The following is a 65,274-nucleotide window of genomic DNA, read 5'->3' as shown; positions in this document are numbered from 1 at the left end:
GAAGTGTAGTAGTTATTAAATGAATGACAATCATTTCTTTAAACAACAATACACTTGTTGATCAGCTTTTTTCAGACCGCTGGCAAATCTCAGTGAGTTCCTCCGGTCACAGCCTGACCAAGAGCAACCACCAGTCTGGGGGAAAGACCAGACTGGACTGTAAACATCAAGAACAGGTCATGCGCACAAATCAACAGAGAGATCATGCACGGTACACACACACATACAGTGGAGAGTAGGCACACAAACACTGATGCTACACAAGACGTGGGCTGTTGCCTCTCCAGCTCAAGTAAGACAGTTTGGTTCAGGGGAAATCATGTCATGTCATGTTTCATGTCATGTCCTTATCATGTCATTTCATGTCATGTCCTCTCATCCACCAAACTGAAGTCACAGACTAAGGAGACTAACATTGGCAACTTCTCAGAGAATGTTATCTCCTTTCACTACAGTCCAAATCTCTGAGACCTGCTTTAACGTGACATTACAACCAAATTGTTGAAGCAATGTATTAATTGATTTTCAACAGACAGAAGAGTGAGAAAAATGGTTTGTATTGTGAAATGGTTTGATTTTATGAAAGATAACATTAAAGCAATGTTAAATAGATTACATATTGCACAAACTAAGTCTCTCTTTACTGTGTAAACACAACGTAGGCTGGAGCATCCGCTATAGATATAGAATTGTTGTTGTGAGTTGCCATGGGGTTACCTGTGTCCAGTGGTAACTATGGAAACATGAGCACTGCACTCTCTAATGACAATCCCTGCTCTCACAGTAGGTGAGAGGCTGAAGGTACAAAAACCTGTTACATGTTTACATTTTTGAAAAAAAAACTTTTTAAAAGTCTGTCAGAGTGAACAAATAATGAGAGACAAGGAACCAAACAAGAAGCAGGTGCATGCCACCTCACTACTCTCTAGGTATGCATTTATATGTGTCAAATTTGGGTCAAGCATGTATATTAGAAATGTAGTCTCCCTTAAAGAATGTGCTGGAGTAGAAACAGTGTAAGCTACACTAATTTGAAACATAACACTTGACCACATACAAACATTGTTTTACTACTAAAAGATGAAAGAGTTCACATATCTCACTCCTCAGAATTCCTCACTGATTTCAAGTGGTATGGCCGCAAATATAATAGACGGCTATGTTTCCTAACCATAGAGAGAAGTCTTGCCCAACCTCTAAAGGACACTTAACTAATTCCATACCATTCACTGGCCTTCCATGAGGCTACCACTAAACCTCCAACACTTTATTTCAGATATGATATAACACATCTGAGAATATCCTTTTTCCACCTGACATTTTTGTGTTGAAATACTGAGTTCACCATAGAATTCCTCACTACGATCAAATATGTTTGATTTGAAGCATACACAACTAGGGTTGGTCAAGCAAATGGAACTACTAAGGTTCCATGTGCTTGCGAGCTGAAACACTAGACTCCTTTACTGCATGCCTACCCCTGTAGTGCTAATAGGATTTGCAGGAAGAATCCTGTATTTGCTCAGAACGAACAGCCCTCAATACAGAGTGAAAAGTCACTGTAAGTAAAGAGAACAGCCCGCAATACAGAGTGAAAAGTCACTGTAAGTAAAGTACATGCTTTGTCTGCTGTTCTTTAGCAGGGAAATCATATTGCACTCTATTTCTCAATCATTTTGGTGTCTAGTATTCACAAAATAAAGAAACCTAAGTAAGAACAACCGAAAACCTACTAAACAAAAAATACACTATGATGCAAGACGGTCAACGTGTAATTTACCTTAAAATAAATAATTTAAATCTCCTTAAGGCAGTATCTGGGTAGGTTAGGAAATAAAAAATCCTATATTGTACATTACAACACTACTTAACAGTCTCTTTGAGTGAATTAGAAGAAATGTGAGGGTTTTAAGTAGATGTGCACCACGCCTATCCATTTCAGTCAAATTAGCAATGTAGCATGTGAGTCCACTCGTGTTCCCTGTAGAAACGACAAAAACACTTCTTCCTCGTGTACAGGCACTACCAGCCATAAAGTAGCTGATGCCCACAACCTTACACACCCAGGAGCTTGTGTTCCTGTCAGGGAACATTAGGGGAAAATACGAGAAACATTGCAGAATGACTGCAGATAGCTCATAACAGGCCATTCAAACTCGATCTAGGATGGAATGGTAAGCCAAAGATTCAATTTCGGTCTACGAGATAAGTAATAGGTATATAGAACATATGAACTGTTCAGTATTGTTAATAAATTCAAGAGAGTTATTCGGTACAGTACCTGACATTGAGGGTAATCAGCGTCTCCAATAATCTCAATCTTCAAACTTTCTCCTTAATAAATATGAACACTGTCTTTTCTTGTATCACCGCCCACACATGCTTTTATATGTAAACCATGCCGTGACATTGCTGCCACTGTATATATTCTATCATGCATTTTGACCCACTATGTCACAATGAAGCATCAGCCCAAGCCAGGTAGGGGCTGTTCCAGACACATATCACAATTCCACAGGTTTCCACAAACAAGAACAAGTACCACTTGACAGGCAAACAACATGTAAAACTCCAACATTACTCATCGGCCTGTGAAGAGCACAACACCATCTCCTTTTCACTTCTACAGCAGGACCTATCTGGCTCTCTCTTCTCTGCCTGGAGATGATTTGAAGAAGAAATGTTTCTTTGAACAATCAGGTACATGAATTAGTCTTTATTGTTCATTCTGAAAAATAAAAAGGTGGTATTGAAAGGGAAAAATGGAGATAATGATATGATGTGGTTCTATGCACCAGACAGTCTTTAAAGTGGCTTATAGAAGAGATGGATAAAAATGACAACATCAACACAAAAACAGAAAGGGCCATTAAAAGGAGTGGAGTGAAATGATGAAAGGGTTCGGGGGAGCAGAAGGCCCGGGGGGGGGGGGGGGGGGGGGGGGGGGGTTTGCAGTCACTCTAATGGGAAACCAAGTCAAGAAACTGTAAAAGCTTTATTTACAATCCCCAAGTCAAACCTCCACCCTGGGTGAAGTGGTGGCAGAAGTCTGGGGTGGGGAGTGGGTGAAGCGTGCTTCATGGGGCTTTGCCATCTCTGCTGTTAACAGGAAGTGTGCTGTGTGCTGGGTGACGGGCAGCAGGAGCGTTCTCCCCCTCTGCATCAGCTGGGTCTGAGCCAACCACCATGAATGACTGGTTGTGTATTTAAAAATATCTAAACTTAAATTATTCATTGCTGTATTTAAACGTATTAAATAAATATGTTTGCAGTTATAATAAAATAAATAAATACATAAATAAGTTAATACATCTAGGACTGAAAAAGGTTAGAACAGAGGAACCTTAGAAAAAGTATGTGAATGGACTCAGCATTTCTCAGGGTTATTCCTCAGTTCCACAAGAGCTCATGATGGGCTTCCTCCATGGAGCTGTCCCAGCAATGCCAAGGGACATTCCTGTTCCAAATGCATCCTTTCATTTCTCTTATGTCTGGAGACATACAATACTTTCCTGCCCTTAACCCCCTAAATATAACTGTCTGATTAGTTCATCCTTCAGTGAAGATAAATGATTAGGAGATATCTATTTACATGGACACACTGCTTGGGCCAAGCTCTAGCCACACTATGACTTTATCTTCCTGTCCTAAATGTCCTTCTCTGTGTATATGTATATATTTTCAGTTTTTCTCCCTTAGGCCACCCAGTTGTTATAAATTATGACACCTTGGTTCCTTCTTTCTTGCTGTTCCAAGGTGATGCACTGTTCCCATAGAAACGGAGGATGCCCAATTGCATCATCTTTTCCACTTTCACCTAAGGGGGCTTCTACTCTTGCCTCCCCTCTATAAAACACATGAGAACATCATGTACTGCATACAGATCTTTAGATAAGGACCTACAGATCATGAGCAAGACTTCAAATTCAAGCCAGGTTGAGAAGTTAGCCCCGCTCTAAGTAGTTTCTAGATCCATTCTGACAGTGGAGAGGGTGAGGCACAAACAGCCACAACACACACCTCTCTTCCTTGTTCCTCTTTTCTGAATCTGTCTTGTTCTTTCCCTACCTGCTAGATTTTCTTGCTCTTCATACTTTCCTTCTCCTTAAATCCTGTCAACGAATAATTTTTCTTTCTCTCATCTTTCTACATTCCTTTCTGTCTGACTTCCCTTCTCTCCCTCTGTGATCTTCCTTGTTGGTTTGTGCAGGCATGGGTGTCATAGGCTAACGGGACGGATAGATTTAAAGCCTGAATTCTTCCTGACATAACCAATGGAGCTTGTTGAAAGTGTAGTTTCATGTCTGAAAAGCTTCCCACAGGTCTTTGTAAGTTTGTTTGTGTGTGTTGGTTTAGATTTGCACATCTGAAATGGTGTCCTTCAATCAGCAGTGTCATTACCTTACAAGGGAGAGAATACTGAGCCCTTGTCCTCATCAGTGATGTGTGTATGTGTGGGTGTGTGTGTTCATGGAGTGCTGTAGATCTGTGGAGATGTGGATGCATGTCTGTTTGGTTCTCAAAGCGTGCTGGGGCACCTCCTCCTCCGTCCTGCTTTAGAAGCCCTGGATGTGGCAGTAGGCTTCCAGGCTGGAGAAGAAGATGTAGAGGAGCCAGAGAGAGAACAAGAAGAGGCTGGTGACCAGGCGAGGGACACGCGCCCCCCCGAGCTCGCCCCCAATGGAGGGCCGCCGGCGGAACAGCAGCACACCCATTGCCAAGAAAGCAAAGATGGTGAAGAGTGTGACGGAGAAGGCTAGGGAGCCAGGGTCCACCCTGAACTCAAGACCCCGCGCATTCCAGTAGATAGCTGCCACTGACCACGCCACACCAATGCCCAGAAACACATTCACAGCATTGCTGCCAGTCACATTGCCCACAGATGCATCAGCATACTGATCCTGGGTGGCTGCAACCTTACTGGCAAACGTGTCTAGAAGAGACAAGAGAAGAGAAGAGAAGAGAAGAGAAGAGAAGAGAGGAGAGGAGAGGAGAGGAGAGGAGAGGAGAGGAGAGGAGAGGAGAGGAGAGAACAGAACAGAATAGAACAGAACAGATGAGAAGAGAAGAGAAGAGAAGAGAAGAGAAGAGGACAGAATAAAACAAAAGGGAAACAATTAAGACAGATAAAGAAAAAAAACGTTGAATGGCACTTATGGCGTTACTGCTGGCATTTACAAGGGACTTGGCACTAACTTAATTCATGTATTTACATGATGTACAAGAATTGTGATGAAGGTAAAAATAACAATAACTTTTTTTTATCAGTTCTACACTGCGAGTATTACTGCACAATCTGTAAAAGGCAAGATGTTCTTCCATTATCACGGGGTTCTGAGACTACATCCCAAAACTACATGGTGAATAGCTTGGGCAGCAAGTTGGAGCCACATGTGTGTTTATCTGCCCTTCACATGACCGTATGCCATCAAAGTGAATTTCAGGATCTTATAAAAAGACGTTACCTTCATAAACGTACGTCAAGAATCAGTAAAAACCTGGCTAACAAATAAAAGAAGCTTATGGGGTTTAGTTTCTGCTGTAGTAACCTGGGTACTGCCATCCCCATATAGCATGAGTGGGAGTGTCAGTGAGATTCCCTTTACGTTCAATCAGTAGAACGTGAAAATGAATGAACACCAGGAAATTTGAAAACCTCTCCAAGTAAAAAAAATAACATTGTCCTAACCCGGTAGAGAGGTGCCCAAGGCCACAAACACCACAGCAGTGACGGAGTCACGTAGCCCCACAGTGCAGCCGAAATGGGAGGCCAGGTCACCGATGATGGCAGTGAGGAAGCCAATGACACTGATGGAGACCAGGAAGCAGGCCCAACCATTCCAGTACTCAGTGGGCGGCACACACGCAAACAGAACCTTCCAGAACACAGTCACAAAGTGCATGACATAGTCGGAACAGGAGGGCAGGCGCTCATCTTCCTCCTCGTCTCCATCACCTGAAGGGGCACATTCACATGGTCACTTATTAAACAGTTTCATATTGATTGATGTCCATATTGAACGACATAACAATACAGGACATAAATACTAGGTGCTGGAACCATAAACACACATACACAAGCACATATACATGAATAAAAGAGGGAAAGAAGATATGAATACAAAATATAATTAAAACATAATTCAAGGGTAATGTACTTCTATTGTCAGAGGACCAGCTCATTGCATGGCACTATACAGGTAGGCCCATTTCAGTAGTCAGCCAGGATGGATCTGTACATCATTTCCTGGTAATGCACTGCCCTATATGCACAGCAGAGTGCAGTGTAACACTGTGTAACTGCCTGTGGCGCGCCCTCCTGCTTCCCACAAGCCCATGGTTACTGCTGTGCTTATTTCTTCAACTGCCATCAATTTAGGCATGTGAGGTGAGGTCTTGCCATATTGATAGTGAAACACACTTCCTGTACAGGTGTTATGCATGTGATTCCACTTGTGTTGCTGTGGACCTCCCTAATGAGGTATTAGATAGGATTACACAGATGGACTTAAAAACAGATATCACATTTCATCATTCCATGCTGGGTGCAGTAGGGTTGGGGGTGGGCAGTAGGGTCAGTGAGCAACTTTAGGGCCATGGTGTCACTCATTCAACTGGGGAGAAAGGGTCAACACCACTGGCATCCCTGAGAATTACATCTGTCACCAAGATGGAAATTAGAGCATGACAGTGACAGCACACATCCACACAGGAACATCTTGGTCACACAAACCAATGCAGACATACATGCAGACACACACACATATAACCCTTTCTAGATTCAAGACTAAGAAGAGAGGTTACAGGTGGAGAAAAAGATACTGACCAGCACTGACAGTCACTGCATCAACAAACTGCTCCCTCCAGGAGTGTGTGCCGATCACCAGGGCCAGGTTGGTCTTCTTAATGAGTTTGTCCACCGTGCTCTGACAGTCACAAGACACACAAACACATAGATGGCTAAAACCACTAACTGTTATAAAAAAAACACTGTCTAGTCAACACCCAACAGGGCACGGCTCTGACAATGATTGAACAAACCTAAGAATAGAGAATTGGGTATAATATAGTGGCCATATATATTTGTCTGAAACATTGTGCTTTTGAAGAAACTCCTGAATTACTTGGATTGAAATTATGGACCATTACTACCCTCCTCTTTAAATATATTTAAAAAATATGCTTTAATCAATTCCTACATTTGTCCTACAATCTATAATTCATAGAATTCGAAGAACAGCGTCTGGATGTTAACATACAAACATGTTTTTCCCCCCAAATAGACCATATCAAAAAAGGTTGTTTAGAATAAACAACAGTTCTTACTTTTCAAGTAAACACATCTATGACTTTTTCATGAGTTAGCATAACAGCCCTTAGGCTGTAGAATCTGTGGAGATCCAGTAATGACATGAAGCTGCAGTGTGGTGCAGAGCAAACACACAACTTATGTCTTCATAACAGAGGACCGCCATTTTCCTCTCGTGAAACCCTTTAACTCATGTCACACTGGCATGTATCTTTCATGTGGCCTACATCTTCAACTCAAGTCTGTGGGAATACTTAATGCTGCTAGTGATATGTGTATATATATATATATATATGTATATATGTGTGTGTGTGTGTGTGTGTGTGTGTGTGTGTGTGTACTTGAGGGAAGACAGGGGCTCCACCTTGAACTCATAGGACTCTTCGATGACCACCTCCAGCCGACTGTGCTCCCCCAAGATGGGTTTCCCCATCTCAGCTATGCGTCTGGCCTCCTCTTCCTCTGCACTCATCTGCCCCTCTGGGTCCTCTGAAGGGGGAAAGAGTGATGAATGATGAGTGATAGAGACAGAGGGAGAGAGAAGGAGAGTGAGAATGAGTAGAGACAGAGAGGGTTAGAGTGAGGGAGAAAGAGACAAAAGAATGAGGGAGAGAGAGCAGCTTGTTGGAAAAGATAGTGTATAGATTTAGGCCAAATCCCAGTTCCTCCCCTTGTGAGCCCCCAATAAGGGTAGGGTACCATCTTTTGTTTGTTGAATCGACTGGATAGTGGTCATCTATCCCTAGAAAATTCCCAGAATTCTTTGTGAACTGAGGAAGTTTGCCATGGAACATGGTTACCAGTGCGGATAAAGTATATTCATGCAATAATGTTCAAATCCTTCGGAATATCTTAGTTTAATGGAGATGCAAAGGAATATGTAATTGAAAAATTACAATGTAAATAGAATTTTGTGTAAACAGCTATTTGTGAGTAACAGTGCAGTTATTTCCCATATTCTGTGTATGAAGTTTCAAAATAATCCAGTAGCAAATGTTCTGCACTTTCCTGCTCATCTGATAATAGTGTGAGGTCTGTGCTCTGTCCCTGTCTTGTTTCATTGTATGTATCCCTTGTGTTCCTTCTTTTGTGTTTGTTTACCCTTGTCTCCTCGTGTCTGTCTCCTCACGCCCTTCCCTTGTTATTGTGCTTGTGCTGTTTATTAGTTTGTCTCCCTTGTGTGTCATGTGATCTTTGTTGTCTAGTCTTTGTGATTCCTTGTTCCCACCATGTGCTTTCCACCATGTGCTTCCCTGTGTTTGTTTGTGTATGCCATGTGCCCTTGTTGTTGTCCGTGTCTCCACCCCTCACCTGTTCCCAATAATCACCTGGTTTGTTTGTCTTATTGGTTTCTCCTGTGCCCTGTTAATTCCCCTCGTTTAGTCCACCTGTGTCTCCTTGTCTGCCCTGCCTTGATTGTTTTCACCTGTTTGTGTGTGTGTGTATATATAGTCCTTGTGTTCTTGTCTCTCGTTGCTGGTTCGTCATTAATGTTGCGTGTTGCTTCTCAGTGTTCTCAGTGTTCTCAGTGTTCTCAGTGTTCTCAGTGTTCTCAGTGTTCTCAGTGTATTTCTCGTGTTGACCCTGGACTGTTTTCGACTTCTCTATTGCCTTTGCCCTTTTGGATTGTTTGCCTGCCATTGGACTGCTTACCCGTGTACCGAAACCTGGACAGTAAAAGTTTATTCTTTATTCTACCCCTTGTGTCTGAGTCGTGCTATTGAGTTCACACCCCAACCCCAATTCGTAACAGTACGAACCAGCCAAGATGAACTCAGCCGACTCAGACCCAAGCCTGATGGATGACCCTTATAGTCAGTTTTTTGATTTTGAGAACAAGGCCATAGATCTGCTCCCCTGGGAGATCTTCTGGCATGGTGATTCAGCGAGTGAGGACTGGGTCGACGATGACGAGCTCTCAAAGGGTGAGTGGCCTGAGAGAGAAGTCATTGAACCAGTTCCCCCACCCGGTCCCAGCCGAGATGCTCAGTTTATGGGTAGCCGGTTGGCCATCCGGCGAACCCCATTCAGAACACCACCTCTGGTCTCGTCCCCTCCGCTTCCAGCACCCCCGTGTGTTATTGAGGAGGATGATATCAGTGGCTGGATTGATGGGGGGTTTATATTGGGGAACCGCTTTTTTGAGAAGTCAGCCGGTGCTGATGACTGGGAGGCCTATGACTCTGAGGATGAGGAGGAAGAGATGGACACAGCTCCCGCCCCTGCTCAGATGACCGCCGCCGCCTCCGTTGCTCCCGCTCCTAAGACTCCATCTCCAGCACCTCCTGCACCTCCCACACCAGTGCCAGTGCCAGCACCCTGCCGGACCCCCGTTCCAACACTCCACTGTGAGCCTGGTGGGTGGATCGGTGGGGGTTATTTCATGCGTGATCAGCACTTCATCTACACAGATGAGCTGGAAATGGCGGACATGACCCCTGCACCTCTTCGAGCCCCAGCTTCCCGGCTGGCCCCTGCACCTCGTCGAGCTCCAGCTCCCAGGCTGGCCCCTGCACCTCGTCGAGCTCCAGCTCCCAGGCTGGCCCCTGCACCTCGTCGAGCTCCAGCTCCCCGGCTGACCCCTGCACCTCGTCGAGCTCCAGCTCCCCGGCTGACCCCTGCACCTTGTCGAGCTGCAGCTCCCAGGCTGACCCCTGCACCTCGTCGAGCCTCAGCTCCCCAGCTGACCCCTGCGCCTCGTCAAGCTCCAGCTCCCAGGCTGACCCCGGCACCTCGTCAGGCCCTAGCTCCCCAGCTGACCCCTGCGCCTCGTCAGGCTCCAGCTCCCAGGCTGACCCCTGCGCCTCGTCAGGCTCCAGCTCCCAGGCTGACCCCGGCACCTCGTCGAGCCCCAGCTCCCCAGCTGACCCCTGCGCCTCGTCAGGCTCCAGCTTCCCAGCTGACTCCTGCGCCTCGTCAGGCTCCGGCTCCAGCCCCAGCCCCTGAGCCATTCCACACTCCTGCAGCTCCTGCTGCTGCTGCCTCCGCAGCTGCTACCCCTGCTGCTGCGCCTCCCGCAGCTGCTCTTCCTGCATCCACTGCAGCTACTCCTGCTGCTGCTTCCTCAGCAGCCGCTGCAGCCACTCCTCCTGCTGCTGCTGCTCCTCCTGCAGCTCCTGCTGCTACTCCTGCAATTGCCCCTCCTGCTTCGTGCGGGGCGGCTGCCTCCGTACCTGCTCTGCAGATCACTGCCGACTCAGACACAGTGCTTGCTGCACGGGTGGTAATGTTGAGTCAGCAATCCACCTCCATCTGCCTTGTTATGAGGGGAATGACGGAGCGAGAGGAAAAGGCCCGGATTTTCTTCAGCCTACTAGCGGCAGAATTCCAGCAGCTGCTGGCATGTTGGGATTCTCTTGTTGCACCCCCTTCTTCTCCAGCTCCAGATCTATCTCACCTGGATTCCGTCTCCAGGGTTTCAGCTCCACTCACCACTACGGCTCTGGCTTCAGCACCAGTTTCATGTCTCCTCGCCCCCGCAGCTGTAGCTACTGCTGCCTTCACAGTCGCCTCGGCTACACTCGAAGCAGCCTCTGCTGCTGTCACTCTCGAGGCAACCACTACCGCTGCCACCATGAGGACCGTCTCTGCCGCCCTTGAAGCAGCCTCTGCGGCTGCCACCCTCGAAGCAGTCTCGGCCGCCCTGGATACTGCCTCTGCAGCTTTAGAAGCAGCTTCTGCCGCCCCCGAAGCAGCCTCTGGTGCTGCTGCCCTCGATGCGGCCGCTGCCGCCCTTGACGCAGTCTCGGTCGCCATCAAAGCAGCCTCTTACGCTGCCCCTGATGTCCCTTATGTAGTTACTGCTGCTATCGCTCCCGAAGCAGCCTCTGACGCTACACCTACTGAAGCAACCTTTGACGCTGCCGCCCCCGTGGTCATCCCTGATGTCCACGATGTAGCCTCAGTTGCTACCGCCTCGGAAGCATCCTCAGACGCTGCCGCCTCCAAAGCAGCCACTGACGCACCCGACGTAGCCTCAGTTGCTACCGCCCCTGAAGCAGCCTCTGACGCTTCCGCTGATGGTGACCCCACTGAGGCCTACGCCACAGCAGATCCAGCCGTTGCAGACCCCTATCTCGCAGTCACCGCTGCAGACCCGGACCTCGCAGTCACCGCTGCAGACCCGGACCTCGCAGTCACCGCTGCAGACCCGGACCTCGCAGTCACCGTTGCAGACCCGGACCACGCAGCCACCGCTGCAGACCCGCACCTCGCAGCCACCGCTGCAGACCCGCACCTCGCAGCCACCGCTGCAGACCCGCACCTCGCAGCCACCGCTGCAGACCCGCACCTCGCAGCCACCGCTGCAGACCCGCACCTCGCAGCCGACGCTGTAGACCCAGACCTTGCAGTGTCCCGTTCAGCTGCAGGACCAGCAGAACCCTCTGCCGGCACTGGTCCAGCAGCACCTCCTGAAGGCGTCGCTGCTGACGACTCTGCCGCCCATGTCCCCAGTTCCCCTGTCCCAGGTTCTCCTGTCCCCGGTTCCCCTGTCCCAGGTCCCCCTGTCCCAGGTCCCCCTGTCCCAGGTTCTCCTGTCCCAGGTCCCCCTGTCCCAGGTTCCCCTGTCTCAGGCTCTCATGCCCCTGTCCAGAGTGCCCCTGTCCAGAGTGCCCCTGTCCAGAGTGCCCCTGTCCCAGGTTCCCCTGTCTCAGGCTCTCATGCCCCTGTCCAGAGTGCCCCTGTCCAGAGTGCCCCTGTCCAGAGTGCCCCTGTCCAGAGTGCCCCTGTCCCGATCCTCCCAGATCTCCTCGCCCCCATCAAGGCTCCTAGTCGCTTGCCTCATTTTGGGCTCCTAGTCGCCTGCCTCACTCTCCTAGTCACCTGCCTCATTCCACCCGGCCTGCCGCCAGAAACTCCGTCCCTGTTCGGCTGTTCCCCCGGTCGACCACCAGAGACTCTGCCCCTGTTTGGCCTCCCGACAGCCCAGCCACCAGACATTCTGCCCGTGCTTGGCCGTCCACCCAGCCAGCCACCAGACATTCTGCCCGTGCTTGGCCGTCCACCCAGCCAGCCACCAGACATTCTGCCTGTGCTTGGCCATCCACCCAGTCGGCCACCAAATTCTTCAGCCATCCACCCGGCTTGTCACTGGACTCTTGGTCCCTATCCCGCCTGCCTTGCTCTTTGCCCCCTCCACCCACCCTACTGGGACTTGTTAAGTTTGTTTTGGGCCGTCTGGCATCCGGCCCGTAGAGGGGGGGTACTGTGAGGTCTGTGCTCTGTCCCTGTCTTGTTTCATTGTATGTATCCCTTGTGTTCCTTCTTTTGTGTTTGTTTACCCTTGTCTCCTCGTGTCTGTCTCCTCACGCCCTTCCCTTGTTATTGTGCTTGTGCTGTTTATTAGTTTGTCTCCCTTGTGTGTCATGTGATCTTTGTTGTCTAGTCTTTGTGATTCCTTGTTCCCACCATGTGCTTTCCACCATGTGCTTCCCTGTGTTTGTTTGTGTATGCCATGTGCCCTTGTTGTTGTCCGTGTCTCCACCCCTCACCTGTTCCCAATAATCACCTGGTTTGTTTGTCTTATTGGTTTCTCCTGTGCCCTGTTAATTCCCCTCGTTTAGTCCACCTGTGTCTCCTTGTCTGCCCTGCCTTGATTGTTTTCACCTGTTTGTGTGTGTGTGTATATATAGTCCTTGTGTTCTTGTCTCTCGTTGCTGGTTCGTCATTAATGTTGCGTGTTGCTTCTCAGTGTTCTCAGTGTTCTCAGTGTTCTCAGTGTTCTCAGTGTTCTCAGTGTATTTCTCGTGTTGACCCTGGACTGTTGTCGACTTCTCTATTGCCTTTGCCCTTTTGGATTGTTTGCCTGCCATTGGACTGCTTACCCGTGTACCGAAACCTGGACAGTAAAAGTTTATTCTTTATTCTACCCCTTGTGTCTGAGTCGTGCTATTGAGTTCACACCCCAACCCCAATTCGTAACAAATAGTGCAGGTCCGAGCATTTCTATGGGTAGGACAACACTGGGTTGTGCCATTTCATAGGGAGGTACTTCAAAAATGAGTGGCAACTTAAAACCGGGTGACCCTCAAAAACAAGGGGTAGGGGTAAAAATAGAGAATGGGATTGGGCCTTATAGATCAAAAGGTGTTGAGAAAAATCAGCACAGCAAGCACGAGCGGGATCGATGGAAAGGGGAAATGGGAGTAACAGAAAGCAGCAAAAAGGGAGGCAAGTGAGAAATGGACGGGTGAAATTAGAATCATGGAAATGATACGTACACAAAGAGGACTAAAGTGATCTCACAGTGCACACATCTGTTTCATGGACCAAAGTGATGTCACAGTACGCACATCTGTCTCATGGACCAAAGTGATGTCACAGTACGCACATCTGTCTCATGGACCGAAGTGATGTCACAGTATGCACATCTGTCTCATGGACCTAAGTGACAGTACGCACATCTGTCTCATGGACCAAAGTGACAGTACGCACATCTGTCTCATGGACCAAAGTGACAGTACGCACATCTGTCTCATGGACCAAAGTGATGTCACAGTACGCACATCTGTCTCATGGACCAAAGTGGTGTCACAGTACGCACATCTGTCTCATGGACCAAAGTGATGTCACAGTACGCACATCTGTCTCATGGACCAAAGTGATGTCACAGTACGCACATCTGTCTCATGGACCAAAGTGGTGTCACAGTACGCACATCTGTCTCATGGACCTAAGTGATGTCACAGTACGCACATCTGTCTCATAGACCGAATGGATGTCACATTAGGCACATCTGTCTCATGGACCAAAGTGATGTCACATGTCTCTGCATGTGGCTATGTGGCTTTAAGTTTCACCAAGTGCTACTATTAAACCTCCGGTGACCTAGTGTGTAGACCTCAGTGAAGATTACATCTACACAGACAGAGAAAGATGGACAAATACTGAACTATGGAAAAGGAAAGTGATTGCTTCTTATCATTATGCAGCCTAGCAACACCATGTGATTATCACACACACACACACACACACACACACACACACACACACACACACACACACACACACACACACACACACAATTTATAAAAGCAAACTCCAGGACCATGACTACAAAATTGCAAAAATGTTCAACACAGTAATGACCCCCATTGGAGAAATATACTCCCGACTCAGACCCTGAGCAGACACCATATTACAGAAATCTATCCGAGCACAAGCAGAGACTGAAAACCTTCATGAAATGAGGGACTGACTGACATTTACTAGTCCACACGACGGTACACTTCATGAATAGCATGCTGTATAGACACACTCAACCTTCTCCTACCTGCACAATATCTGACCAACTGCTGCAAACTGAGGGATAATCTCAGAGACCACAGTAGATTTCACATCTCACATTTCAATAGATCGTTTTCTTCCACACACATGCATGCACACACTCATATACTGTATGTACAGGTGCACTTCCTAAACAACAAAGGCCAGGGGCTCACAGTTGGCTGCCCCAGGCTGCCTCCACTGCCTGGCTTAGAGAACAGACTCTAATGACCACATGAAGAGCAGGGCCATTGCAGCCTCACTGTCTCAATGACACACTGCATGTGTAGCAGTAATGTTCTGCAAACTCTCGCGTGGCACTGAGGATGCGCTCTTTTGCAGCACATACATGCTGCTGGCTGATCTTTAACTAATCATGACTCCTCAACCAACATGCTGCCTGGGAATGAAGGCTTCTTAAGCCAGTTTCTGAGAGCAGGCGGATCATTTTAGTTTTTCCGCTACTGGTGACATATTTCACAGTGGAAAGAGTTTGTTGCTCCGTGACAGTTTGGGGCGACGCTGACACAAGTTCAACAGAGATGCTGAATGTAGCAAGGAGGTTCGGAGAGGTTTTTCCTTTGGAGTTTTAACAGATATGCCATCATATGGCTACTGATGAAGTGCAAAATAATTCCCCTGAGTACACAACCTGCTAAAACCATGACAACCTTAGCTGATCTGTTCACAGAGAACCTCACAGAGACAGACAGCACTCAGAGGCTCTTTTATGATGGAGAATAAATGTGTGTGGATGCTGTGATAAGCTGGAGCGCATTGACCATGGCAGAGGGATTTGAGAGAGGGCTGGTGGAGACATTGGCAGGCTGGTGTGTGTGCTGGCTTATGGTAGGGGTCACAGTACCTTGGTTGAGTAGCAACGCTGTGGAGGAAAGGAAAGAAAGAGAGAGGTTAGAGTTCTGCTCTGTCCAGCTAAGGAGTCTATTCACTGGTGTCTGACCAGTGGAGGGGTTATCATGGCTTCAGTAACATTACTCTTGTTCTTTAGGGAGGGGATGAGGGTTTACACACTGGAGTTGAGAATAGGGATAGAGTTTCCATAAAACAATTCCATAAAACAAAGTATTAGGGGAGTGTATCTCTCATGAATGGGTCGATCTGATTTGTATCTCAAAACATGGGCACGCTCAGTACAACAAAAGATACATGTTGATAAAAAAACGATTCAGTGAGATTCAATGCGATCTGATCAGTTCAATAATCGAAAACACTGCGTTGTGAGGAAATAATTGACCATATTCTCGAACATTTTCTTAAGTGTGTTCTTAAATATCTTCTTACCAACTTTCAAAGACCAACCTGAGAAAATATCTTCATAAATGCCTGGAAATTTGTTCTTAAACCGCCAAAGGGTTCTTAGCTGTGCACCGTTGTTAAATTGAACGCGCATTCCAGGGACGCTGGAAGTGGGGGGGCTGGGGGGGCTGCAGCTGGTGTCGAGAGGCTGAATGTGAAATGCAAAAACCCCCGTAGTTCACCACTGTGTGCGTACTTGCGTGCGTGCGTTTGCTTGTGCATGTGTCACGGTTTGAGTCTGTGTGTGTGTGTTAGAGGATGGATACCCGACCCGAGCCCGTCGGAACCCGTCGGAACCCGTCGGAACCCGGACAAATATTTAGACATTATAATCGGGCTCAGACCCACATCAGCAAGATAATGCATTGAACATTCCATATTCAAAATATCTTAATAAATAAATAAGTCAACTGTCTGCTTCACATGATGCAGAAGTTCGTTTTTGAGAATAAAATAAATCACATTTAGGTCCTACATTTTAGGATAACAGCCTTCTTCCCGTGGTGGGAATTTGTTTATGTCCGTGGCAACACTATTACAGGTGGCAAAATGGCATCACGGGGGGAGTTAAAGAGAAACTGGCATCTGGAGAGTTTAAAATGATAGCCTACTACACGAAGGGAAATCTACTGTATGGAGATATTTCTGCTTAGTAGACAATGCAGATTCTAATTAGATTGTTGGATATGTCCAATGTAAGAAGTGTGAAGTTTTAATGAAATATGATAGATGCAACTCTCGTTCTCCACAACAACATGGATTAAACCTCATGGTTGGATGTAGATAGTTTCATAACGAACGTTGGCGTGCAAAAAGATCTTCAATGGTAAGACTTGTCTGTTGTGCCTCCGTTGGTGTATCATAAAACGTGAGTTTTTTTAAAGCATAGTGTGTGTAATGTATAGCTATTTCATTCCGTTTGTTAACCTTACGGTCTCTGACCGTAGTTGGGGATTGCAGGGACTAAAATGCTCCACGGCCGAAGTAGATAAGGCTACATGACATGACCTTTACAGACAGCAGGAAAGGTTAAAAAACGGAATGAAATAGCTACACATTACACACGCTATGCTTTAATAAAACTCACGTCACTCACATAGGCTACATACTGGTTAACACTGTTACAGCATATAATTGTTTGTCGCTGAATCCAAACTATGCGTCACCGTTCTCCCTCCCTGTATGTGCTCCGTTTAAAGGAGCCGCACCATTTTACTTAACGTTCTTGCAATGTGAATCATTTAATTTAAATATGCTTATCGGCCTTATTGTGCACCATTGTGCGTCTTACAGTGCTTGTTTGTGTGAGAGAGCATTTAACTGTTGATGTCCCAGTTTAATAAAACCAGGCTATTCATAAAAAAACGTACGTAAATCTGGCATTAGTACTATGAACAGTTGAGAAATTGATTCCATCAGGCTTGGTCCAGATTCGAAAAAAAAATATTTTAATGATATATTAAAGTTTGTAAAAACTATCAAATCAGTTAGCCTCAACTGGGCTATGTTACTTGAGCATATAAAAAAACCAAGTGTAACACCCTATTGAGAACTTTATTTATTTATGTATGTTTGCGCTTGTTTGTGTGAGAGAGCATTTAACTGTTGATGTCCCAGTTTAATAAAACCAGGCTATTCATAAAAAAACGTACGTAAATCTGGCATTAGTACTATGAACAGTTGAGAAATTGATTCCGTCAGGCTCGGTCCAGATTCGAAAAAAAATATTTTAATGATATATTAAAGTTTGTAAAAACTATCAAATCAGTTAGCCTCATCTGGGCTATGTTACTTGAGCATATAAAAAAACCAAGTGTAACACCCTATTGAGAACTTTATTTATTTATGTATGTTTGACCTTTCGCATTATGACGTTATCGGAACGTTTCTCAGCCCCCCCAACAGTGAATTACTTCCAGCGTCCTTGGCGCATTCTCACAGGCAACACGAAAGCAACTTCAGACTGATCAATATCATGTCAAAGCAGAAAGCGAGCACCTGTATACAAAGTAAACACAGACCTAATTTCACCGGTGCAGAGGTGAAGGTACTGTTGCAGAATGTAGATGTGTCCAGTTTATCCCACTATGGCTATATCCACGCGATTGAGTTTAGTGCTTCTTTATTTATTTACTGCCATTTGCAGTGTTCGTATAATTATTTTATTTATTTTAGGACATCACAATGCCTCTGTCTCGGAATCATGACTATAAATGTTAAACATAATTGTTAATGATACAAATATTCTCCTATTTATTATAATTAATTAAATCCGAGGATGTCTGTAGAATTGATGTGAACGCAATCAACAACGATTTCTCTTCCTTGGCTAAAGAAGCTAGCATAGCATTGCCCATTGAAATGAATAGCGTAGCTAGCATAGCATTGGCCATCGAAATGAATGGGAGTTGTAATCTGTCATTCTCTCCAGGTCTACTGTATATACAGTGGGGAAAATAAGTATTTGAACCCCTACCGATTTCGCAAGTTTGGCCACTTGCAAATAAATGTGTGATCTACAATTGTATTGGTAGCTGTATTTTAACAGTGAGAAACAGAAAATCAACAAAAAAATTCAGAAAACTGCATTTTATAACATTTATGACTTTATTTGCATTTGATGCAAAAAATAAGTATTTGAACCCCCAAGCAAACAGCAAGAATTCTGGCTCACAATGACCAGTTATGTGCCCAAGAAGCACACAGATTAGTCCTCATTAGGTCTAACAAGGTACACCTGATCTCAACTGGTGACGTTTATAAGAAACCTGTCCAAAGAATCATACTTCACACCTTTAACCTCACCACCATGAGCAAGACCAAAGAGTTGTCCAAGGACGTCAGAGATAAGATTGTAGACCTGCACAAGGCTGGAATGGGCTACAAAACCATTGGCAAGCAGCTTGGTGAGAAGCAGACAACTTTTGGTGCGATTATTCGTAAATAAGCAACACCAAACAAATGTTAATCGCTCTAGGTCTGGGGCTCCATGCAAGATATCCCCTCGTGCAGTGGTGGACAGTAACGAAGTACATGTAATTCGTTACTGTACTTAAGTAACATTTCCATGTATCTGTACTTTACTCAAGTACATTTATTTGGTAAGACTTTATACTTTTACTTCATTACATTTAAAGCGAAAATTATTACTTATCACTTCTTTACATTTACAGAAACACTCGTTCCTTACTCGTTCCTTTTTTATTTTTAATAAAATATCAAAAGGTCAAAGTGTATCGCGACTATAACCAATCAGCGGCAGCGCCCAGCACGCGATTATCTGCTGAAGTTAACAACAGGTGTCGTCCTGATTGAAGAATTGCAAAGTCACGCTGGAGCTGGAAGCACAAGGTGGTGTACGTGCTTGTGGTCATTGAGAGTTCTTACTCCTAGAGATGATTAATATTATTTGTCAGGTAAATGGCTGAGGAGCTGACTGCAGCATCATCGGATGAAACAGAAGTTGGTGCCCAACACCCCTGGCCTTATTTAGCCGAATTGTTTGAATTCATCGAAAAGAAAAAAAAGTCCTATTACTTCAAGTGTCGCCTCTGCATTAAGAACACTACGCTGTTGGCATGCATTCTGGAACTCGCCATCAAATTTAAAAAAGCACATCGAGGTAAATTCGCCACTACATGACTACTACTAACAGAGTGGTTATAAATATGCCCCGGTTGATTATATTACATTGAAATACATTACATTAACAGGTGCTTTTATTCAAAGCAATATGCTAGCACCCAAATTATCTGTGGAGATGCTAAGTGCCAGATTCTAAGTGCCAGTTTAATACAGCATCCCTCACCAAACGTTAATGCCGGGGACACAGTCGAATTCATGGCCAAGCGAAGTGAACTTCGCAATTCATTCCTATGACTACTCTGTTTATGACAAGTGAAATTAATGGAAAATAAAATAATGAAACTTGAAGGAATGCTTTTTGTGTTGTTGCTTCAAAACCACTTGGTCTTACTTAAAGATAATATAGTTTTGAGTATTTTGGGTTTGATTAGGCAAATGTAAAGCATTGTTCACAGTTCAAGTAGGGGTTTTGATGTGACAGTTAAAAAAAAAAAAAAATACTTTTACTTTTAATACTTAAGTATTTTTGAAGGCAGATACTTTTGTACTTCTACTCAAGTAAAAAAATGAGGTGAATACTTTTACTTTTACTTGAGTAATATTCAATGCAATGTAACTGTATTTTACTCAAGTACACAATTGGTTTACTTCGTCCACCACTGCCCTCGTGCGGTATCAGTGATCATTCGAAAGGTGCAGAATAACCCCAGAACTACACAGGGGGAGATTGTGAATGATCTCAAGGCAGCTCGGACCACAGTCACCAAGAAAACCATTGGCAACACAATTTTTTGAAGTACTGCAGCACTCGCAAGGTCACCCTGCTCAAGGAAGCGCATGTACAGGGCCATCTGAAGTTTGCCATTGCACACTTGAATGATTCTAAGGAGGATTGGGAGACAGAATGTGGTCAGATGATGCCAAAATCAAGCTCTTTGGCATCAACTCGACTTGTCGTGTTTGACAGGGGGGGGAATGCTGAATATGACCCCAAGAGTACATCATACCCACCATCAAGCATGGAGGTGGAAACATTATGCTTTGGGGCTGTTTCTCTGCCAAGGGTAAAGGACGACTCCACCGCATCAAGGGGACTATGGATGGGGCCATGTAACGTGGGCTTGAACCTCATTCCCGCATTCCCTCCCATTGAAAACACAACCTTAAAGATTTGGAGAGGATCTGCAAAGAGGAGTGGACCAAACTCCCTCCTGAGATGTGTGTAAACCTGGTGACCAACTACAAGAAACGTCTGACGTCTGTGCTTGCCAACAAGGGTTATTCCACCAAGTACTAAGGCCGAATCTCGATTCTTCCCCTTGCCCCTTTTGCTTTGTCTTTGTCTTGTCTTAACCCTAGCACTTGCAAGTGTAAGGGCCAAGGGCTGAAAACTTTCCCCTATGAAATGAGACGCCACTCGGTTTCGGGTACGTCATGCGTGACTGTATGAGCTATGAAACTAGCGATTTAAAAAAAGTCTAATAAAGAACATGGTTGCAAATATACAGCCGCGGAAAAAATTAAGAGACCACTTCAAAATTATCAGTTTCTCTGGTTTTACTATTTATTGGTATGTGTTAAAGTAAAATGTACATTTTTGTTTTATTCTATAACCTACTGGCAACATTCCTACCAAATTTCAAATAAAAATATTGTCATTTAGATCATTTATTTGCAGAAAAATGACAATTGGTCAAAATAGCAAAAAAGATGCAGTGTCTTCAGATCTCGAATAATGCAAAGAAAACAAGCTCATATTCATTTTTAAACTACACAATACTAATGCTTTAACTTACGAAGAGTTCAGAAATCAATATTTGGTGGAATAAGCTTGATTTAAAATCACAACTTTCATGTGTCTTGGCATGCTCTCCACCAGTCTTTCACATTGCAGTTGGGTGACTTTATGCTACTCCTGGCGCAAGAATTCAAGCAGCTCGGCTTCTTTTCATGGCTTGTGACCATCCATCTTCCTCTTGATCACATTTCAGAGGTTTTTTTATGGGATTCAGGTCTCGAAATTGGGCTGGCCATGACAGGGTCCTGATCTGGTGGTACTCCATCTACACCTTTACTGGCCTGGCTGTGTGGCATGGAGCATTGCCCTGCTGGAAAAAACACTTCTTTGAGTTGGGGAACATTGTCAGAGCAAAAGGAAGCAAGTTTTTCTTCCGGGACAACGTTGTACTTTGCCTGGCTGAGGTTTGTAAAAGACCATAAGGATTGAAAAAGCGGACTGGAGGTTCTTCTAAGTTCGTCTTCTCTGATGAGTCCGATTTCACAGTAGGTGCAAGACTCTCTGGCTTGTAGGCCTCTCCGGGTCTCCGTCTAACCATCAGACGACCATGTGTTGGGCAAAGCTGAAAATTGGACTCGTCAGAGAAGACGAACTAGAAGACCCTCCAGTCCGCTTTTTTTAATCCTTATGGTCTTTTACAAACCTCAGCCAGGCAAAGTACAACGTTGTCCCGGAAGAAAAACTTGCTTCCTTTTGCTCTGACAATGTTCCCCAACTCTGAGAAGTGTTTTTTCCAGCAGGGCAATGCTCCATGCCACACAGCCAGGCCAGTAAAGGTGTGGATGGAGTACCACCAGATCAGGACCCTGGCATGGCCAGACCAATTTCGAGACCTGAATCCCATAAAAAACCTCTGAAATGTGATCAAGAAGAAGATGGATGGTCACAAGCCATGAAAAGAAGCCAAGCTGCTTGAATTCTTGCGCCAGGAGTAGCATAAAGTCACCCAAAGGCAATGTGAGAGACTGGTGGAGAGCATGCCAATACCCATGAAAGTTGTGATTTTAAATCAAGCTTATTCCACCAAATATTGATTTCTGAACTCTTCCTAAGTTAAAGCATTAGTATTGTGTAGTTTAAAAATGAATATGAGCTTGTTTTCTTTGCATTATTCGAGATCTGAAGACACTGCATCTTTTTTGCTATTTTGACCAATTGTCATTTTTCTGCAAATAAATGATCTAAATGACAATATTTTTTTTTGAAATTTGGTAGGAATGTTGCCAGTAGGTTATAGAATAAAACAAAAATGTACATTTTACTTTAACACATACCAATAAATAGTAAAACCAGAGAAACTGATAATTTTGAAGTGGTCTCTTAATTTTTTCCGCGGCTGTATATGTATACAACTGTGTAGAGCACGAAACAAGACTGTCGTCATTTTTAAATTAATTATAAGCCAAAAATACTTACATGTAGTGTATGTAGCATCTAGCTGGCAAGCTACCATATAAGCCATTGGAGTGGTGGTATACGTGCTAATTGTATCCTAAAACTACCGTTTGAAAGCTTCATCTAAGACCTGCAATACTATGCATCGTTCGTGTAGTACATTTCAGATCAAACCGAGTCATTATAAACATATAAAAAAGTTGTGTAGATAGCTTTATTCATGTAAAATATTCCTCGCTTCAAGCAGCCATGTTTTTTTGAAAATTCCCGAACTGGTTTCGCTATGTGCTCTGGGATAGCCCTTGGAGGTAAGTGAGCTCTCAAGTGAGCTCTCAAATCATCTTAAAAATAAGGGGTACATAGCACTCAATCTTATCCCTTAATCTTGATCAAATTGGGTATTGAGACACCACTAGCTCTCACATGAACGCGCAATTTCAAGGGTAAGGGGGAAGATAAGGGGTAAGGGGAAGTATTGAGATTGGGCCAAAGTCATTTTTGTCAGTCAGTTTTGCTAGGGGTTCAAATACTTTATTTTCAAGTCATGAATGTTATAAAATGCATTTTTCTGGATTTTTTTAGTTGATCTCCTGTTTCTCACTGTTAATATACACCATTACAATTATAGATCACACATTTCTTTGCAAGTGGCCAAACTTGTGAAATCGCCAGGGGTTCAAATAATTATTTTCCCCACTGTAATACCTCCATGTATCTCAGGGCGTTATTTGTGAGTATACAGCCTGATAGGCTAATGCTATGCGGGCTTTGGCCAATGACAGGCTGTCATGACTGAGATAAAATGCACCAGGTCAGTGAGTGAGTGTTTTGCGTAGAAACTTAACGGAGAGACAAACGCTTGTGAAATTGTTTATAACTATTTAATCCGGGTAACGACCGGTTCATGTCATTTTAATATCGATATGGGACTTCACGCATCAATGTAGTCGTGGTATCTTACATGCTAAAAACGAATATCGATACGTATCGGTTAGTTTTTACACCCCTATAAAGTATACATAAATGTTCATATTCTGCCTCACCATTATTGATGAAGATTGATGACAAATTGGGGAAATACACTTGAAAGACCCTGTTCACAGAAATATTAGCCTCCCTTCAACCCCCCACAACCCTCCCACACACACAACAGACACTCACACAGAAGCACTGGGAAACACGTACCTGAGATGCCTCTCTTGAGCCAGCGTGGTTCATCCAGCACAATAAAGAAATTCTCATGCTTCTCATACTCCTCATCATCAGTGATACGCACTTGAATTGTCTGACTGCACACACACACACAAGAAGTAAAGCAGCTGGTTACTGTCATGAAAAGTTAATGCACAAAAACAACATTTACAGAAAGCATGGTATTATGTTAGCTTAACAAAATGAGAGAAATCCCTCCTACAGTCGCACACAAACATGCACAGACACAGATGTGGGTGCCCACACTCACACAGAAACACAGACTAACACACACACTTAGTAAATGCTTAATGCACTGCCTCTGGGACTGTGAAAGAGTATGTTTTCCACACACACACACACACACACACACACACACACACACACACACACACACAAATGCTAGCGGTAGAGGACTAGTCGGAGCAGTCAGTCACCCAGACAGCTGGGACCATATCCCTCTCAGCAGCCCTGGCCCTAGTCCTAGAAGAGTGATCAGCCTCAGCTCCCCACTTAAATCACTTCACAGAGCCAGAGCCCACATCAATATTTCATCCCAAACACCCTGAATTATTCAAAGCAGGTACTGAGCAGCGCACCCTCCAGAGTCTGTCATCAACCAACTCACACATGAGCGTAGTGGAAGAAGTATTCAGATATTTTACTTAAGTCAATAACAGCAGGGTTAAAATACTTAATGTTTAATTTCCTTTAGTAAAAAAGTAGAAGTACATACTGTAAGTATTATAAGAAATGTATTGGGGGGGGGGGGGGGGGGGGGGAATGGCGGCGTAGAGGGAGGTCGCATTGAACAACAACAACAACAAAGAAATAACTCTCATCTTTTAATAACACAATCCTAACACTATTGAACGGAATATGCCGGGGGGAAAGCCTGAAACAGCCACGAAGGACGACAAAAAGCAAAAAGGCAAAAAGCTTGCAGCAACAACCACAGCCATAGACAGTGCTAGTGACAGTCCGTCTGATATAAATATGGTAGTACTACGCACGGTAGAGGTTAAGGTAGGCTGTTTTTTGGGGGGGGGAGGGCAGTTGGGTTTTCTGGGAGATAGGGTGGGTGACGGGCAGGGCATCTATTTTACTTAGTTCTTCAGATAGAGTAACAGACAGGATATTCACTTTATTTCTAAATAAGTTGTCAGACATTGCTGATTTATGCTTTCAACTAACATACTGGCTTTGGCTGCCGGGACCTGTTAACAGTACTGATAGGCCTACTGATCTCATGAGTGAAGTTATAACTTATACGTTTTTGAGCTGGAACACCAATGGTCTCAACCAACCAACTAAGCGGCGTAAAGTTATGAGCTTTCTTAGAAGACATGCTACTGATGTAGCTTATCTTCAGGAGTCCCATTGAACTGATATGGATCATGACAAACTGGGGAAACAATGGCAAGGGCATTTCTACTCTTCATTTACTTCTCAATCGAGGGGCGTAGTTATTCTTATAAGGAAAGGGATTCCCTTTCAGACAGAGCAGGTAGAAAAAGACAGAGGGGGCAGATATGTTATGGTTAGTGGGTTCATTGGGGAACAGAGGATCACATTGCTTGATATCTATGGTCCTAACCAAGATGACCCCACCTTCTATGTGAACCTCCTTCTTAAAGTAACAGGTAACCTCTCAGAGCTTGTAATTGGAGGTGATTTTAACCTGGTATTAGACCCCACCATGGACAGATCTTCTTCCACTCCCATACCGTTAACCTTAGCGGCCAAGACACTCCAAAGAGAACTCTCAGACCTACAGTTACTCGATATATGGCGAGAGCAACATACTCCTCAGCTTTTATTCACATAGACATAAAGGTTACTCTAGGATTGACAACTTCTTTATTCATGCATCTAAAACCCATCTAGTCTCATCCTGTGGATATTTAGCGAGGACACTCTCAGACCATGCTCCTCTTTTGCTGCAAATGGCTATAAAGGACTCTCGCTCGAGGCCCAAACGCTGGAGGTTTCCCAACCATTTAGTCAATGTCAGTGCCTTTGTTGTAATGATTAACGCACAGCTGGAATGTTATCTTAATATTAATTCCAATTCTGCCTCTCCTGCTATTGTTTGGGAGGCCCTCAAATCCTATATAAGAGGCAACATCATTAGTTACTCCTCCTGGAAGAAAAAACTATACGTCGCAAAATTAAACTCTTTAGAGATGGACATTAAAAATCTTGAGAAGCAACACTTTCAGTTACAATCACAAGCCATCTTAGATCAGCTGACGGTGAGGAAGGCGGAATATGACACAATTACTACACGGGAGGTGGAAATGCAATGGCCAGGCTGAAACAGCGTTATTATTAGCATGGCGATTATGCAGGGAAACTGTTAGCTTGGCAGATAAGACAGGAAGATGCCGCTAGGTATATCCCTATTATTAAGCAGAACGATGGAGAGCTGGTCCGCAACCCCCTACTCATCAATCAAGCTTTTGCAGACTTTTACAAGTCTCTATATTCCTCACAAGGTGAGAAGTCACAGGAAATGTATGAATTTCTAGATGGGCTGGATATTCTTAAAATACCTGACTCATGTATAGGGGACCTTGAGAATGAGATAACTAAACAAGAGGTACTGGACGCCATGGCACGACTACCTTCAGGGAGAGCTCCGGGGCCCTGCGGTTTTTCAATAGACTTCTTTAAGACATTTGCAGATAAACGTATAGATCCTCTCTTAGATATGTTGAACTACTCCATCAAGAACGGTAGGTTGCCTGAAACCCTGGAGCAGGCCCTTATTATAGTTTTACCTAAACCAGGAAACGATCCTAGTTTGTGTGCATCGTATAGACCTATTTCACTTTTATCAGAGTATAAAATTCTAACAAAAATAATTGCCACTCGACTTAGTAATTCCTTCTCTTGTTAATGTTGACCAGACAGGATTTATACAGAACCGTTCATTATCAGATAATGTTAGGAGACTTCTTAATATAATACACTGTGCAAAATCTATGGAAAACCCGGTCATAGCAATATCACTGGACGCGGAGAAAGCCTTTAACCGCGTAGAGTGGCACTTCCTCTTTGCGGTCCTTGAAAAAATGAATTTCAGCCCAAATATATTACGGTTGATCCGCATACTGTATCTTAACCCCATCGCTATGATACAGACCAACACTGTAATCTTGACCCCCGTTCATTTACCACGCGGCACCCGACAGGGCTGCCCTCTATCTCCCCTAATTTTTGCCCTGGTAATTGAACCCCTAGCCATTGCAGTACGGTCTCATAACGCTATCTCTGGAGTGAAAGTGGGGCCTGAGAATCATGTCATAAGTCTATACGCAGATGACATTATCTTACTTCTCACCAACTTAGACTCGTCCATGCCTGCCCTCTCAGACCTATTAGTAAGGTATAATGTGATCTCTGGTTATAAGGTTAATGCACAAAAGAGTGTGGCTATGCCTCTTAACTCTTCAGCAGAGAACTTCGCAAGGAACAACTTTCCTTTTCAGTGGAACGCCCATTTTATAACATATCTAGGTTTAAAGATCCCTTGCCAACTAGACAGTATTTTCTCACTGAACCATGATGTTTAATAAAGTAGTGTTGTTTAATAAAGTAGAGAAGGACCTGGATAGGTGGATGCACTTACCAATTTCTCTGATCGGGAGAGTGAACTGTATTAAGATGAATATCCTACCGAAGTTCCTCTACCTGTTTCAGACCCTTCCTATATCTGTACATAACAATTTCTTTAAGAAACTGCAAAAACTGATTTCCTCATTTATTTGGAAGAGGAAGGTACCTAGAATTAAAATCAAAACTCTATACAATACACCTAGACATGGGGGACTGAAGCTCCCAAACTTTAAGATATAATACTGGGCTGCTCAGTCCAGGGCATTATGGGTCTGGCAATCAGAACTAGTTAACCCGCCAGCCTGGAAACAAATAGAACAGTGCCACACATCAGGTGTGCCACTGGCCGGCATTCCTTATATAAGTCATATCACACTCTGAGGAATGGCACTGACAATCCCATTATAAAACATACAGCTAGAATCTGGTCCGAAATCCAAACTCAAGAGTGTTATTGTACTTCATAGGAATACTCCTTTCCATGCCAACCCTGGCTTACCAAGTGCACTTAGAGATGCCATCACTAAGAAGTGGCACAATCAGGGAATTCAAAAATATGGGGACCTTTACGAGAACGATTCATTTATGACCTTTGAACAGTTAAGTAGAACCTTCCACCTCCCAGCTGCTAATTTTTTCAAGTATCTACAGGTCAGACACTTTATAAGTACACTTGGGAACAGCACCCCAACTAGGCCTCTCCCGATTGATGATATCCTTAAAGATGTCACACACCCCAGGGGAATTCTGTCTGTTACATTTAACATAATTTCGGCCCTGTCAGACATTGCTCCCCTAAATGCCAGGACCAAATGGAAGCGAGACCTGAACTGTACTTTTGAATTAAATGATTGGGAATCAATAAGTGAAAAGGCACTATCCTTCTCATACAATAGTCGCCATAGAATACTGCAGTTTAACATCCTGCATAGAATCTACTTTACACCAGAAAGACTCCATAAAATGAATGACTCGCGCTCAGATCTTTGTCCTAGATGTAACATAGAGACAGGGACTCTTATTCACATGCTCTGGGACTGTGATACATTTAAACCTTACTGGGGCTTTATATGCGACTTTGTGTACTTGAAAAGCGCACTATAAAATAAAGGTATTATTATTATTATTATTATTATTATGGGAGGCTCTTAAGGAGATTACAGGGTTTGAGATCCCTTTCTCAGCGAAGTTAGGCGATAGGGGTGGGAATCTCCTGGCACCTCACGATTCGATTCCGATTCTGATTCAGAGGTCAACGATTCGATTCTAAATCGATTATCGATTTTAAATCGATTATCGATTTCAACATAAAATGGATGTGTAAAAAAAAAAAAAAAAAGAAAGTCAAAATTGTGACAAGAAAAAGCTTTTTATCAAACCCAAAGTAGGAAGTGATTTTAGACTCGGTTTTGAATTGATAATCAATCGATAATTGCATTTCAACATAAAATGTATGTGTAAAAAATATATATACAGTATATATATATACAGTGGTGGCCAAAATTATTAGAACACCTGACAGATCTGAGAATAATTACCTTTTTTTTGCCTCCAAAACATGATTTAATTTCATAATGTTCATGAAACATGCAGATGGCTGTTCTGAGCACAACAAATATCAGATGAAGTGATTCCTACTGTTTTTATCCACTTTTAACTTTAATATGTGGTACGTCCACCTTTTGCAGCAATTACAGCAGCATATCTCTCTAGCATAGAGTCAATATATTTCTTGAGAACTTCAACAATAATGTTATCCCATGCCTTCTGCAACTCAAACCTAAGGCTTTCCTTGGAATTTACAGTAGATCTGTCAAGTTTATTTTCCAACTTGCCCCAAATTTGCTTGATGGGTTTCAAGTCCGGACTTTGAGAGGGCCGGCCCATAATTTTCAATGTTCCAGCAGATTCCTTGTCGCCGGTAGATCCGGCAATAGTTAAAATAATGTTTAGGGTCATTGTCCTCTTGGAAAATAAATCCAGGCCCAATAAGACGTCTCCAAGAAGGAACTCTGTGCCTCACCAGAATGTTGTGGTATACTTTTGTATCCATGATGCCATCAAATTAGCCAAAGTCACCTGTTCCTGAGGCTTAAATTGCACCCCACACTATAATACTACCCCCTCCTTGTTTTACTGTTGGCAAGAGACACTCATTTTTATATCTCTCCCCCTCACTTCGTGGAACATACACGCTTTGCTTGTTGCCAAACTATTCAAACCTGGACTCATCAGTACACAACACTTAAACCAATCTTTATTTGTCCATTTCTTGTGTTCTTTTGCAAATTTTTAAGGCGTTACACTCAATTGTTCTCTTTCAGTAATGTTTCTTTGCTGCTATTCTGCCAAAAAGTCCTTCTTCTCCCAGTTTCCGAAGGACAGTTCTTGAAGACACTGTTGCACCATTAGTCATTGTGATGTTGATCTCGTCACACAGTTCTTGTAAAGTCTTTCTTCGGTCCTGAAGACTGAGAATTTTGAGATGCTTCACTTGTGTGTCTGAGAGTTTCTTTTTGAAACCTCCCTCCTTTCGGTTCTGGTGCCATGGTGGACCAAAGTGTACTTTACAGTGCTGGGACTGCATCTCAAGTCCTTGGCTATGGGGCAGTAACTCCAGCCAGCATCAAAAAAAGCCTTTATTCGAACCCATTGCTCACTCGTTAGCTCCTTCTTCACCTTAGCCATGTTCAAAGAGCAAAATGTGCTTCAAGACTGCTTCTAGAGGCTTTGGATCTATACAATTTTGTGGTGTTGGCTCAGTGACAAAACCCTGATGTTACCAATCACTTAATGAGCAGGATAGGCCTTGTACATTCAAAAGAATCGCCAAGTTGTGTCCTAAGACTCTTGCATCACCATCAATTTAACCACAATAACACCTGACAATGATTACACAAGTAATTTGGCCTCTTCTGTGTAGGAACATGATTGTGTGACATTGACAGTGAAATAGGCCTAGCTTGTTTTTGTACGGAAAATGACCTAAATCTCATTATGATGGCTCTATTCTATGATTAATAGAGCATAATGATGACTTTGTACATATTGAATTAGTTTTTAGGGTATTTTAATGGCGAATTCAACAAAAACAACTGAAAACTCTTTAATATGTCTAGTGTTCTAATAATTTTGGCCACCACTGTATATATTTTTTTTTAATTACAAAATCGATTATAAACTTTTCTGAATCGAGACAGAATCGTTTTAGAGAGAATCGAGACAAAACGATTAAACGATTTTTCCCCCCCACCCCTATTAGGCGATATATCAGACATTCCTCTGGACAATAGATCCAAAGTGCGCTTTACCAAACTGGCCATGATAGCTGGCAATAAATGTATTGTTTTGCTCTGGAAAAGTGTAGACCCTCCGTCATTCTCCATGTGGCTAAAAGAAATTTCCTCATACATGGTGGCAGAAAAAAATATGTTTAACCTTAAAAGGAAGCCACATCTCTTTGATAAATGTTGGTCTGGTTTTAAGAACTATGTAGATAATATGCCACGACCGGATATGGGTTGACCATTTTATGCAGATGTACTGTTATGTATTTGGTTGTCTTGCCATATATGCATCTTTACTGCCTATATGTGAATTTACATTGTTTTTTTTTGTTGTTTTTTTCCTTTTCCTGATACTGTTGCCTTTATTGTGATGGATGCCTGCCTGTCTAGGGAAGGGGGGGGGGGGTCACCTTTCTTCCATTTTATTTTTGTATCCCTGCAAACCTATGATCTCCTCAACGAAAAAGGGTGGGGCAGTGGGGTGAAAAGTTTACAACCGTGTATTTTCATTTGCGTTGTCTTTACTATCTGTATGTTGTAAACCAAAAATCAATAAATACAATGTCCAAAAAAACATTGTATAAAACATTGTAAAAAAATGATGTATTTGACTAAAAGTAGGCCTCTAGTTTGGTCCCTCTGACTGCTATATTATTATATATGATGTCATTAGATGAATACTGCAGCCTCATTGCATTAGTAAGTTACAGTTTAAGCTGCTGGAGCAGGAGCTGGTTTGAACTATAACTACACACCAGATATGTCTGATTTTAGTTTTTGGACTTTTTCTGTAATGTTTGATTTTCAGGGAGATATTGGATAATTCGAACATTTATCGAAATGAAATCATGTGAGAAAAAAAAATGACTATTTGGTGGACCTGTTAACAACGGGTTGGAAACCACTGTGCTGCATAAAGCTTACATAAACGCTTAAAAAAGCTTGTTATGTTATCCATTGTGTAAAACTTTCCAAAGCTGTGAAATAAACATAGTGGAATAGAAAGTACAATATTTCCCTCTGAAATGTTGTGGAGTGAAGGATATAGTAGTAGCATCAAACAGGATATCACTCAAGAAAAGTACAGATGTCTTAAAACGTGTACAAAGCGACTTGAGTAAATGTGCTTAGTTACTTTCCACCTCTTCACATGACCATACACACCTCTACACCCTCCAGCGTCCTTCACTATACACACATGTATACTGTACACCCATGCGTACTAAGGAGAGGTTTGTGTCTGTGTGTTTGTGCGGAGCTCAGGGACGACCTGGTCCTCTTTGGGAATAATTTCAGTCGCCACAGCAACAGCACAAACAGCCAGGAGCCCCAGAAGGCTGATGCCACCTCACAATGGATCCACTCCTGCTGGGGGCCAGCTCAAAGCACAGCCTCTCCACATCACTTACCCATCTGAGGCACACACACAACACAACTTAAACAAACTCTCTGTCCACTGGCCTTTCATCCAGCCAAGAGGAGATGTGTCCCAAAGGTTTTCCACATGTGAGAAAAACCCACCTGTTAATGAGCCAACACGGCATCTACAACAACCAGAATGAGCAGAAGAAGGAGAGTAGAAGGACTAAGGCACTAACTGTACAAGAACTAGGCCCTGCCAATGTAAAGCAATAACAACACTTACAATGCAGAGCTTTTCAATTTCATGTTTCATTGTTATAGCCTGGGAAGAGGCCATTTACTTTGCCACACAACACCTAACCCAAACACTGAGTCCATTATTCAAGCCTTTGACTAAATCTGCACAAAGCTATAACAGCTAGCTCGTCTGACTCCTTGATGAGGTCACACATGGTCTCTGATGCTGAAAAGGCTTCTCCAAAGCTAAATACTCTTGTTGCCCTGATGTCAAAGATCCACTTGAGGTAGAGAGATGTGGGGCTGAGCCAGAGAGCAGAGGAATGTGAGGCTGTACTCAGTAATGGAGCTCTACTTCTTTAATGATCAGGCCCACACACTGCAGGGTGGAACATTGTGCCTAGCCTCAGAGAAAAGCAATGCAAATGGGCAAATGAATTTACAAGGTGCAACAAGACTCAGCATTTACACTACAATTACAGAGCAATTAGAAACCTGACCTTCTCTGTCTGCCTTAACCCCAGAGGCCAGTCTCTCTCTCTCTCTCTCTCTCTCTCTCTCTCTCTCTCTCTTTCTCCCTCTCCCCTCGCTTCTGTTCTGTTCTGTGTTGCTATCAACACACTGGGACTCCAAAGAGTTTGGCCTCCATAAATAATGCATTGAGTTGCAGAAGGAGAGAGTCACAGTGTCTGCTTGTGTCTGCTCCTCCTGACAGTCTTTCCAGGAAAGAGTAAAGACTAACGACGCCTTAGTGATTAACATAATGCTCTGACTTCCCTCCCCCGCTCTTCTTTCCACACTCAACTCACTCAGTAGGCCCGAATACATGTGTCAATTTAACCCACCCAAATCGCGTTTAAGCCGGTAAAAGCTCGCAATTCGCTTATAATTGCCTCATGTAGCTCACGCCTAGACATGAATCTGTATGGCTTCCCCGTCACCAGTGTCATGCAATCATGCATCACTTACCCCCGACAGCGTCCTGTGAGCAGAGTTCTCGTCCAGTTTAGGTCAAACCGAAAGTAGTCCGGCAGGTTTGCTAGACCCAGCAAAATAAAACGTTTCTCTTCCCAAAACATTATGTGTTCAAAAGAGTGATATATTTGCATCCCAAAAACATGGTAGTGGAAAAAGTCACACCTCGTTATCACTTGGCCCTATTTTCAGTACGCTACTGCAACCTCACAGCTAGAGTCTACCTGTTTGATTCTCGAAAGTTGATTCGCGAAAGTTTGATTCACCAAAGTTGCCTGAGAGAAACGTCCGTCACAGGAAAACAATGCTTTATGTCAATTTTATCAAATGTTGTCTCAGTTTTCATCGTTTTCCTGTGATGGACGTTTCTCTCAGGCAACTTTGGTGAATCAAACTTTCGCGAATCAACTTTCGCGATTGTATCAACGTGCTGCATTTCACTTAACATGTCAGTCATCTAATTTGTGGGCTAATTCTCCGCCTCATAAAAGCACGTCTTACCCAGGAAGCTCATTTCCATTGAGTCTAAAAAAAAGGTTGATATGGCAGCCGTTATAAGAGCAAGGCGAAGAAAAAAGACAGAGACAGCGCACAGAAATAATTTTCAGGTTAATCAGCCACGCAATACTTCAATTACTGGACCAGATCAGAGACGACATCGAACCCTCCACCCGGCGATCACATTCCATTCCATCAGTTGTTAAACTCCTGGCAACATTTGCAAATATTGGCCTATATCTCAGCCTTCACTCAGCCAAATATTCACCCAGGTACTCGACGCATTTCTACGGCGCACTCAATATACATTTCCCCACTACGATAGCTGAAATTAAACTTTCCGAACGTAATTGGAGCCATTGATTGCACCCACATGCAAACAGTCCCACCTTCAATCCACGAACACATTTACCACAGATATTCAATGAATGTCAATGATAATCACATCATTAATACCACAGATATTCAATGAATGTCCAGGTCATATGTGATGCCAACATGACCATTACTAACGTGGTAGCCAAATACCCTGGATCTGTCCATGACAGTTTTATCTTCCGGAATAGTGCTTCCATGATTGAGCAACAGTGATTTTGGAGAGGCCTGGCTACTTGGTAAATGTATTTGTTTCAGTGGGGATATATTGTAGTGAACCCATGTCCCTTGTAGAACTTATTAATCTCGCCATGTACACATCTATATTGTTATAATAGACAGTTAATGCATTAATGCCACCAAAAGCATATTCTTTATAATCGTGTTCTTTTAAACATCTCGCTGTAGGTGATGGCGGGCAGAACAACAATAAAACCGCGTGCACATTGAATCAGGTTCAGTGATTGAGCGATGTGAACCAATATATCTATCTCCTCTTCGCTGAACCTTAGTTTTTTCTTCCTCGAATCTCCATGGTGGCAGTAACTTGCAGGCAATTTCTCCCGTCTTTTAACGGTGCGCTAAATAATGATTGCCTAGCGCGGATCTGGTTTGATAAATACCACGGAAAATGCGGAAAAACCCTGTGCGTTAATGTGCGCCTGGCAAGGGCGCAGATTAAGCTGCAGTCGCAATGTTGGTAAATCAGGCCCTAAAGATCGGAGTAAGCACAGAGTGCCCAGCACGGATCTGGTTTGATAAATACCACGGAAAATACGGAAAAACAACGTGTGGTAATGTGCGCCTTGGTAAAGGCGCAGATTAAGCTGTGGTCGCATTGTTAGTAATCAGTCCCAGAGTGTTGACTGCACAATCGGGAGTTAGCTGTTAGCTGTTAGTTGTCTCTTATAATTTGCAACCAACCATTTATAGCTTACCATTAATTCCGCCGATCTAAATCTTTTGGTATACAATTAAATAGTTTATTTCGCGACTGGTGTCGCATCCATCAGCACAACATATGCCGGGCATTTTTAACTTCCTGTGGGTTTTGACCGACTATGTCTATGTTGTGACTGATGCTCAGCTTGAAAATACGTTTGAGTGCTCATGCATTTCATTGCTTGGAAGCTCGCGCATTAATGTATCAACTATCACATTTGCTGCACTGGTCAGAATTCAGTAAAAGACAGAGAAAACACATTGTTGAAACACATACGACACATACGTTTTCTTTCCGTCTGAGAGTGGTTATTCAAAGAAAATGTTAAGAACTATCTACTGATAGAAAGAAGGGAACTAATGCCTGTGCACGATGCGGATCCACGTTATTGTTGTTAGTAAACAAACAAGGTGTGAGCACATCTCCGTCGTCTTTGCGCATGCCCAAGGCAAGGTAACCGGTTCAAATTTCGCTCCATGTATACACGAAACGACAAGAGCAGTTTCCCTTAAAAATCTTCACACCTACTCGTGAAGACGACCCGATAAATTGGGTGGGTTAAATTGACACATGTACACGGGCCTATTGTCTCCCACTTACGTAAGTTCAAGGTCTCCTCACCCCACCTCAATCAAAATATCTCTTGCTCTCTCAAACACTCACATTCTCAGTCAGTGAGTCTTTCCCTCATTACATATCAAATGAACCTCACACTCCTCCATGTATTCACACACCCATTTCAACTTATCCTCTCTCTGTCAGTGTATATCTCACCTTCAACAAAATGATTTTCATTCAATCCCACCTCTCTTTCTACCAACACAGCACTTTTGTCACCAATGCTCTGGGTCTGTGGAGTTTTCTGTTTACTCTCTGCACCTCCATCAAAATAAGTGTGCACTTCTTACATTCCCTGCCTCTACTGCAAGCATAATCCCTCTAAAACCCTAGCTTTCATGAAGTCACTCTCTGGTACACTATATCTTTCTATCTTTGACACTATCTCTCTCACTCATTCTGCTTATTGTTTTTCTTACGTGGTCTGATCGTTGACAAACTCCAGTTCTCCTCTCACGTCCTCATAGTCCACACCGTCACCCTTGGCACTTCCTGCTTCTGAGTGATAGGGCAGGATGACGGTCCCACGGGCACCAGAGTTCCGCACCACCGTGATCTCCATGGTGCCCACACTCTCGCTCACGCGCAGCAGGCGGTCACCAAAGGTGAAGATGCCGGCATGGTCATCATCCAGGATGGTCACCGTGGCGACCAGAGGCTCCACCAGTCGTCCCTTTGGTGCAGCGCCAACCTCGTCACTCTCGAACATGCCCTCTGCATCCCCTACCCGCAGGTTCAGCAGACGGACGAAGAAGTGTTCGTCCTCCTCAAAGATGTCATCATCAATAATGCCAACCTGAGGGAGAGAGAAGAGAGGGGAGGACATGAGAGAAGCGGAGAGAAGAGGAAAGAAGGGGGGAGCAGAGAAGAGTAGAGTAGAATAGTGGGGAGCGCAGAAGATGAGAGGAACAAAGAGGAGAGGAGAGGAAAAGAGAGGAGAGTTGGAAGGATTGGAGGACGGGAATAGAGAGACCATGAGTGAAGAGGAGAGGACAGTTTAAAAGTAAAGAGTGGAAGAGAAGAAAAAGATGGACAAAATGGGGCAGTAAACGACAAAAGATGTGTCCCTGGAAAAGCCCTTAGACAATCTTCCCAACAAAAATGAAACAACAGCAAAAAGAAAATCATATTACTTTTTTAAAAATACAACCAAATTCAAAAGTAAATTACAATGTGACACAAATTTAGACTTAGATCTCAGAATGGCACAATATCTACTACTTATAAAAAAGCAAGATGTGGAAGAGACTCACTCAGTACAGACTCAGTGAAAAAAGTTTCCAAATCAGACATGGCTGCAGCAGGAAGAAGGGCTATGGTAATTTTGTTCATCTGTTACACAGTCATGCTAATGAAGTTTATTTAAAAACAATTATCTCAGTACAATGATGAGTTGGTCCTTGGTTTAAAAAATAGGACATTTTAACCTTTGCTAATCTGCCATATCTTCCTGTTATGTCCTTTTATTAAAGAGTTATAGACCATAGCCAGTTATAGCTTTCTAACTCAGTACTGGACGGTTCGGCTGATAATTGTCCTTAGTAAAAGTTTGGTCCCAAAAAGACCTAAAAATAGGGCTCAGGTTGAAAAAGCCGAATGTTTGCCTGTAAGATGGTTCTCTAAACTACAGATAGCTAGGATAGTTAAAAAAAAACTATGAGCAGTGGCTGTGTACGTAACTAACTACCGGGCGGAAAAAATGCATGTCTAGGCGTCACCCAAGTATTAACACCAGGGCTGCAAAAATCGTACAAAATAAATGTATAACCGCGTTTATTAGGCAGGAAATGACAGTATTTCATCCACACCTGAGGCTGTTTACAAGGGACAACTGTCTGAAGTAAATATAGCCTTTTATGCCAGTTCATCTATTTTTCTCTTCTTTTCTCTCTCAATCCCTTTGCCCATTAGGACAACATCGCATTTGCTGCTTCACAAGGCAAACATAGTGGCACACACTGCCTACTGCCAATACAGTTTAGTAACAGCCCAGAGTTGCAGAATCATATAATCCATCATGGTCCTGCTCTGCACAGTACTACATCTGAAATCCTGCAGAAAGGGTGCATCACGTACTGCCAAAGGTGTCAAATCATGATAGATGTGAACTTTACCGTTACCCTGGCTTTATGTAAGAATCCATTCAAGAGTTCATCTAAGAGACTATAGCTCCACAGTTTTTTGGGGGAACATGGCTTCTTCTACCTGCAGCTAACTTAGCACCCCCCCCCCAACACATACAGACAGTGACAATTCATTTCTATTTTTTTAAATTGATGTTCACCAAGCAACAATTTCAACCTCCAAAAGGTGGCCTTGATGTCTTCTTTAGTTTGCCTGTGGCTCTCACAGCTGCTGCCCATTGTTGGGTTCACGGAGTGATAAGGTCATTTGTTCAGTTCTACTTTTTCTCTGAGCAGAAGTTTTTGCTCGATAGTTTGACATTTCTGCAGGGCTGTACATTAACAAGACATTGAGCCTCATTCTCGAAAGCAGTTGAGAAGAATTTAAGAAGGAATTTCTGCTGAACTCCACCCCAGGTGGATTTTTTTAACACATTTGGCATTCATGAAAGTTTTCTCATCTGGGATTTGTTCTGAACTTCAGAAGAGTCCCAGAACGCGAAATAGCAGTTGTAAATGTGCCAGAGATTCTCAAATGCGATTCCTCAAAATAACACAAGATGCCCCACTCGCTCCGTGTTAAAAGTGTTTAGGGATTTTTTTCACATTTATAGTCATGATTCTACGAGGCATCGTGATGTACTAAAATAAATAAAAGGGTTACACGAACACTTCAAATGTAAGTGAATAAATAAATTAGCGCTTAACTCAATCATGCTGATATAGCCATTGTGAATGGACACATCTACGTTCTGCAACAGTACCTCCACCTCTGCACCGGTGAAGTAAGATCTGCGTTTACTCAACTGGTGCTCGCTTTCCACTTTGACATGACTCCCTTACAAGTTGCTTTCATGTAGATTTGGTTGATTCCAACTGCACGTCACTACGGTTGCGTGCCCTTATAAGGATGCTGTGCACAGGAGGGGGCCTAGGTTTCCGGGGCAACTGCCTGTCTGCCCTCCTCAACTCAAGTTGCCCCTCTGAAGGAACCTTTTTTTAAATAGTATAAAGGCTGTAGAATTTCATGTAGGCCTATCGCGGAATATGTGCGCGGGGGGAGGGGGCGTGGCGGCAGCGGTTACTGATCGACACATCGGCTGTAGACACATCGGATGTCCAATCCAGTCTCATTCATTGTAAATGAATAGTGGCTATACAGACTAATTAACATAATTAACATAACTGTAAATATAACTTTAAAACATCTAAAACTGGGCTTAAAAACTGGGTATGTAGTAAAAATTCTGTCTACAGTGTACTGTACTGACACAACTTTTTAGGTATTAAGTTACCTGGTAACTGTTTCAAAAAGACTATCTAGATTTAGTAAAATTGGGTACTGATTTTATCTGGTGGTGGAACATGAGAAACTTATTCATTATTTGCAATAGATGTTGTCATTGAATGCAAAATGTAAACAATGAAAAATAATCCACAGTTTTGTCCACATTTCATTTTGGAAGAATGGGAAGTGTTTCGAAAAAGCGAATTCTGCACTGAAACAAACCATTTGTAAAATCAGTACGGTGCTTCTGTCTTGCCTACTGCTTTGTGCTCTTTTTCTTTTCCCCACATTGTTCTTGTGCTGGTTCCATGGTCTCATAGCAATGCCCCCTGATACACTCCTACTGTGCTCTTATTTACTCTCCTTCCTCTCTTTCAAAAGCACTATGCTCTTATTTACTCTCATACCCCTCTTTCAAAAGCAGTTGTTCTCTCCCGCCCCTCTTGTTATGTCTTCCACTATCCCCTAAGGTCTGTTCTAGTTTCCTCATGTTTACACACCAGTATGTTTTTCCATTCTCTCCTTTCACTACTCATCCCTGCCCTCTTCTTTTTGTCTCTCCATCTCTTTTCCATCTCATCATTCAGAATGTTTGACCTGCTTCCCTCCCTCCCTCTCTCACCTTGATCTCCTTCCGGGTATCTCCTGGTTTGAACACCACCGATCCCTCGGCGTATTCGTAGTCCGAGCCAGCGTTGGCTGAGCCATCCTCAGTGCGGTAGTCCACGTAGAAGGTGTTTTCCCCAGCGCCGCCCAGGCACACCACCACCAGCGTCAGCACGCCGCAGTTCTCCATGCACTGGTAGTGGGCGCTCTCAAAAGCCAGGCGGCTGCAGCTGGCCAGATCCGCCTCCTCGGCCGTGCCGTCGTCAACCTCATCGGCAGCGGCGTTTCGTTTGGCGTTGTCGGCGGCGTGCTTCTTCAGCACGTTGCCGGCGCCGATCATCATGCGCGTGGCTTGGACGCGGTAGAATGCCCGGCTCTTCTGCTGGTGCAGCATAGCGTAGTAGTTGGCCAGCTCCACCAGCTGATCCAGCTCCTTATCTGGGTACTTCTGCTTCAGGTCCTTCAGAATACGGATGACCTGAGGGGGGGGAGGTAGAGGTCAGAAGAAAGAAAGTACTGCACTATGACATGACAAGGCACCCCCCAGAGAGGAACCTCAAACAGAAAGGGCTGATGGCTAGGATAAATGATAAATGATTAATGATATGAATCTCCCTTGTAGACGAGAACCTCCTCTCCATGTGACAGGGGCTGTGGCTGGATGTGGGAACATGGGAGAGGATACCAATTCACTGCAAATATACTTAACAGTATTTTTTCCTTAGCATAATGCATTTCTTTTGAGCACAAGCTTCAAAAACTAAAATGTCTATCTCACATTGAACTCTACTACCTGTTGACATTTGACAGCACTTTTAGTGGCTTTAAAATTAAATTGTGTGACATTGTCCAAATTTGTTTGCAAACTGAGTCTGTAGTCTCTGGAAAGTCAATAGAACAAACTAAGGTTTTTACTGGATATTGTGTTATTGTATGTTTACTGAATATAGATATACGTATAAACACACTGCAAATAGCTTTGATAAAGCATCTGATTAGTTTAGATAATATCTCCAGCATGATGAAGACTGTCCTGCCAAGAGCAGAGAAAAGTCCTTTGAGGCTAATTTACACTTATACATACATTTCAAAAAGATTTGGACCCAGATGTGGTAGTCTGGAATTAATAGTTGTTTACAGAATCTTCTGTATTCAAGTCTCTCCTGGCACTAGATCGACACAGTATTTTCATCAATATCAATCAATATCACACTCTGTGTTTTCATGACAATACATTCATGGAACATCTCTCTGTATTGTACATTCATCTCTGGCTGCCCATGTCATTGACATATAGTGTTCAACAGGGGCACTAGTCATGGGGTCATGGACCTCTGAAATGGGTTTGACCCAACCCTGCCTGCCTCCTCCTCTTGTCTAGTTTATCCTAACCCTGCCTGCCTCCTCCTCTTGTCTAGTTTATCCTAACCCTGCCTGCCTCCTCCTCTTGTCTAGTTTATCCTAACCCTGCCTGCCTCCTCCTCTTGTCTAGTTTATCCTAACCCTGCCTGCCTCCTCCTCTTGTCTAGTTTATCCTAACCCTGACTGCCTCCTCCTCTTGTCTAGTTTATCCTAACCCTGCCTGCCTCCTCCTCTTGTCTAGTTTATCCTAACCCTGCCTGCCTCCTCCTCTTGTCTAGTTTATCCTAACCCTGACTGCCTCCTCCTCTTGTCTAGTTTATCCTAACCCTGCCTGCCTCCTCCTCTTGTCTAGTTTGTCCCTGTGTTTCCTACAGGCAGGGTGCAGGTGCAGTCTGTGTGCTCTCAATAATCGCTTCCTGGTTTGAGGCTTTACAAGGCCCTATAGCCCCGATTGAGTTCCTCACCTCAAGCATCTTTCGGATTTTCTTTTGCTTTTATAGCGCCACCCTGTTTTCCAAACTAAAGTGAATGTACTATTACTTAATGTGCCTTGAGCCAGGCATTTGGAAGAGACTAAAGTAAGGAGAACAGGCAGGGAGAAAGAGGATGGGTTTGAAAACATTCATAGACAAGGAGAGTCTGATAAGCTGATATACTAATATAACATTATTATAACCAATATAACAAATACTAAATAACATTTAAACAACTAATAAAACGTATACTAATATAACAGTGCTATAACTAATATTACATATACTAGTATAACCGTGGTATATCTAATGTAACATATACTAATATAACAGTGGTATTATAACATATATTAATATAACATTATCACTTATATAACATAGACTAATGTAACAGTGGTATACGATAGTTTCCCAGATTTCATTGGGCATCTGTGTTTTTGGATGCCAATTTCCAAAGCCAGCCTCTCACATGTTTATAGCTGATTTCTTAATTTCACACAGGGTGTTGCATGGCAACGGTGAGGGAACTTTAAATGATGTATGCATTATCTACACATACTGTGAGGGAACTTTAAATGATGTATGCATTATCTACACATACTGAGAGGGAACTTTAAATGATGTATGCATTATCTACACATACTGAGGGGGAACTTTAAATGATGTATGCATTATCTACACATACTGTGAGGGAACTTTAAATGATGTATGCATTATCTACACATACTGTGAGGGAACTTTAAATGATGTATGCATTATCTACACATACTGAGAGGGAACTTTAAATGATGTATGCATTATCTACACATACTGAGAGGGAACTTTAAATGATGTATGCATTATCTACACATACTGAGAGGGAACTTTAAATGATGTATGCATTATCTACACATACTGAGAGGGAACTTTAAATGATGTATGCATTATCTACACATACTGAGAGGGACCTTTAAATGATGTATGCATTATCTACACACACTGTGAGGGAACTTGAATGATGTATGCATTATCTACACATACTGTGAGGGAACTTTAAATGATGTATGCATTATCTACACATACTGAGAGGGAACTTTAAATGATGTATGCATTATCTACACATACTGAGAGGGAACTTTAAATGATGTATGCATTATCTACACATACTGAGAGGGAACTTTAAATGATGTATGCATTATCTACACATACTGAGAGGGAACTTTAAATGATGTATGCATTATCTACACATACTGAGAGGGAACTTTAAATGATGTATGCATTATCTTCAAACACTGTGAGGGAACTTTAAATGATGTATGCATTATCTACACATACTGAGAGGGAACTTTAAATGATGTATGCATTATCTTCACACACTGTGAGGGAACTTTAAATTATGCATGCATTTAAACACACACTGTGAGGGAACTATAAATTATGTATGCATTATCATTTTTTTGTGTGTGTGTGTGTCTTTGCACTCCCCACCTCCTTGCGGCTCTCGTCTAGCTCCTTGGTGCTCTCCAAGTTGACGGTGGTGCTGTTGGAGTTGGGCAGGGTGGTGCCTGTGGTGTTGTTGGTGCCCTCCTGGCAGTTCTCAGCCGGCCCCACAGCGCCCCCATGGGGAGGGAACTTGCCATCCATGATCATGCCCTCCATGCCCTTGGGGGTCAGCTCTCCCTCCGTCTCCACCACGATGCCGTGCCGCTTGTCTGCCCGGTAACGCTTGGACATGTACTTGTAGAAGAGGAGACGACGGTCGGCAACCCAGGCAAGGATCACACACACAGGGAAGTAGAGGAGGGTGACAAGGGCCTCCCACACCTGCAGACACACACACAGAGAGTTCAATGAGACCCATGCTGATGCTTACTCATTTACACTCCATGTCTTTCCATACTCCACAGCTGCACACCAGAAGGAGGCCCAATCAACAGAGGACAGGAACTAATAGTCTGCTGAAGACAGCTAAAGCACCATACATCACTTCCACAAGAGCTCCACTAGGAGCACTGCCATAGCCAGTACAGAAAATGTATCATGGTTACAGCCATAAAGTGTACAATATCTTGCTTACACATACACATGCAGTCAGGCACAATATCAACTTCCAACAACAAACACTTGAGCTCACAAATAAAGACGTGAACACATAAATATAAGCACTCTCTCAGCTCTACTTTACACACTCTCTCTCACACACACACACACACACACACACACACACACACACACACACACTCACACTCACTCACACACACACACACACACATAGACCCACCTCAACGACTCCTGGTGAGATGACGGACAGGATGAGGTAGAGCCAGATGTAGGCAAAGATACTCCAGAAAGCGGTGATGAAGAAGACGCGCAGGTGCTTGATCTTGCGCGACTCCCCGCCCGGGATGACCCACACGCAGATGGCGATGATCACAAACATGTTGAAGGCTGCGCTGCCAACGATGGTGCTCGGGCCCAGCTCTCCCGACTCAAAGCCATGACCACACACCTGCCAAGGGCAACCCACACAGAGCACACGGCCACATTAATGTTCCACACATCTAAACCCTGACAGTCAGATCCAGTCATTAATGTTCCACACATCTGGACCCTGATGTTGAGATCCAGTCATTAATGTTCCACACATCTGGACCCTGATGTTGAGATCCAGTCATTAATGTTCCACACATCTGGACCCTGATGTTGAGATCCAGTCATTAATGTTCCACACATCTGGACCCTGATGTTGAGATCCAGTCATTAATGTTCCACACATCTGGACCCTGATGTTGAGATCCAGTGGCAAGCACTGGCAAGTTGGCTAAGTTTGAGGGTCTGCCACGCCCACACCTTCCGACTAATGAGAAAATCTTATATAACTTTTAGTCGCCCATGGCTGAAGAGTAACCTGACCACATTTCAAGGCGTTCCCATTAAATCTGTCGGAGGAGTTCGATCAGATGCTAGGTGTGCAAACACCGTCAAAACGCATCTTCCACTCAAAATGGCCGACTTCCTGTGGACCTGCCACCATGGCGTCAAGAGACTTTTTGGTGCGTCCAAGCATGATGAAGACGTGTACCGAATTTCGGCAAGCTACGCCAAAATAACCCCAATGCGAATGGTTTTTTGCAATGTTCTAGGGGGCGCTACAGAGCCATTTTGCTCCATCCATGGACAAAAACTCTACCAAAGATGGACAGTTACGACTTGATGTCCCTGGCAAATTTGGTAATTTTTCGAGCACTTTGACATATATGCGATTAAAACACCTCATTTTTGCTTTTTAATTTTTATCTAGGTGGCGCTATACATGTAATGACTGGTTATGGTATGGGTTGACATGGCCCCTTAACACAAACATACAAGAACAATTTCGCCCTCCAAGACCCTACGGTTCTCGGGATATTCGAAGAAAACTGTGTAGCGCCACCTACAGGCCAGTTGGTGTATAACCATGTAAATCAATTTATTGCATGCCCCCCCCCCCCCGTGAATGGAATTCCACGAAACTTAACGTGCAGTCAGAAGGTGTCATAATGATCCCACACCTCCGATTTCGTGCAGTTCTGTGTCAACTTACAATCAAAATGTTTTACAGCACTCCATTTTTGCTTTTTCATTTGTAACAAGGTGGCGCTATACATGAAATAAGTGGTAGTGGAATGGTTGACGTGGCCTCTTAAGACCAACATACAAAAAAAATGTGGTCCTCCTAGGCCCTACGGTTTTCGACTTATTCACAGAAAACTGAATCGCCCCACCCTCTTTAAAAGGGGTCCAGTGTGACGGGGGTGCAACGGATCAAAAATCAATGGTTCCACGCTAATCTAGTGGGGCTACATGCCCACCAAATTTCGTGCACCCCGGTGTTTCAGTGTCCCGGGAATCGTTGACAGAAAATCGGCAGGCAGAAAAAAGAAGAAAAAAAACTCTATGTCGCGCGGCGGTCATAATAAGCTCTTGAACAGAGAAGAGTTAATAACACTGATAATAAGCTCTGCTCCCTGTCTCAATGTCAGATGAGGGCTGTGGGGCCACATTAGAACACCATCTGTGTCATGACAGCAGAGCCGCCGCCGCTGCACTGGCAGGACCAGGATGAGGCTGACACCTGTCATCATACGCTAATGAGTCACCATGGCAGCCACACAGGATGGCACAGTGTGTGAGGGGAACATCACCAAGCAAGAGATGGAGGAGAGAGAGAGAGAGAGAGAGAGAGAGAGAGAGACTAAGTGACCACTATCTTGCCATAGAAAAAGGCAGACAAAGAAAATCCTGGCTGCCAAGAGAGCAACGAATATGTGGTCACTGCGTAACAGGTGAGGTCGAGACAGAGGTGCACTTTCTTCTTCACTGTGAGAAATTCAATAATATAAGGAAGTCATACTTTGACAGGTTTACGAGCCTAATCCCAGGCTTCCAAAATCTAGAGGAACGGGAAAAGATGTCAGTCTTGCTTGGACAGCAGGGACAGACAGCGGGTCTTGCTGCCAAATTTGTCTGTGAATGCCATAGGGCAAGGGACGGTGATTGTGGTCTGTGAAGCTCTACACACACACACACACACACACACACACACACACACAAGCACACACACACCCCCACAGTCACACACACACACACACACAATCACACACACACACGGTCACACACACGCACACACACACACACACACACACACTTTTGTCTGTTGATATGTGTAGATTTATGTCTGTGCTATGCTTTGGCAATGCAAACTATATTTGTCATGCCAATAAAGCTCATTTGAATTTGAATTTGAATTTGAATTTGAGAGAGAGTGGAGAGAGAGAGAGAGAGTAGAAGAGATGGAGAGAGAGAGAGAGAGAGAGTGGAGGGGAATAGAAAGTAAAAGGTGAGGCAGACGGTTGACCTCTCACCTCGATGACAGACAGCAGTATCTCCGGGGCTGAGGAGCCCAGAGCCATGAGTGTGAGGTTGGAGACCGTCTCGTTCCAGATGCGCACCGTGGCCACTGATGTCTCTCCGTTGGGCATGGTGATGGTCACCTCCTTCTCCTGCACACCAGGAACAAACAGAGTGTCGCTCGTTCGTCAGCTGTCATGCCTGCTCACGTAACCCCACACAAGGCTTAACTAAATCTAGCGTCTGTGGGTGGAGAAATGTCCCTGTATCGAAAGCAGAGAACTGCTGCTGAATAGCACTATTTAGCTGCCAGACCTGCCATTTACACAAGGAATAAAACTGTCTAATGTGTTCTCCAGCGCCTGTGTAGGAAGAAAGAGGTGCAAACAGCAGGGATTCAATTAAAGCCTTGAAGCACACCCCACTCCCCAGCAGGTACAGTGGAGCAGCAGCCCATTTCATTTCTTTCCAGAAGCCTGACTACTACCCTGCAGGGCTACGCTGAGACATTTGTGTTGCTTTATGTAGTGTCTCAGTCATTCATGCCAACATATTTATATAAACAAACACAATGGCTTCTCAAGCACCTTCACTACCATGTGAGCTGTTTGAGGTTTGTACGTCTAAAGATCTAAAACAATCTGTATCATACATGTTGACCTTGGGACAGGAGAATGAGCCTTCTATGCCTGCTCAATCTATGCTTCTTTATATGAGAACAAATCCTCTGTGCTCCTGGATAAAATGCATGAAGCAAAAATGTAGTTGTATATGTAGAACACGGGTGGGGTACACATGAGGTCATTGATGTACTTGATATGTAGAACAGGGCAGCCAATTTTAACAGAATATTACTTATGGATTTGATTTTGAACTACATTTTGCACTGTCAGCAGTGTTATAGGCGGGGAGGTTCATTATTTAGCTTAACAAAAGCTCAAAAGCACAATCCTCAATATCACAATCTCACATTATCAGATTCTTCATTTAAACCACCTCAAGATGTGTAGATGTCTTTTTGTCTATGTTTATTACATTAGTATTCTGCAGGCAAGACAACTGTTTTTTTTTTTTTTTCAGGCCCACTCTAAAGTACCTGATTAGAGTGAAAACACCATTCATAATATCAACAGTAAATCATTCCTCACAGATCTTAAGTGGTGAGCCACATATTAGACATGTGGGACCCAGCTGGCAGAGGCCAGACCCACCTCTACACATTTAATAAGACTATTGGTCTGAAATAAAATATCAGCCTGGTGTTCAGTGCACTCGCGCCTCACCCATGATCCCCCTTGTGTCTTTCTGTCCCCCTTACTGTAAATGACATCACACAGTTTAACTCAAAACCACTGTCAAATCAAAGCAGTAAGGACATGGGCCCTTCTCTTTTTTACAAGTTTTACTCAATTAATGTGAAGTGACTCAGACCACCCCTTATTCCCGAGTCATGGCCCAAGACACACCTGTGAAGTGACTCTGACCACCCCTTATTCCCGAGTCATGGCCCAAGACACACCTGTGAAGGGACTCTGACCACCCCTTATTCCCGAGTCATGGCCCAAGACACACCTGTGAAGGGACTCTGACCACCCCTTATTCCCGAGTCATGGCCCAAGACACACCTGTGAAGTGACTCTGACCACCCCTTATTCCCGAGTCATGGCCCAAGACACACCTGTGAAGTGACTCTGACCACCCCTTATTCCCGAGTCATGGCCCAAGACACACCTGTGAAGTGACTCTGACCACCCCTTATTCCCGAGTCATGGCCCAAGACACACCTGTGAAGTGACTCTGACCACCCCTTATTCCCGAGTCATGGCCCAAGACACACCTGTGAAGTGATGACCTCAATGGAAGCCATGAAGCGGTCTGCGATGATGGAGACGCCCAAGAAAATGTACATGAGGGAGACAAAGTAGACCACGGCGCGCGCAATCTTGTCTCCGAGGCCAGGGTTGAGGGGCTTCCACTGAGGGAGGAGGATGCCGGGATTGCACTTGACCACCTTCAAGCACTTGTCCGTGATGTTGGAGTAGGAGGTGGTGTAAGCGGAGGGAGAGAAGCTGGGAGAGGACTCCTCTGTTCTGCGTTGGGACTCAGGGGAACAGAGGGGGGGCAGGGAGGAGAGGAGCACGAGCAGGAGGAGCAGGAGTGGAGGGGGGGAGACTGAGAGAGCCATGACTGCGCTCCTGGAGGAGGGCTGAGATGGAATGACGGGGGTGAGGGTGGGGGTGGGGGTGGGGGTGAGGGCAGAGACCTGGCCAGGCAGGGAGGCGTCACAGAGATCACCTGGGGGAGGAGAACAGAAACAAATATCAGTACAGCATTACCTTTGCACCCAAACAACTGAAAACAGTCATTTTGCTGCTGTGGACAGAAAACAATAGCCACATAGTCTCTGTGAGTATGGCCTGCCATTCTGCTCAGTGACAGTGAAAGTAAAAGCAAAGTGGCCTAGGAGAGAAAGTAGAAGATGTGTGTCTATGTGTCTATAGCAACTGTGACAATAACAGCCTGTTGTTGCTCTTCTGCTCCTGGATTAACCGCCCACATTCAACATACACATACTGTACATCTGAAACCAGACACAATATGGCCCCCCACATTCAACATACACATACTGTACATCTGAAACCAGACACAATATGGCCACCCGCATTAAACATGCACATACTGATACGTATGAGTGTGATTGTGTTACTGTATGTGTATGTGAGTGTGTATGAGTGTGATTGTGTGACTGTATGTGAGTGTGTGTGTGCATATGTGTGTGTGTGCCCATGTGAGTGTGTTCTCATGTGTGTGTGTGTGTGTGTGTGTATGTGTGCATATGTGTGTGTGTGCCCATGTAAGTGTGTGTACCCATGTGAGTGTGTGCATATGTGTGTGTTTGTGTGTGCCCATGTGTGGGGATGCCTGTGCCAGTGTATTGAGTGAATCACTGCCAGTTTATGAGATTAGCATGTCCGCGGGAGGAGAGGAGCCCTGTCCCCGTTCCCGTCTCTGTCCCTGTAGAGTGAGGACACCTGTAGTCTTCCGTGCCTCCCCCCCTGCCTACCCCAACACCCCTGCTGTTGTCAGTGTTACTCGGTGCTTCCTGGAGCCTGGAAACTCTCTGTCTTAATATGCTTCTTCCTGCTCTGGCCTTTTGGGACTGTGGGCCAACACACGCTTCGCACGCGCTCCAAAAACAAACACGGGGCAGGTGAGTTAGCTCTCTGTTGCTCTCTGCTAGTCGAGGAACAGGTTTGTGTTGCATGCAAAGGGCCGCCTGAAGTTGCCTTGACAAAAATGTGATCAGTGAGGTTCACCAAAGGCCAGACAGATTAGCCCCCCCTTAGTTTTAGATTAATATTGATTATGATGGTAATATAAGGGAATATGAGGGAATGTAGGGAGAATAATCTGCAGTTTAACAGTGTAGTATGTCTCCATCAAACAGTGTAGCAGGTATTCATCAAACAGTGTAGCATGTTTTCATCAAACAGTGTAGCAGGTATTCATCAAACAGTGTAGCATGTTTTCATCAAACAGGCGTGGTGGCATCACACAACGATTGGCTGTTCTCAGGATTCTTTACATCTATTAATGAAACTGCCCAACACACCATAAACACCACCTTGTTTCATCAAAGCTTGTTCAATTAACTATTGACACTCTCTTCCATTACTGTGTGATCATGCATTCACTTCCTCTCTTCTCCTCTCCTCTCTTGAGCCATGGTGCGGCTTCTTCCATCTCTCGCCTTCTCAAACCATCTCCAGCTGTGGCATAAAACACTCTTAAATCTGTCTTTTGAGTGCTGCAGTATGTTTATTGTAAAGATGGATTGATTTTTGATGTTTGGCTGATGGTGTATTCTCCACACTCTGTCTGGCTCAGCTCAGTTCTCGATTGGGGAATGGTTGGACCTCTGACTAGGCTTTGGATAGAATACAAAGCAGGAGGTGGAATTGTGGGTAAAGTAGGGGCGCCCAAACCAAGACAGTTTGGTGTGGGGGCAATCTGTTTGGTTTTGTTTGCAGTCATTTGCAGGATAGGGCATACTGGCTGTCGTGGACTAGATTGGGTTAGAGTGTGTGGTGGAAAGAGAATAGACAGGAAGAAGGCAAACAGAATGGAAAGCTGTGAGGAAAGGAGAGAGTTAAAATGGAAACAGAAAAGTTCAAAAGCACTTTAGAGTTGTGATAACGCCAAAGGATGGTGGCAAGCATAGGGAATAGCGGTGTGACAGAGGAACCCAGACAGAAAGAGAGAAATGGGGCGAGAGAAAGAAGAAGAGGACGAGAGAGGGGAGCCCCGTTTAGAGAGAGCTCATAGATATGCAGTGCACGGCCAGGGCGTTTCCATGGCGACGCAGGGGAATGGAGAAGAGAAGCAGAGAGAGAGAGAGAAAGAGACAGAGAGAAAACAGAGGGACAGTGAGATCTAGGAAGAACATTCAATCATCAAATGAGAGACTTGACAAATCACCATTGCCCAAACAGTACACACATGCACATACAAACGTAAACATGGCCAGGAATGCAACGGCATACACTGACACAAACACCAATGCAGTGGGCCTGGCGAGTATTTAGCTGTGTCAGCAAAGCTCACACACCTCATCCAGCCTCAACTGACCACAGCTCTGCCCCACACAAACAGGAACCCCCAATCAACTCAAATCAACACACCCAAGCTGAGGGAAGCACATCCGAAACATCCGTTTGGCTGTGAGGGTAAAGGGTGGTTTTACACACACACAAACACACACACACACACACACACACACACACACACACACTCCATCAGCTCAGCCTGACCGCAGACGGATGAATGGATCTGGAGCTGTGATCACTGTCAGTGGACAAGTTACTTGCCTGGTCTCACTTCAGATTGTTTGTCAACAAGTTTTGACTGAGGTCAGCACCTGCTTTGTGCAGATTCCTTGGTGTAGTAGTGTTCTCTGCAGGATGTAGCATACCCATCCAAGGATGAAACTACCCAACCCTAACCCTAACCCTTACCCTAAAGACAACAAGAAAACTCTCATAGATTTAGTGGAATTTGATATCATATAATAGGCCTAGATGGTACCATTTGCAATTTTATAAAGGCATGAAAAACAGCAGAACATCAATATAATCAGCAATGCAGCAAATATTTGCAGCACTCCAATCATGATGAGGAAATAAGCACGTGCACTCTCCTTTCTCCCTGCACTCCAATCATGATGAGGAAATAAGCACGTGCACTCTCTTTTCTCCGTGCACTCCAATCATGATGAGGAAATAAGCACGTGCACTCTCCTTTCTCCGTCCACTGCCACTCCAACGGACTGCTTTTACTGGGGAAGCCTTGTCATGCCCACCCGCATGAGTGCAATTTCACAATCAACAACACGTGGATGGAAGAGTGACCCACAGCCAAAATTCATGATAATACAAAAATACAAAGAGGTTCCCTGCCCCATCTGCTTTCACCAAACACAAAAACAAATCCCTTTTCAGAAAAGTCTAACCCGCATCTGAGCCCTTGGCTAGTCACCTCTGTCTCTCTCCTGCTCCAAAAGCACAAGAGAGAGGAAGTGTCATCTAAAAAGCATCAAAGGCTTGGCAGCAGGACATACAGTAAGTGCCGTGTTTTCATTCCTGAGGGGACACAGCGACTATCCTGTGTCTTTTCAGATTACCCCATGGTGCAAATGCCACCATCCTAAATGTCACCCAGCCTTCCGTCCACCGGAGGTCAGATTAGAAATGATGGCCAGTCCTCTAATCAGCCCCGACCCTGGAGGGCACTGCATTCTATCTGATTAGAGACGTGTCTGCTCTCTTCCAGCCTAACCCAGCTTGGATTTGCAAGACATTTTGATCTTGCTCTTTTTGTGCACCGCACTAATGTTGCCATCAGTTCAAATGTGCCATTGCAATCAAGAATTTAGAGTGATTGTGACTTTTGTGTCAGTCAAGCAGTCACTCTGAATAGTAAATAGAATAGTACAAGACCTTAAGGGTGTGTGTAGCTTTTATTTCACTGTATTTGTGTAGAAGTGTATGTTTTCCCGAAAGTGTACAAGTTGCAGGCACTCCTGCATATATTTGACTGTATTTGTGAGTGTATGTGTATATGTATGTGTGTGGCAGCCTCTGTAGCTGATGCTAACATCTTTCCTGGGACAGACCAATCACAATTGAAAACAACTATCAATGGCGTCAGCAAAAAAAAAGAGTTGGTTCAATTGAGCCTTTCTAACAAACAGACAGCTGATTATTTGACTTATGTGACGCACTGCTAGTTTAGTTTAGTTTAGTTTAGTTTAATTGTGAGGGTTTTTGATGATTGCACCAGGCTGAGCCTGACTGCAGACTTGAGTGGAGTTCAGGGGACTGCTGAGCCTGTTTCCTCTCCGCTGGCAGTGGCAGAGCCAGGGATGATGTCAGATGACCCTGGTCAGGCAGGTGCTAACTGAGATTCAGCCGCTCTGCTGCCAGTAAGCCACAGGACCAGAGCCTGTGGGCGGGAGGGTGCGGCCCTCGCCGTGGTGACTCTCTTCCTCCAGGTGCCCACACCGATCTGCTGAGGTGAACACGCCACTTCCTCTAAACACAGGCTGTCATAGTGCTCCCCCACACTACTACTGCAAGCCAAGCCATGAAGAAGAAAAGCAAAGAGATCAAAAGATTGTTCAGTATGATAACAGACAGATACACAGCTAGATAAACAGAGAGTATTGAAGAGGAGTGAGATGAGTGGACAGAAGAGGGGGTGGGGGGGTAAGTGAGAAGAGAACAAAGGAGGTGGGGCTGGTGACTGTGCTTCATGTGTGGCCCCTGGTAGGGGTTCATGTGTGGCCCCTGATAGGGGTTCATGTGTGGCCCCTGATAGGGGTTCATGTGTGGCCCCTGGTAGGGGTTCATGTGGAGGGGTGTCTGTCAAACATCATAAGAGAACATTAATTTACTTTTTCATGATAAAGCCTCAGCATATTGTGATTGTCTATCAGTGTTCATGCAGTGGAAACAGCTGTAGCAGAGCACAGACACATTGAGTAGTAACAGCAGTATCAGAGCACAGATATTTTGACGGCAGCACATTCTAAATGCAGGGCCATTCGCTTTCTTCTTGTATTCCAAGTAAATGCACCAATCAGGTGATTGTGTGGAAACGCTGTGACTGACCCAGTCTGCTGTTCTGTTGTTGTCAGGCAGATGCTCCATCTCAAAGAGAAGACAAGGGGAGGAGAGGAGGCAGGGGGAGTGGGGGGAGAGAGAGGAGAGGGAGAGAGATATTGTCTCGGGAATTTAGTGTGTATTTCTTACAGAAATACACACACACACACACACACACACACACACACAAACACAAACAAGCACACATGCAAGCCAACAAGCCAACCCCCAGATGAACGTCCCAGCCACCTGGAGCAGGGTTGATTAAACTGATCATAGAGAATCAACAAACACTATTCCTTCTTATATTCTGTTACTGCTGAAGAAAAATAACACGACACAATCCATCTGCAGTTCTGAATAAAATAGATTACCAGTGTGTGTGTGTGTGTGTGAGCGAGAGAGACAGACAGAGAGCTTAAATAGAGATAAATTGCACTTTTGCAATTGTTGGGGGTAACCTAGTAGGATACCGTGGTGTGTAAGTGAAAGTAAATGAGTGTGTGTGTGTGTGTGTGTGTGTGTGTGTGTGTGTGTGTGTGTGTGTGTGTGTGTGTGTGTGTGTGTGTGTGAGTGTGTGTGTGTGTGTGTGTCTGTGGTGAAGGGGTCGCCAGCTTGAGGTCAGCATCCTAGTGGGCGGTGTAATGAGAACAGCCTCACAGCGGCCCATGGGGAGATGTAACTAGTGGTGTGGATCCTCACAGCCCAGCAGCAGACCAGCGACCAATGGCAGCAGGCATGGTCCGATTAATAAAAGAAAGAGGGATGAGATGGCGAAGGGGATGAAGGAAGGAGGAGAAGAAGATACAGTGGAAAGAATGAAGTGATACGGTAAAATGCGGACAGAGGTTGAGGAAGGCATATGGCGATAGAGAGAGAGAGGGGGGGGGGAGAGAGAGAGAGAGAGAGAGAGAGAGAGAGACAGACAGATTAATCATCAAAAGGATACCCCACACTACCTTGCCAAAGACCAAAGTTCTACCAATCAATCAGATTACTGTAAAGTAAGCTTTAAGTGGCCGTACAGCGCTGTGCTCACACACTTACTTCCTTTTCCACTGAACAGCTGAGAGCTCTGGAATGTTGCACACAGACACTATTTTCCACCTGTGGAATAATCCACCACCGTTTGTGCAACACACCCTGAAGTCTGCTATGATTCAGATATTTAACTGTAGGCATAATACGTACGTATTTAAAAGAGAGTGTGCAAACATACCTGATGACTGCCTTCTGTTGGACCATTATGGTTATACTCTAACAGGACCAATGTCTTCCACAGCTTAGTTGTGCATTGAATTGAACTGCATGTTACACTGGGTGCCCTCTAGCCTGACGTTGTCATACTCATAATTCTAGTCAGAATATGAGTCTGATACTCCTCCATTGGGCTGTGATTATGGCGCGTGTTTCAATCGAACCAGGAAAAAATAGACCTACCACCAATCAGAGCAACGTAGTATGACTATAACGTAGCTGATAAATTAAACTTTTACCGAATCCCGTAGGAATGACGGCAAAAACATATTTTCGATTGACAAATGCCTTTCTCCACGTTTCTCTGTCCCTCTTTCAAAATGAATGCGCTGTCGATGTCTTCTTAAACAGACTCGATGGCAATATCTACGCATTTCTTTCAGCTCTCCAGCGGCAGCCATGTTTGTTGAAAACTAATTCAATTTCACTAATTCAATCTCATTGTTGACGTGGTTGATTACGTTGCTGTTGATCATCTGTCCATCATTGTATAAAGCCCACCCTGACTATTTGATTGGTCAGATCAGCTTCTGATCTGGCATAATTCCTCCTTACCGGAGCAATGCCAGACCGAACTTCCCGACCTCAAGTGTTGTAGGCGGGAAGTTCGGTCTGGTACCCAGGCTGGGTGCCATCCATGCTGCTGTTGGAGTCTGTATAATATTGTGTTGACTGTAGTATCTACTGGGTGAGTCTCCCTCCTCACTTCACAGAGTATGTCAATCCCACCATGCATTACTGTAATCTATTATATCAGAACAGATTGGACTTCTCAACAGTTCTAACAAACGTATACACATATACACACACACACATACACACAGGTGCCCTTGCACACAACACAGGTACACAAAACAGATACACACACACCTGCATCATCCAAGGCAGTTCCTACATTTTGCACATGAATGGTAGTGTACTTCCTAGCAGTCACGGCATCTGTCATTAAGTGGTAAAGGGAATCACCAAACTCTCTGCCGCACAGAGCTGGCTTCATCTTAAAAGCCCTGGTGCTTAAGGGCTGTAATCAACTCTCAAGCAGCTGCCTGAGGAGATGCTGAGCTCAGGAGATCCCGCTCTCACACCCCTCTCAGCCACTTTCACTTACATGGTCCGCAGAGGCCGGGTCAGGGAGGGCGAGCGAGCAGAGGAGCAGAATGAAGGGGATTGAGAGGTTCACCTCCCTCAGAATCTACCACACTGTCTATGTATAGCAGTCAATTATTCAAAGTAGTCCAAGGCACCTTTTGATTGACATATATTATATATAACAGGAACAATGTCTTACAATGGGTCTGGCTAACTCAGACTGGCTAAGGTAAACTGCTGGTAACAGCTGTAACAGCTGGTTGGCCACATTAGCCAGCGCACTAGCCATGGAAATATCCAGTGGGTGACCTTCAGCTTAGAAGCACTGAGCTGAAGCAACTAACTGGGCTTTACAGCCAGACTTTCAGAGGTTCTTACTGAGGTTCTTACTAAGGTTCCTACTGTTTCCAACACAGAACATGGAGTAAGGGCATCAAGCTGGTGATACGTCTTTGTGTACACATTGGATTGATGGGATTTATGCACTGAAAAATCCCACTAAAGATGCCTAAAAAAAGATTCATAGAATTACTGAATAAGTCCAAATGTAATACCTAAAAATATGCTTAATTAAAGTTATACTATTAAGCTATTAATTATCTGCCATTCTACTATTACCTGCCAAGACATAGCGCCATGGAATGAGAACACAGTAGGGCTGCTGTCCATTCAAGTCCACAACCACACATGCCACTCATGTTGATAACTGAGGCTTTTTATGGGGTTTAATGGGAGGTCAATCATGGGATGAGACTTTTAGCAGGAGGCCAATCTGGTTGTCAAGGTGACTGATTGGCTCCAAACACCAGCAGACACTAGCAGTGATTTCTGCCCTCTCACAATGCTAGAAGTAGACTTTAATATGTGTTTGCCCCCATTAACTTCACGATGCCCCTTAATGCCCCAGGCTTACTAAACCTGCACACAGGCACATGATGGTGGAATGTGAAATAACTCTGGGGAGGTTCCTTAATAAGACCAGCGCTCTTTTCAGAAACATTTACCACTTGGCTAATGGAACACAATCTTTGAAACAAACAGGCTCGATAGATTATGGGCCCAAAGATAACATACTCCTAATGACGCCCCCCAAAAATGAGCTGATCACCTGTCAAGGATGAGGTAACAGCTCTTTTTGAACCAGCTCAACAATTGCCAGTTATTCCTTTGCAGTCCCTTTCTTATTCCCTTCTTTATGAACAGCAGCACCCTGTATTGGCAGAGGTACTGCACACTATTAATCACTGTTATCAACATGCCATTTGAATCTGGTGTCAGCTCTGGGAGACTTACAGAGCAGAAATCACAGATGAGATCCATGTCTCATGTTCTTGGAGAACAGCAGCATCTGTCTTTGTCTTTCTCTCTCCCTGTGTCTGTCAGTGTCTTTCACAAATAAGAGAAAACCACTTTGCCAAAACGTCATACCAGCGGCAGATCCATGGAAGCTGAATGCCTACATCTTGACCTCTGAACCCGAGCTGGTTGTTATGAGATGGCTGTTTCAGGAGAGGCTCTTTACATGAGTGGGATGGGTGGGCTTGGTGTCTGTTGGGGACACACAGTCCCTTTCATGTGCCATATGCTGGGCCTCTCCTAGCCTCAGCTCTTCCAGCTAACATGCCCAGGCTGCCCAGGCTCTTACAGGGGAAACAGGTGGGTCTGTCTCTGGTAATATCCTCTTCCAATTCCTCTCTCCTTTCCATTGGCACTTCCTGCCTCTCCTCGAAACTCTCTCTCCAATTGCTCTCATTCAGTCTGTCTTTACAGTCATGTTCTTCTATTCTTCTGTTCTCCATGTGATTTGATTTACCCGCAAACTGTTTCTCTATATTCCGGATATCTTGGCATCTTGTTACACACACTCTCTCTTTCTCTGTCTGTCTGTCTGTCTGTCTGTTCCTGACTCGTCAGTGTGTCTCCCTCCTCTCCGTCATTTTGCTCTTTTTTTCTACCTTTCCCTTTCTCAGACATCATTTCACCACCCCCACCCTTCACCCCCTGCTCCCCCAACTCAATCCCTGCTCCTTCATCCTCTCTGAATTGCTCTCTGGAACAGACCCCATAAATACATATATCTATGTCACCATGTCCTGATGGGGCTGGGGCTGCTAATATGAAAAACAAGGCGTCAGGCCTCACCCCATCCCCCATCACAACACACGCTGCCGCTTGCTCCTCCATTACCCTACTTATCATTGACGCCAAATAGAAATGAAGGAATGAGGACAGAGGACAGATGGGATACTGGAGGTGGAAAGGCTGTAAGAAGCCAGAGAGGGAGGTAATTGACTTGTGTTGCAATTTTCCAATGGCTGCTTCCATGGCGATATGCCTTCAGCTGAGCCTTGAGGCCTTGGCTCAGGTGCTAACATTTGCAGACAATTTAACTTTCTCACTTATTTTTCCTCATACTCACACACCAACCCACACACACACAAACAACTCCAACTCCAGCCATTAATCAGCATTTGGACAATTAGCCAAAAATTATTGTTAATGAGCAGAAGGGCCATTTTCACACCACACTTTCCAGCGGGTCCCTGCCACCTCCTAGCCCCTCAGCTGGCTAGAGGCATCCATATGGCTGATGGGGACACCATGCTCCAGAGGAGAGCAGAAATTGGTTTGTGTAAAAATACTGTCTGATATTGTGAGAGCCTCCCCTTCCCAGAGACACTTTAGTGGGAAGCAGATTGAGTTTCTGCAGTCAACACAGCCACTTTCCCAGATAGCTAGTTATTCCCAGAAAACAGTATCTCAGCACACATATATAAGTCCATGAACATGAACATGAAGTAATCCACTTCTCCAATGTCCACAGAAGGAATTGCAGTAAGGAAAAACACTCCAGCTGTCACACCAAATGCAAGCCTTTCTTTCTTGGCATAAATGTAAGGATGTGTGTATGACATAAATGTACGGATGTGTGTATATGGCATAAATGTACGGATGTGTGTATATGGCATAAATGTATGGATGTGTGTACTATATGGCATAAATGTATGGAAGTGTGTATATGGCATAAATGTATGGATGTGTGTACTATATGGCATAAATGTATGGATGCGTGTATGTATACGGGACTGTGCATGTGTGCACCTCCCATGCTTTCCTGTCTTACACACACACATGCAAATTGCATTTACACAAATATTTATACCCCTGCATTGGTAGTCTAGGAGAGACACATGGACTGCTTGTAAGCAAATACTCCAATCCCTCTCCCTCATTCATTCCTTCATTTGTGGGAGTGCATTTTAAACATGATGGGAAAGCAGCAGTATAACGGCAAGTGCCGTAAATATTCATCAGTTTCTCTCTATGTCACCACTGACCACTCATTCATTCAAACTAAGATGGCAGAATGAGTTCTTAACAGACGCGGGTCAGACACTCTACTCACAGCTAAGACTACACACAACCCTATGTGCTGCTTTTGCTGTTCAGTTGAACCTGATTGCTAATGGTGCTTCGATTAAACTTCAGGGGTGAGTTCACTGAGCTCCCCTGAGCCACATTGTGGGAGTGGGCTGTTACAGTGAAATAAATGGAGGTCACTGACATTCCTGACCTCACCCCCTACTTTATGTTCCCTGTATGATTGAAGGGGAAACTAGGATTAAAGAACCAAGAAAATGGCTTCAGGTGAAAATTCGTGCCTGCTTTTTTCCTCATTCATTACAGAGTGATGGATTTCACGCGTCTGTAAGGTCATTATACATCTGTGCTCTCACACGGACTGCCATTGATTCTGGGACTCTATGTTATTTATTATGGGAGGGAAAGCTATTGGCTTTGTATACTCCAGGTTACGTGTTGAAAGCTATTGGCTTTGCATACTCCAGGTTACAGTGGTGGTCCGTCAGGGCCTTCAAGGCCTTCTCTGCTGGCCTAAACATCATCAGAAAATAAATGTAATAAAATAAATAATATTTTCTTTTCATAAATATGTATTAAATTATTCCCCATAGTCCATTATCTTCATTTCATAGCTTCCAGCGTTGTTAATTTACGTTAGAGCTTTCATCCAATCATATTTCAGCTATCATGTGTTGCCACGCTCCGAGAAACCTTCCCCGAGAACAGAAATCTTCCCTGAGGCCTTCAGAATTCACATTGAAGGCCCGTGTACATCTGATTGGTTATCACAACTGGCTGTTTCAGTTCATTTAAGTGGAATGAACTGAAACAGACAGTTGTGACAACCAATCAGATTTCGAGTTGGCGACACTGGGCCTTCTAGAAGGCCCGGAAGATTTCTTTCCTCGCGTTGAACGTGACGTCCTTTGATTGGATACTGAGGCAGACCGGTGCAGTGCTTCAGTGCTCAGTTTAGCTGGCTAATGCGAAAATGACGTACATCGGTTTCAATGCTTATTATGCTAGTTGTTTCAATTGGTAAGACTAAATATAATTACATTAACCAACTCAAATAAACTAGTTTACACCAACTTGATAATTCCAGTTTTTGATACAATTACAACGCCATTTTCAAGACGGAACTTTCAAGAAAAACTGGATATCGTGAGGATGGGAAGTTTAATGAAACTGCTTTGCAGGTGGGACAATGCGATGTTTAGTGGACAAACTTGTTAAAGCTCACATAGGCTACTTTCGGTGGACTTAATAAAACTTTGTAGACTAATCCTTGAAAATCGCCTTTTATTTTTAAGTTGTGACAGTAATATCCAAGCGATCATATAACTGAGAGTTTACTACTCTTAATGTATTGTTAATACGGGTGTATTAATTTTAAATGCTCCGGAAATATTAATAAAGTCTGTTGTACTCGACTATGTTAAGGTGATGCAATGCTCACTTATACTGCCTTTCTGTATAAATATAATGGTTCGAGAGCCATGGCGTCATAATGATGGTATAAGGAGGTGGATTCACTCAGTTTAACATCGTGTAGGTAGGACATCGCTGAAGGCCTAGTCGTGAAATGCACGGACCGCCACTGCCAGGTTACGTGTTGAAAGCTATTGGCTTTGTATACTCCAGGTTATGTGTTGAAAGCTAATGGCTTCGTATATTCCAGGTGATGTGTTACTGGCTTCGTATACTCCAGGTGATGTGTTATTGGCTTCGTATACTCCAGGTGATGTGTTACCAGTGAGTGCAGGTGGCTGTAGTCAGAAGACATCACTCAACTTTTAACTAAAATGAATTTAACAGTGAAATAAAGTCCTCATGTGAATTTCTCTAATGCATTTGTGTTATAGAAAGTAACTAGACGTAACGCAAAGCGCTACAAAATATGACCGCCGAACTGTTCAGTAGGTTTTAACACAGAATGAGTCATGGTCTCATAAAGAGGTGTGGAAACAAAGTGGAGTTTCCAACCACCAACAGGTGGCGCTATAGGTGATACGAGTCAGGCATATGTACAGGCATATGTACGGGTTCGGGCCAGCGTCAGCCCTAAGACATTTTCTCTGGATCAAACAATGTTCGCAAGAGTTATAAGAGACTTTGTGTTTTGTGGCAAGCACTGGCAAGTTGGCAAAGTTTGAGGGTCTGCCACGCCCACACCGTCCGAGTAATGAGAAAATCCAATATAACTTTTAGTCGCCCATGGCTGAAGAGTAGCCGGACCACATTTCAAGGCGTTATTATTAAAGCTGTCGGAGGAGTTCGATCAGATGTGAGGTGTGCAAACGCCGTCAAAACGCATCTTCCACTCAAAATGGCCGACTTACTGTGGACCTGCCACCATGGCGTCAAGAGAATTTTTGGTGCGTCCAAGCATGATGAAGACGTGTACCGAATTCCGTCAAGCTACGCCAAAATAACCCCAATGCGCAAGGGTTTTTGCAATGTTCTAGGGGGCGCTACAGAGCCATTTTGCTTCATCCATGGACAAAAACTCTACCGAAGGTGGACGGTTACATGGTTGATGTCCCTGGCAAATTTGGTAATTTTCCGAACACTTTGACATATATTCGATTAAAACACCTAATTTTTGCTTTTTAATTTGTATCTAGGTGGCGCTATACATGTAATGACTGGTTATTGTATGTGTTGACATGGACCCTTGACACAAACATACAAGAACAATGTGGCCCTCCAAGGCCCTACGGTTCTCGGGATATTCGAAGAAAACTGTGTCGCGCCACCTACAGGCCAGTTGGTGTATAATCATATAAATCAATTTATTGCATGCCCCCCCGTGAACGGAATTCCACGAAACTTAACGTGCAGTCAGAAGGTGTCATAATGATCCCATACCTCTGATTTCGTGCAGTTCTGACCTTGTCAACTTACAATTAAAATGTTTTACAACACTCCATTTTTGCTTTTTCATTTGTAACTAGGTGGCGCTATACATGAAATAAGTGGTAGTGGAATGGTTGATGTGGCCTCTTAAGACCAACATTCAAAAAAATGTGGTCCTCCTAAGCCCTACGGTTTTCGACTTATTCACAGAAAACTGAATCGCCCCACCCTCTCTAAAACGGGTCCAGTCCGACGGGGGTGCAACGGATCAAAACGAAAATCAATGGTTCCACGCTCATCTAGTGGGGCTACATGCCCACCAAATTTCGTGCACCTCAGTGTTTCAGTGTCCCGGGAATCGTTGACAGAAAATCGGCAAACAGAAAAACCCCCCGAAAAAAAACAGAAAAAAAAACTCAGACTGTCGCCCGGCGGTCATAATTACTTATTCTATAGTTGTTGCTATCCATGGGTTCATTTACACAATAAATCTGATTGCGTTGCAGTCAGGATATGAACAAATTATGTAGTGTTTCACTAAAATGACTGTGTTAAAAAAGAGACTGCAATGAAGTGTTTACATCTGCCTTCTTCAGCTTTGCACTGGGTAAGATAAGCACACAAACACCCTGAGGAAAGCTGTATGTCTACGTGATACAACCAGTGAAAACAAAGGGTGAGTGCAGAGTGTTATAAGCCAGAAAGTAATTTGAACAGAACCTAATTTCTGTCCTCAACAGAAGGCTCAGTTCTCTTCAGATCTGCAGTGGGAGAAGGAACTTGATTGGATAATAGCAAATCAAATGAAAGCCATGAAGGCCAGCTGGTAGTGGTGGTGTTGGGCTGGTAGTAGTGGTGTGCTGGTAGTGGTGGTGGGCTGGTAGTGGTGGTGTTGGGCTGGTAGTAGTGGTGTGCTGGTAGTGGTGGTGGGCTGGTAGTGGTGGTGTTGGTGGGCTGGTAGTGGTAGTGGTTGGCTGGTAGTAGTGGGCTGGCATCAAGCCTGCGCTGCTGCACAGAAGAGCCCAGAAACATTTAGGGTAAATTGTGTGTTCCCCTTACTTGCACTTACTCTTTATGAAAGCCTGAAGGCTCACGTTGAATCTACTGAATGCAAATTTCTATCATTTCTAATGATCCAGATCTGTAACTAGCCTCAGTGACTTGAACTTTCTTCCAGAAGCAATTTTCTCCAGTTAACAGTTTGTCCCCAAAAGACATGGAAGGTGAATCTGGAATACACCAATATGTGATCTGCAAATCATTTAAGGGCAGACAGGGAGAGAGGGTGCACTTGTGTTGGAGTCAAATCTACTTAAAGACTAGAGAATGGCAATGGTGTAATCCTCTTTCACAGAGCTGCAGTGGCGCCGGTAAGGGCAAGGCAAAGGGCAAAAAGGGACAGCAGTCTGATTTATCTCAAGTGCTCCCTGAGAGGGCTTAAGAGATGATGTTTAGTCTGAGAGGGCTTAAGAGATGATGTTTAGTCTGAGAGGGGTTAAGAGATGATGTCTAGTCTGAGAGGGGTTAAGAGATGATGTCTTAGAGGGGCTAAGAGATGATATTAAGTCTGAGAGGCGATGAGAGATGATGTTAAGTCTTAGAGGGGTTAAGAGATGATGTTAAGTCTGAGAGGCGTTGAGAGATGATGTTTAGTCTTAGAGGGGTTGAGAGATGATGTTAAGTCTGAGAGGCGATTAGAGATGATGTTACGTCTGAGAGGGGTTGAGAGATGATGAGAGGGGTTGAGAGATGATGTTTAGTCTGAGAGGCGCTGAGAGATGATGAGAGGGGTTGAGAGATGATGTGAAGTCTGAGAGGCACTGAGAGATGATGAGAGGGGTTGAGAGATGATTTTAAGTCTAAGAGGGGTTGAGAGATGATGAGAGGGGTTGAGAGATAATGTTAAGTCTGAGAGGCGCTGAGAGATGATGAGAGGGGTTGAGAGATGATGTTATGTCTGAGAGGCACTGAGAGATGATGAGAGGGGTTGAGAGATGATTTTAAGTCTAAGAGGGGTTGAGAGAAGATGTTTAGTCTAAGAGGGGTTGAGAGATGATGTTAAGTCTGAGAGGCGATTAGAGATGATCTTACGTCTGAGAGGGGTTGAGAGATGATGTTTAGTCTGAGAGGGGTTGAGAGATGATGTTATGTCTGAGAGGGGTTAAGAGATGATGAGAGGCGTTGAGAGATGATGTTAAGTTGTAAGACTACTGACGGTTAAGAAGAAGGCCTCTTCAATGACAGTGACTTTAAATTAATAAAAACACATTTTATGCTCACAGAATAAACCAATTGTCATTGACTTTTTGGAGACCCTCCAAAGATCTCACCTTAGTGAGTGGGTTAAGAGCGCAATACCCTGCTTGGTCTTCTACAGAAGCCCAAACTATGTATAGACCACAGGGACGGATGAGAGCAAGTGGAGAACAGAAGGAGAAGATTTAATCAATTGAGCAATATACCGAACATTCCACATTAGCCACCTAAAACCCATGCACTCCTGAGAAGTACACGTAAATTACATGAATGGGGACTGAACATGTCACGGAAAGACAGCTTTATGGAAAGTGTAGCTCTATTATCTAACATCCCAGACAGCTTAAGATGTTGACAGAATGAGGTCCACAGGACTTGTCTTATCCCCTCTTTAAAAAGCACAAAAAATGTAAAAGGAAGTCTTGGATTTTGATTGGACACCATTGCAATATTTAACATTAATTATATGAAATGGCGTATCTTACAGTGATGGATTTTGTTCCACATAATATATGGACACCCACTCAGTTTCGCCGCTGCACAGAAGCTACCAATTCAGTAATTGCACAACTGTGTCAAATCCTTTTTATTGCATAATATATTACACTGCAGGCCCGTGGCTACTTGGAATTTCCATGTCTATTACCTTATCACTCCCCCTCTCTCATTCATCTCCTCCTCCCTTTACACACACACACACACACACACACACATACACACACACACACACACACACTCTCTCACACACACACTCTCTCTCACACACACACACACACACACACACACACACAC

General features: G+C 44.2%; 1 protein-coding gene across 1 annotated transcript; it reads right to left on the bottom strand.

The window, feature by feature from the left end:
• Positions 1–4,556: 4,556 nt before the first annotated feature.
• Positions 4,557–48,683, bottom strand: slc8a2b (solute carrier family 8 member 2b; the record flags this gene model as incomplete). The annotated part of the gene is made up of 12 exons (XM_080845278.1): positions 4,557–4,933; positions 5,690–5,956; positions 6,827–6,926; positions 7,674–7,798; positions 15,441–15,458; positions 23,856–23,959; positions 36,197–36,573; positions 39,811–40,272; positions 43,097–43,432; positions 43,890–44,117; positions 46,513–46,650; positions 48,336–48,683. The coding sequence occupies 12 exons, from the start codon at positions 48,681–48,683 to the stop codon at positions 4,557–4,559; spliced, it is 2,880 nt and encodes a 959-aa protein (XP_080701404.1).
• Positions 48,684–65,274: the final 16,591 nt, after the last annotated feature.

The sequence above is a fragment of the Sprattus sprattus genome, assembly GCF_963457725.1.
Source record: "Sprattus sprattus genome assembly, chromosome: 9".
Lineage (NCBI taxonomy): Eukaryota > Metazoa > Chordata > Actinopteri > Clupeiformes > Clupeidae > Sprattus > Sprattus sprattus.
This window is presented reverse-complemented; position numbering and strand designations above follow the sequence as displayed.